The following is a 72,089-nucleotide window of genomic DNA, read 5'->3' as shown; positions in this document are numbered from 1 at the left end:
GTTGAACTCCCATATCCAAACTCTAAGTTTGGTGTTGGAGAGTCTCAACAAAGCTCTGCACATCTATGAGGCTCCATGAGAGCCCACTGTCAAGCTATTGACATTAAAGAAGCGCTTGTTGGGAGGCAACCCAATGTTTATCTAATTCTTATTTTTATTGTTTCTCATGTTTTCTTAGGTTCATGATCATGTGGAGTCACAAAATAAATATAAAAATTGAAAACGGAATCAAAAACAGCAGAAGAAAAATCACACCTTGGAGGAGCATCTGTCTGGCGTTCAGCACCAGAACAGAGCATGGTTCTGGCGCTGAACGCCCAAAATGGGCAGCTTCTGGGCGCTGAACGCCAGAACAGGCATCGTTCTGGCGTTCAATGCCAGAAATGGCACACAAATGGGCGTTGAACGCCCAAAATGGCCACCAACCTGGCGCTGAACGCCCAGAGTTGGGTACAAAGGCATTTTTACATGCCTAATGGGTGCAGGGATGTAAATCCTTGAACACCTCAGGATCTGTGGACCCCACAGGATCCCCACTACCTCCACTCACTCCTTCTCACCACTCTCTTTCACACAACCCCATAAACACTCTTCCCCAAAAACCCTTCACCAATCACCTCAAACTCTCTTCCCCATCACCTCTTCACCACTCACATCCATCCACTCTTCCCCATAAACCTACCTCATAAACTCCACCTACCTTCAAAATTCAAAACCAATTTCCCACCCAAACCCACCCATATGGCCGAAACACTCCCCACTCTCCCTCTCCTCCATTTCTTCTTCTTCTTCATCTATTCTTTCTTTTATTGCTCGAGGGCAAGTAAAATTCTAAGTTAGGTGTGGTAAAAGCATAAGCTTTTTGTTTTTCCATTACCATTGATGGCACCTAAGACCGGAGAATCCTCTAGAAAGGGGAAAGGGAAGATAAAAGCTTCCACATCCGAGTCATGGGAGATGGAAAGGTTCATCTCCAAAGCCCATCAAGACCACTTCTATGATGTTGTGGCCAAGAAGAAGGTGATCCCTGAGGTCCCTTTCAAACTCAAAAGAAATGAGTATCCAGAGATCCGGCATGAAATTCAAAGAAGAGGTTGGGAAGTTCTAACAAATCCCATCCAACAAGTCGGCATCCAAATGGTTCAAGAGTTCTATGCTAATGCATGGATCACCAAGAACCATGATCAAAGTAAGAACCCGGATCCAAAGAACTATGTTACAATGGTTCGGGGGAAATACTTAGATTTTAGTCCGGAGAATGTGAGGTTGGCGTTTAACTTGCCCATGATGCAAGGAAATGAACGCCCCTACACTAGAAGGGTCAACTTTAATCAAAGGTTGGACCAAGTTCTTATGGACATATGTGTAGAAGGAGCTCAATGGAAGGTTGACTCCAAAGGCAAGCTGGTTCAACTAAGAAGATTGGACCTTAAGCCTGTAGCTAGAGGATGGTTGGAGTTTATTCAATGCTCAATCATTCCCACTAGCAACCGGTCTGAAGTTACTATAGACCGGGCCATCATGATCCATAGCATCATGATTGGAGAAGAGGTGGAAGTTCATGAGATTATACCTCAAGAACTCTACAAGGTGGCTGACAAGTCCTCCACCATAGCAAGGTTAGCCTTTCCTCACCTCATTTGCCACCTATGCAATTCGGCTGGGATTGACATAGAGGGAGATATCCTCATTAAAGAGGAAAAGCCCATCACTAAGAAAAAGATGGAACAAGCAAGAGAGCCCATCAATGGAGCTCAAGAGGCGCAAGAAGCTCATCACCATGAGATCCCGGAGATGCCTCAAATGCACTTTCCTCCACAAAACTATTGGGAGCAAATCAACACCTCCCTAGGAGAATTGATTTCCAATATGGGACAACTAAGGGTGGAACATCAAGAGCACTCCATCATGCTTCATGAAATAAGAGAAGATCAAAAATCAATGAGGGAGGAGCAACTAAGACAAGGAAGAGACATAGAAGAGCTCAAGGACATCATTGGTTCCTCAAGAAGGAAACGCCACCATCACTAAGGTGGATTCATTCCTTGTTCTTGCTTTCTCTGTTTTTCGTTTTCTATGTTATGTGCTTATCTGTGTTTGTGTCTTCATTACATGATCATTAGTAGTTAGTAAATTTGTCTTAAAGTTATAAATGTCCTATGAATCCATCACCTCTCTTAAATGAAAAATGTTTTAATTCAAAAGAACAAGAAGTACATGAGTTTCGAATTTATCCTTGAACTTAGCTTAATTATATTGATGTGGTGACAATGCTTCTTGTTTTCTGAATGTATGCTTGAACAGTGCATATGTCTTTTGAAATTGTTGTTTAAGAATGTTAAATATGTTGGCTCTTGAAAGAATGATGATTAGGAGACATGTTATTTGATAATCTGAAAAATCATAAAAATGATTCTTGAAGCAAGAAAAAGCAGCAAAGAACAAAGCTTGCAGAAAAAAAAAGGGGCGAAAAAAATAAAAAAAAATAGAAAGAAAAAGAAAAAGCAAGCAGAAAAAGCCAAAAACCCTTAAAACCAAAAGGCAAGGGCAATAAAAAGGATCCCAAGGCTTTGAGCATCAGTGGATAGGAGGGCCTAAAGGAATAAAATCCTGGTCTAAGCGGCTAAACCAAGCTGTCCTTAACCATGTGCTTGTGGCGTGTAGGTGTCAAGTGAAAACTTGAGACTGAGCGGTTAAAGTCAAGGTCCAAAGCAAAAAAAAAAAGAGTGTGCTTAAGAACCCTGGACACCTCTAATTGGGGACTTTAGCAAAGCTGAGTCACAATCTGAAAAGGTTCACCCAATTATGTGTCTGTGGCATTTATGTATCCGGTGGTAATACTGGAAAACAAAGTGCTTAGGGCCACGGCCAAGACTCATAAAGAAGCTGTGTTCAAGAATCATCATACTGAACTAGGAGAGTCAATAACACTATTCGAAATCTGAAGTTCCTATAGATGCCAATCATTCTGAACCTCAATGGATAAAGTGAGATGCCAAAACTATTCAAGAGGCAAAAAGCTATAAGTCCCGCTCATTTGATTGAAGCTCTGTTTCATTGATAGTTTGGAATTTATAGTATATTCTCTTCTTTTTATCCTATTTGATTTTCAGTTGCTTGGGGACAAGCAACAATTTAAGTTTGGTATTGTGATGAGCGGATAATTTATACGCTTTTTGGCATTGTTTTTAGTATGTTTTTAGTAGGATCTAGTTACTTTTAGGGATGTTTTCATTAGTTTTTATGTTAAATTCACATTTCTTGACTTTACTATGAGTTTGTGTGTTTTTCTATGATTTCAGGTATTTTCTGGCTGAAATTGAGGGACTTGAGCAGAAATCAGATTCAGAGGTTAAAGAAGGACTGCTGATGCTGTTGGATTCTGACCTCCCTGCACTCAAAGTGGATTTTCTGGAGCTACAGAACTCGAAATAGCACGCTTCTAATTGCGTTGGAAAGTAGACATCCAGGGCTTTCCAGCAATATATAATAGTCTATACTTTGGCCAGGAATAGACGACGTAAACTGGCGTTTAACGCCAGCTTTCTACCCAAATATGGCGTCCAGCGCCAGAAAAGGATCCAAAACCAGAGTTGAACGCCAGAAATGGATCAAAACCTGGCGTTCAACTCCACAAATGGCCTCTGCACGTGCAACACTCAAGCTCAGCCCAAACACACACCAAGTGGGCCCAGGAAGTGGATTTATGCATCAATTACTTACTCATGTAAACCCTAGTAGCTAGTTTATTATAAATAGGACCTTTTACTATTGTATTAGGCATCTTTGGTCTCAAATTTAATCCATAGTTCATCTTAGGAGACTATTGATCACGCTTTAGGGGGCTGGCCATCTCGACCATGCCTGGACCCTTTCACTTATGTATTTTCAACGGTAGAGTTTCTACACTCCATAGATTAAGGTGTGGAGCTCTGTTGTTCCTCAAAGATTAATGCAAAGTACTACTGTTTTCTATTCAATTCATCTTATTTCGCTTCTAAGATATCCATTCGCACCCAAGAACGTGATGAAGGTGATGATTATGTGTGACGCTCATTACCATTCTCCCCTATGAACACGTGCCTGACAAACACTTCCGTTCTACATGAAATAAGCTAGAATGAATATCTCTTAGATCTCCTAACCGGAATCTTCGTGGCGTAAGCTAGAATGATGGCGGCATTCAAGAGAATCCGGAAATTCTAAACCTTGTCTGTGGTATTCCGAGTAGGATTCAATGATTGAATGACTGTGACGAGCTCCAAACTCGCGATTGCAGGGCGTTAGTGACAGACGCAAAAGGATAGTAAATCCTATTCCAGCATGATCGAGAACCGACAGATGAATAGCCGTGCCGTGACAGGGTGCGTGAGCATATTATTCACTGAGAGGATAAGATGAAGCCATTGACAAGGGTGATGCCTCCAGACGATTAGTCGTGCCGTGACAGGGCATTGGATCATTTTCCCGAGAGATGACCGAAAGTAGCCATTGACAGTGGTGATGTATCACATAAAGCCAGCCATGGAAAGGAGTAAGACTGATTGGATGAAGATAACAGGAAAGCAGAGGTTCAGAGGAACGAAAAGCATCTCCATTCGCTTATCTGAGATTCTTACCAATGAATTACATAAGTACCTCTATCCCTATTTTATTAATTATTATTCGAAAATACCATTATCACCTTATATCTGCCTGACTGAGATTTACAAGGTGACCATAGCTTGCTTCATACCAACAATCTCCGTGGGATTCGACCCTTACTCACGTAAGGTATTACTTGGACGACCCAGTGCACTTGCTGGTTAGTTGTATCGAAGTTGTGACAAATTATGAATGTGTAATCACGATTACGCGTACCAAGTTGCTCACGTGCCAGGAATAGTTTGAGCCTGGACATCACAATTTCGTGCACCAGCAACTCGGGGGGTGTTCAAGTTTAGATGGCATATCCGTTCCTGGTCCCCAGGAACGAACGCATGATAACGTTCTTCCTCGGGACCTCCTCCACAAAGTAGATCGGATTGACAGAATTCCATGAGCTCCTCTAGGGTCATCCTGGAAGGGGTATCTTTCACGTCTAAGGTAACCCAGGCGTACCGGTCCACGAGAGCTCTTGCGGCGGGATGTTGTACGATACCTATAGGGGCGAGCCACCGGTTAAGTCAGACCAGATGGTCGGAAATCCGGGTGCTTCAGAACTGACACTACAACCCACTGTGAGCTAATCTACGGTTAGAGGTCAACCAAAAGGAAATAGAACCTATCTGGTAGTAGTCATACGCAGTCTAGGCAGCATAAAAACAAACCAACAACGACAAGCGACCATACACATTCCAAGCAGTTAAAAAGCAATGGCAGTAAAAGATCAATCTACCAGAAGAAAGGGAAGGACGATTGATATTCGGATTCTTACCAGTAAAGAATTTTATAAAAATAATCACGTTGTAAATATAGTTCCTAAACCGACAAAAAATCCTTTCGTACAAAAATTTGGTTGTCACAAGTAACAAAACCCAATAAAATTTATAACCGAAGTATTTAAACATCGGGTTGTCTCTCAAGGAATTGCAGGGAGGTGTATTTATTATTGGTTATGGAAGATTATCTTTTTGGTTTTTGAAATAAGGAACAAGTAATTTAAATGGCAAGAAAAATAAATTAATAATTAGAAAAACTCTTGGCAAGATATGAGAAGTGGAAATTTCATCCTAGTTATCCTTATCAGGTGTTATGAGAATTGTTTATTGCTCCCACTTAGTTAACCCTTACTAAATAAAGGAAAGTCAAGTGGACTAATTAACTTGATTCCTCAAGTCCTAGTCAACTCCTATGGAAAGACTAGCTTTAGAGGGATCCAAATCAATTAGCAATTCCCAATTTTCAATCAACCGCTGAGTTTGACAACTCAAGTGTCACCAATTACTTATCCAAAGCCTCCAAAGCCAAAAGGGAATGAAATCTACTCGAATAAAAATGCCTTTTCATCAATTAAAGCTAAGAGTATCATAATTCTGAAATACCTCAAATTGCATTTAAACATAAATTCAAATCTAACAGGGGAAGGTTCATAAGCCAATTTGGCAACATAAGTAATTAACAAGTAAAAGCATTAGAGTAAATAAAAGTAGAAGAGAAACATAAATTAAAGGAACATTGAACCTGAATTGAAGAAATAACCATACTCTAAGAGAAATCCTAATTCTAAAAGCTAAGAGAGAGGAAGAACCTCTCTCTTTCTAAAACTACATCTAAAACTTCAAAATTTTCTTTTTCCAATTCCCAATAATGAATGAATTAATTGATTCCCTTATTCTCCAGCCTCTATTCTGTGTTTTTGAGCTTGGATTTGGGCCGAAAAAGGGCCTAGAAATCGCTGGGAGCATTTTCTGTAATTTTCTACACGTGGTGTCCGTCATGCATGCCCGTGGGTCACGCGTGCGCGTCATTTGGAGTTTTTCCTTGTCACGCGTACACGTCAGTCACGCGTTCGCGTCGTTTGTGCTCTGCGCCTAGGCACGCGTCCGCATCGTCCATGCGTGCGCGTCGCTGCCATTTTTCGCTAGGCACGCGTCCGCGTCGTCCATGCGTGCGCGTCGCTGCCATTTTCTTCAAAACTCCATTTTTGTGCGTTCCTTCCATTTTTGCATGTTTCCTTTCTGTCCTCTAAGCCATTCCTGCCCTATGAAGCCTGAAAATACTTAACACACAGATCACGGTATCGAATGGTAATAAAGGATAATTAAAATAATTATTTTTAAGGCATAGGAAACATGTTTTCACATATATCATAGAATAAGGAAGGAATTGTAAAACCATGCCATTTCTTATGAATAAGTGGGTGAAGAATTGATAAAAACACTCAATTGTGCACAAGATAAATCATAAAATAGTGGTTTATCAACCTCTCCACACTTAAACATTAGCATGTCCTCATGCTAAATCCAAGAGAAAGGAGTGAAGGTAGAATGGTGGAATCTTATGCAATGCAATGCAATCTATTCTAAATGTAAGCTACCTAAATGAATCATGCAATTCTAATTACTATCCACTTATATATATAAAGCTTACATGTGGTTAAATTGAGTTAAATTCTTCAAGGAAACATATATGTACAACCAAGGCCAAAATACATTCACAATTGAGTTGAGTTAATCAAAAGATTTCACAAACTTGCAAGACAATAAACAATTAAATATGGATATATGAAAATGAGCTATTGAACCCTCACTGGATTTGTATATACACTCTAGTCACTCAGTGTTTGGGGTTAATCACTCTATTCTTTTCTAGTCATGCTTTCTAAAATTTTGTTCTTCATCTAACCAATAAAAAAATATTTAATGTACACATGCAAACATCATGAGGTCTTTTTCAAGGTTGTAATGGGGCTAAGGCAAAGGTGAGCATATATATATATAAGGCTAAGTGAGCTATAAATTGAGTCCTTGATTAGTCTAAGATCTCACCTAACATATACATACTCTATACAATTAGAATTATGCTTAGCTTCCCATAATTTTCCCACTTTCTTATTACATACTCATGCATCAAATTATTTTTAACTTTATCCTATGTGCATTGATCTTCTTACTAAACTTTCCCCCTGTGGTAATTTTGTCCCCTTATCTCTTTATTTAAGGAAAAATATATTTTTTTATTTTTTTTTTTGTATTTTTTTGAAGAGAAACACAACGCATATCAATGCACATAGTATTTTACTTATTTTGGTCTTACATGAGCAAGTATCCAAATTTCAAATAATTTATCAATTTAATGCCTTTTTCCTATCAACCCAAGTTTCCATAATTTTTCCACACTTAGTGGATGCACAATCTCTATCTTAAGCTAACCAAGGATCCAATTTGGTGTATTTCATTTGTTTTTCTGCTTAAGGCTAGTGATGTGGTTATAGAACAGAATAAATGGGGATTAAAAGGCTCAAGGGGCTAACAAGGGTGACGTAAAAGGTAGGCTTATTTGGGATAAGTGAGCTAAAACAAGTAACAGCCTCAATCATATGCAAGTATGTAAATACATTCTATATTGGACATATAGACTGACACAAAGTAAAGATTGCAAGCATAGAAAAGAAGGGAAAAACACATAAGAATGAAAACTATGGTTAAATATAACCATGCAATTAAGCTCAAAACTCACGGGTTGTGTGTTCTTTGGCTCAAAAATCATATATTAGTTATGTATATCATGCAAGTAGAAATCAAGAGTTTCCATTCAACTCAATGTGAATCTTTGAATGGCTCTTAAAAAAATAAGTATTTTCCTTGAAAAATGTTGTCGATTTACCAACATTTATTGCAATATATATATATATATATATATATATATATATATATATATATGGTGGGTGGGTTGTTGTGATTCTGAAAAACTAAAATTTCTAGTACACTCTTTTATTTTCAATTAAACTAAATTATCATATACTAAAAGGATAAACTAAACTAAGTAATCTATATTTTCTATATCACAACTAATAAGCTAAAGGTGCAATTTAAGCTAAATATCTAAGATATATATGCGAAGTGCAAAATATAGAAATAGAGTAGAAATAAACAGAAATACAGCAAAAGAAAATGTGCAAGTACTGAAAGACACATAAGATAAAATAAAATAAAAATACAGAAAAGGAAGTAATATAGGATAAAGAGTCTGAAAGTGGTTCACCAAAATAGAGTTCGTCGGAGATGGCGACCTCCCCACACTTAAATAATAGCATCGTCCTCGATGCTCAATCAAGCATGGTGTGAAGAAGTGGCATCTCCGGAAGGGTGCTTTGCTGGTGTCTCAATGGTGGCCTGAGGTGTTGCAGTCTGTATGGGTGGTTGGGGATCTGCTGTTGAAGCGGGGGCTCTGTCTGTAAAGGGACCTGTGGATTGGCTGGCTGTATCTGCTGGGGCTCCTCATGATGTGGCGCAGCCTGCTTGGGTCCTGCCTGCTCAGCCTCGACTTGTGCATCCTCCTCCTGGTCATCCGCCTCCTTCTCAGATGGCTCTGATGGTGTGTCAAGCTCAGAGGGAATGTCATGGTGGCCCGATCAGATCATCAACTTTAAATGCTCATAGCGTTGCTTGCTGCGACGCTCAGACCTCTCATATCGCCACTTGAAGAGGCGGTGCACAAGGTGGTAAATAGACTCTGAAGCAGGTGAGGGTGCTGTGGTGGTAGCCGGTGCAGCAGGTGCAGAAGGAGCAGCAGAAGGTGTGGTTGCATCAACTGAGGCAGTGAGAAAGGGAGGTCTATATCCCAGAACCTGAAACTTTCTGCCATGTGGGATAATCTTCTTGCAGTCAGCGGCAAGTGGCTTCTCATCCGCAAGCTCCCAGGATACCTCAGCTCGGTGGCCCAGCTGAGTAATCAAGTAGGGGAAGGGCAGAGAGCCTCGGACATGGACCCTGGACATGGAATACTGGATAAATCTGGGAAGGTACAGGTCCTTGCCCTCCATCACACCCTAGTTAAGTGTAATCATGGCAGCTGGCACCTCAGTCTTGTGAGTGCTCGGCATCACATAGTTGCTCAGAATTTGCTGCCATAGCCGAGCCTCATCATTCAGATAAATAATTTTTATTCCTTTTGGGGTCACTGTTGACTTACCCATGACCCATGGGATAGTAGGATCAAGAGCTATAGTGCGCGTCACTGCGTCCCAATCAAAATGCATAAATCTCATATCCTCTTCAGCCTTCTGGTAACCATCTGGCTGATCGGATTTGGGCTGGAGTTGGAGGATATATTCAATTGCCTCCTCAATAACCAGAATTTGTTTGCCTCTGAGCTGAACGGCATCCAGGGTCGTTTTAAAGTAGTTACAGTAAAATTCTCTAACCCAAGATGCATTTACCTCAGTCAAGTTCCTCTCCAGAAAGTACCATCCTCTCTGTTTGATTTGGTCTGTGGTGTACTCTAGTAATTCCGCTGGAATTTGGAGGGTCTTTTCTAGATATAACTTCCTTGAAGTTGCAAAGACTGGATACTTGAGTTCACAGTATCGGTTGGCAAACTTGACTGGGTCGGTGGCAGGCACTAACTGATCAGCTTTTTCTTGCGGGGTAAAATTCTTCTCCCGCCAGGAATCATCATGTAGTATATCCAGGATGGCCATAGAGGACTCTCCTCTTTTCCTTTTGCATGTGCCTATTTTGGCTTTTTTTTTCCTTTAGGGTCAGACATCCTAAAAAGCAGAGGTTCCAGGATACAGTTTATCAAACTAAAGCAGAAAAATAGGTAAGCAAATAGTATATGAGCAATATAAGCATAGAGGGGCAAAAGAGGAATACATTAACAATATAAGCATGAAGTGAGTTAGATAGATGTAGAATTTTGGACCGTATGCAAGCTAAAAGTCAAAGAATTGAAATAAAATCACAATCCAAGATCCATGATATGCGGAATTGTTTGTTTATCAGGAACAACAATAATCATGCCTTGAAATGGGTTGAAAATAGTTAGGTAAAAACTAAAAGAGAGTTAGAAAGTTAATGCAGTTAAGAGTTAAAAAGTAAGGTTAAAGAAAGTAGCATGGTATTGTATGTCCTAATTAACAAAAATTACATAAACTTGAAGAACAAGCAACTCAAATTCAAGCAAAGATTGCAGTTTATCGATGATAAATATATAAATAAAAGAATTGTAAAATGAAAATAAAATCATCAATAATGCGAATTAACTAATAAGGAAACTAGAAAGAATAAGAATGCTAGTCCATTCATCCATGAATTGGCTTGGTTGAAACTAATTAGTGCAGAATTTAAAAGTACCAGAACCAATTCATGAATAGGGGTTGAGTGAAATAATTTGCGGAAAAAAAAAATGGACAGCATTCCGGCTAAAAATTGGACGTTTCCGGGTAATAAACAGCAGCAGAAACAGTTCATATGACATTAAAGTAGTGCACAAACGAGTAACAAATAGCAAGTCACATGAATTCAGAATAAACAAACTCAATTTTCAGCAAGAATTGCAATTTAAATCAAAACAACATTAAACAGTAATGAACAGCACAGCAATGTCAGAATTGCAAAATAGATAAAGCAAGCAGCAAGAACAGTGCAATTATCAGACCTAAATCCACTAACCACATCCTAGCTACCTAACCACCTAAAATCCACTACGATCATGCATCTCTAACTATCCTAATTTGAACGGAATTGAAAAATATGCAAACTAACTAACTGGAACGGGAATGGGATCGGAGTGTAGTGGAACCTGGTGTGCGCAGTAGCAGAAATTGAACGCAGAGAGAGGGTGGTGGTGTGGTGGTGCTGGTGGGCGGCACGGCGGCGATGGGAGGCGGCACGGTGACGCTGGGAGTGCGGGCTGTGGTTCGTGTGGGGGCAGGGGATGAAAGAGGGAGAAGAAGAAAAGGGAGGGTGCGAGGAGGGGGGTGGCGTTGGGGTGGTGGTGTTGTCGGCGGTCGGAGTGGTGGCGGCGGTGCTGGTTCGGCCGCTTGGAGGCAGGGGCGGTGGGAAGGTGGAAGTGGAAGAAGAGGAAGGAGAAGAAGAGAAGAAGGAGGGGTGACGGTGGTTCGGCGAGGGCGGTGACGGCGGCGGCGCGGCGGTTTTGGGTGGCGGTGATGGCTGGGTGGTTGGTGGGAGGAGAGGAGGGAGAGGAAGCGCTGAGGGGTTGGGGGGAAAAAGGGGCGATGCTGGAATTAGGGCTTCCGCGTCGGGGGTTAAGTGGATTCAAATCCACGCGTAGGCGTGGACCACGCGAAAGCGTGGCTGAGGCGGAAGTGCAACGACGCGAAAGCGTCATTGATGCGAACGCATGAATGGTGGATAAGGGAAATGACGCGTACGCGTGGAGCACGCGTATGCGTCAACTAGAATTGTGCTAAACGCACAATTCCAGCATCGTTTTGGCGCAACTCGCTGTTTTAATTAGGGGGGCAAAATTTTCACGCGACGTGTACGCGTCGCCCACGCTTACGCGTGGTGTGTGTTAATGAAAACGACGCGTACGCGTCGTTGACGCGTACGCGTGGCCCAATTTATGTCTAACGCATACCAGCCGCACGATTCCAGCCCAACTTTCTGGGCGTTGGATTGTGACGTTGATTTGGAGTCGACGCCCACGCGTGGCCCATGCGCACGCGTGGTGTTATTATTTTTATTATTTATTTTTTTTATTTTTTTTATAGAAAGTGCAGAATGCGAAATGCAAATGCGGATGCTGATGTTATGAATGCTGCTAGGGAAAATAAAATAAAATAATATAGAATGAAACTAAAAACAAACAAAACGAAATAAAATTAAAAATTGAAAAGGAACGATCATACCACGGTGGGTTGTCTCCCAGCTAGCACTTTTAGTTAAAGTCCTTAAATTGGACATTTGAAGAGCTTCCTGTTATGGTGGCTTGTGCTTGAACTCATCCAGAAATCTCCACCAACGTTTGCAGTTCCAATAGCCTCCGGGGTCCCATACTAGGTACGTAAAGCCTTTGAGCAAGTTAAAGCAGGTTTTCAGACTCCAGGAGTATTGATTGTCAGGATAAATTCCAGGATCCCAAACTTTGCTTTTATACCCGTCTTCGCTGTTATCTTCATTATTCCAACCGGGCAGTACACAACCTGAATTTCCATTGAGATACCCAAACTTCTTCCGAAATTCATTCAATCGAGCTCTATACCAATCCTTGCACTTCCATTTGGAGCATGGAAACTGATCCGAGGGTTACCTGAAACTGGAGATCGATCTCGGACGAGATCTTCTGTGCTGGTCGGAGATAACGTATCCGGCTGGCTGATGGCGGCCGGAGCTGTTGTATCTGACTTGTTGGACTTGCTGCACTGCTGATCCTGGTTCACCGGAGGGTGGGGGTACCTGCAAGAGACTCTGATGCTTAAGTTAGCATGGGTATTAAACAGGTTTATTGTAGAATCAGAGTATGAGTTATACCTGGGTGCTCCAGTGTATTTATAGCAGCGTGGGCTGACCTTTCTGATAAGATAAGTTAGTTATCTTATCTTTATCTTATCTTATTTTGAGTGTGGTCAGCTTATCTCCAAGGGAACCGCCTTTATCTCTGTAGGCTTGAGTTGCCTTTGGATTTGGGTCGTGTTCCTCTATTTGGGCCCTTTATTGGGCTTTCCTGTCGATTTGACCGACTTTCTCGTAAAGAAGTCGGTCCGCTTGACCTAAAGAGGTCGGTCGCTTTACTTCTGAACATCCCGGCCCGGTCATCTCGACCTAGGGTATGAACAGTGCCCCTGCTTGAGCTCGGTCTTCTTTTTGAGGTCAAGTTCTTGCCTTCGGTCCTTCTCTAGTGAGGCCGAACTCAAGCATTTTGTCGATTCCTTTGTAGGAGTTTTTGAATGTAGAACGTTTTCTTCTAAAAGCGCGCGCTTTTATATCGGCGCTTTGGAAACGTGCGAGGGTTTAATGCCTTTTAATTTTAGCATTAATTGCCCCGTTTCCTTTTGGCTCTTTTATTTTGATTTTGAAAACCCAGAAACGGTTTCTCTCCTTCACCTTTTTCGTAACTTCTTTCTCTGCTCTCTTCGCTTGTGCTTCTGCTTTCTTGCGTTGCGGCGCTCGTTTGGCGATTTTCTAGGTGGCTTTCGTTTCTGCGCCTCCATTTTTCTCCTCGAAGCTTCTTTCGCCTCCAGGTTAGCCCCGTTTCGTGTTTTCTTTTTGTCTTTGTCTTTGTGATGAGGTTTTGATTTTGATCCTTCTTTAGAGAAAGTTGGAATCTTTCTGTTTTCATTGTGCCCTGTTGTTGTTGAAATGCGCGTTCTGGGAGTTTCTCCACCTTCTGGATGATCCTTTTTGTTTGATGCTTTTAAGGCTTTGCATGTTCCTTGTTGTTTCTATTCTGGTACCACTATCCGCATATGTTCCTTGCTTTGCTTGACGGTTGCCTTTGTCTGATTCTGAAAAAGGTTGTATCTTTAATGGTCTCTGTTTGGCGTGCTTGATGTTTGGGGATGGTTTTTGCTGGTTTAGACTGTAAAGCAATGCTTTTGAGGATTTTTGTGTTTTACTCTGATAAAAAATACTTGCTGTTTGAAGCCTTCTTTTCTTGTTTTGCGAGATGCTGGGGTGCGAGAAGTAGATTTTTACTAGAAACCCTTCTTTATTATTGCCTCCAAAGGATGCCCCAGGACTTTGGTTTGAGTCTTGGGGTTTTCCTTTTCTGTGTGTTCGCCTGTACCGTATTGGGTTGTTTTCTTCCTTGTCCGAGATGTTTTTAGTAATCCCATCTTCTTTTCTTATTTGTAGGATTAGTTGGCCTCATGTCTTCTCGCAATAACATTGTAGAGATGTCTTCCAGAGTTCCCGAGGGGATGTCCGATTGGCTGGACTCCCTTGTCTTGTTGTGTGTTTCTGTTGTGGATGCTGAATTTTGCACAGAGCTGAGGAAGCGCCATAGGATTTGTGGTAACAGTGTCCGTGAGGGGGATTATGTGCTTGTTGCCCCTGATTCTGATGAGAGAGTTTGTTTTCCGACTTCCATCGAGGGGGAGCGTCCCTTCTTCTATGCTTATGAATACTTCTTTAGCCAATTAAACGTTACTTTTCCTTTTACTGCTTTTGAAATTGACCTGTTGTGGTCATGTAACATTGCTCCATCCCAGCTTCACCCGAATTCTTGGGGTTTTATCAAAATTTTTCAACTGCTTTGCCAAGAGTTAGGCATAACACCTTCTGAAACTCTTTTCCTTTATCTTTTTGTCTCGGCCAAGCCCGGAGGTTCCTCCAAAAAGAAAGCTTCCTGGGTTTCTTTCAGATCGGCCTAGGGGCACAAAGTTTTTACCATGTATGATGAGTCGTTTAAAGATTTTAAGAACTATTTCTTTCGAGTCCGTGCTGTTGAGGGGCTCCGCCCCTTTTTTCTTGATGAAAATGACGAGCCTGCTTTTTCTCTAGAGTGGCAAAAGAATGTGAGAGTGCCACGTTATACCTGGGAGATGCTTAGTGAGGTTGAGCGGGCCTTTGTAGTTGTTCTTGAGGATTTGTGGGGGAAACCTCCCCATCTGGATACGAAGAGATTCTTGAGTGATCTATCTTTGGTTCGAACTACTTTGGGTACTGTCTGATTTGTTTTTATACTTGCTTCTGAGCTTTTCTTCTCCTTATGTTGTAACTTGTCTTTTGTGGTTGATTCTATATTTTCAGAGATGTCGAAAAATAATGATTCTATGAAGGCCTATAAGAAGGCAAAGAAGGCAACTGTTGCTCTAAACATCTCGGCCAAGGCGGCCGGAGAGGGATCTTCTCAGGTTCCAGTGATGCTTCCTGTCCCGAGTTCTCCCGGACCGAGGAAAGCAATTCATGTTCCTCGGGTTCGTCTGGTCGATCCTCTACAATCTTCTGCTGCAGCTTCTGGTGCCCCTCCTAGTAAGAAGCAAAAAACAATTGAGCCTTTCAACCTTGATGCTCCTAACTTTGATGCGGTCGAGTTTGTAGATCAACAAATCGGCCCTTATGGTGTTCTCCCTATGGACGACGTGTCGCTTCTTCATCATTTTGATTATATAACTCGGAGTGGTATCAAGATGGCACACATGGGAGCGGCCCTATATCGAACTGCTCAAAGTCTTCCTCTCCATGCCACTAAAGCTTTTATGGAGGAGGCTAAACAGGAGTTTGATCGGATGAAAGGTTTGAAGGAGGAGCTTGAAATGAGGGTGGCCAAGTTGGAAAAAGATTTGGAGAATGAGAAGGCGAGTTCTATCTCTCTGGAGGCTTCTGTTAGGCTGGCCGAGGATACAGCTATGAGATATAAGGACAGTTATGTGACATCTTATCGGGAGGTGTTGCGCCTGAGGGAGGAGTTGGAGAATGCCCGAGCTAATTACTCCGAACTCCAAGGTCATCTTGTTGGTAGTGTAACTGCTGCCTATGAGAACCTGAAGGAACAAGTTCGGGTTATTGCTCCCGAGGCCGACCTGACCCTCTTTAGCCTAGATAATGTTGTTAGGGATGGCAAGGTTGTCCCTGATGACGAGGATGATGATGATGTTGAACCTCCCCCTGTGTCCTCTGCCAAGGTGTCAACTCCTGCTGTTCCTGCCGAGGTTGGCCCTCCCGCTTCTGATCCTGATTGTCAGATTTTAAACCGGGATGATGGTACTGTGGATGCTGTTCCTCTCCAAACTCGCCCTCCGTCTCCTCGGACTGATGCTGCTAAATAGTCTTCTGACCCTTAGCCCATTTATTCTGAATATTTACGTAGTTGGCCCGGCTTGTGGGATTTTTGAACTCTTTATGTTTTGTTAACCGCTGATACTTTCTTGTTTGCTTGCCTGGAAACTTTTTGTTTTGACAAACAAAGTAACTTTCCAGCTTTTTGAGGTAGATTTTGGTGGTCTCTGAAGCTTTATAACTCTGTAGCTTATATCATGCTTTTGCACTTAACTTGATATCTTTTTGTTTTCTGAGGATGTTGGGACCCTACCGTTTGTCCTCTTCGGGTTTGCTTTATTGTTTGTAGCTTGGATCCCTTGAGGTTATGGTTATGTGGGTCCAACTTGTTTTTCGGTTTTCTCGCTCTTGCTTGTATTTCTGACGATCTATAACCGATTTCTTCAAGTTGGTCCTCCAAGTTATTTTTGTAATCCTATCAGGGGTTACTTTTATAACTTTTTAGTAGTAGGAGTCCGACTTCGTTATATCGGTCTCCTTTTGAGTTATTTTTGCAAATAACTTTTTAGTAGTAGGAGTCCGACTTCGTTATATCAGTCTCCTTTTGAGTTATTTCTGCCAATAACTTTTTAGTAGTAGGAGTCCGACTTTGTTATATCGGTCTCCTTTTGAGTTATTTCTGCCAATAACTTTTTTAGTAGTAGGAGTCTGACTTCATTATGTCGGTCTCCTTTAAGTTATTTTTGTAAATAACTTTTTGGTATTAGGAGTCTGACTTCGTTATATCGGTCTCCTTTAAGTTATTTTTGTAGATAACTTTTTAGTAGTAGGAGTCCGACTTCATTATATCAGTCTCCTTTAAGTTATTTTGTAGATAACTTTTTAGTAGTAGGAGTCCGACTTCGTTATATTGGTCTCCTTTAAGTTATTTTTGTAGTCCTCTTTTTTGGACCTTTGTCAGGTCTCTTTCAGGGACTACTTGTATAACTTTTTAGTTTTGGGCTGACTTTGTTATGTCGGGCCCTTCTAAGTTAAAGTAATCCTCTTTAATAGGGTTGGCCAGACCTCTTTCCAGGGTTTACTTATAACTTGGGTTGACTTGGTCCGACTTCTTAATGTCGACCAGTCTTTAAGTTATTATTTTAACAATCCGTAAGACCTCGTCAGGTTCTTTTTTAGATCACTTTCGATAACTTCTTATATTATTCTGTGTTCATCTTTGCCAATTTGTAGAAAATGGTTGTCATCTCTAGATCGTCCTTTGGGTGAATCGCATTTTCACCTTTATCGGACGGTTATCTTTATCGTGATCGTGCAGTGAAATTATTTTTTCACTTTCTACCGATCTGTTGCTTTATAATCGGACGATGAATACTTCAGATTAATGTGTCTTGAAATCTTGTAGAATATCTAAAATATATATTTATTCAAAGGAAAGTGCAAATATATACATGTGGGAATTTTTCATCCCTTTGGTAGCGTTTGGTGAAGAGACAGAGACAGAAAGACTGAGACTGAGAGACAGAGACTAAGAGACAGAGATTGAAATAAATTTCAGTATTCTGTTTGGTGCAAAATGGGAGACAAGAATTAAAACAAGAATAAAATTTTAATTTAATTTGCACAAAGGGTAAAATTGGAATTAATTAATTGAAATGAAAATATTTTAGGTATAAAATGTTATTAAAGTTTTAGTCTCTATCTCTAAAAATTTCAGTCCCCTGTGTCCCTACTTTTTGGAGGTACTGAAATACTGAAATTTTGGAGACAGAGACAGAAATTTTAGTACCAGTCTCTGAACCAACAAACACAATACTGAGTCTCAGTTTCTCAGTCTCTATCTCAGTACCTCAAAACAAACGCTACCTTTATGTCGAATAGTATTTGAGTCTCAACTTGGTGCCTCATTAAAAAACCTTTTCAGGAAAAAGAGTGCATCCAATGGTGAGATCTTTTACTTTTCTAGCTGTAGTACATTCTTAGGTTGCAGGCGTGCCATGATATGGGAAGCTCTCGTCCATCGAGTTCGGACAGTCTGTAATAGCCCTTCCCGAGTACTTTTACAACTCGGTAGGGTCCTTTCCAGTTTGCTGCCAACTTTCCTTCTCCTGGTCGAGTTGTTCCAATATCATTTCGGATTAGGATGAGGTCGTTCTCCGTGAAACTTCTTGGCACTACCTTCTTATTATATCTGGAAGCCATTCGACGTTTTAGTGCTTCTTCCTTGATCCGAGCTCTTTCCTGGATTTCAGGTAGTAGGTCGAGTTCTTCTCTCTGAAGTTGAGAGTTGGCCTTTTCATTTTAGTGGACTACTCTGGGTGACCCTTCCTCGATCTCTACTGGGATCATTGCCTCCACTCCGTATGCTAGTCGAAAGGGTGATTCATTTGTCGTGGAGTGTGGCGTTGTTCGATATGCCCATAGGACTTACGGAAGTTCCTCGGCCCAAGCTCCCTTTGTATCTTGTAGTCTCCATTTTAACCCAGCCAATATGACTTTGTTGGCAGTTTCGGCCTGTCCATTGGCTTGAGGGTGTTCGACGGAGGTGAACTGGTGCTTTATATTCAAGTCGGCTACTAGCCTTCTGAAGCTTGCGTCTGTGAATTGAGTGCCATTGTCTGTGGTGATGGAGTATGGAACCCCGAACCTCGTGACAATATTCCTGTATAGGAATTTCCGGCTTCTTTGAGCAGTGGCGTTGGCTAGGGGCTCTGCCTCAATCCATTTTGTAAAATAGTCTACTCCGACTATGAGGAATTTTACTTGCCCTGATCCCTGGGGAAAGAGTCCGAGAAGATCAAGTCCCCATTTTGCAAATGGCCAGGGCGAGGTTACACTGATGAGCTCTTCTGGCGGGGCGATGTGGAAGTTGGCATGTTTCTGACATGGTGGACATGTCTTTACAAATTCTATAGCTTCCTTCTGTAGGGTTGGCCAATAAAATCCCGCTCGGAGTACTTTTTTGGCAAGAGTTCATGCTCCGAGATGATTGCCGCACATGCCGCCGTGTATTTCTTCTAACACTTCCTTTGTGTTGTTAGTCGGCACACATTTTAGTAATGGTATTGAGATCCCTCTTTTGTACAAGATGTTGTTTATAATAGTGTAGTACTGTGCCTCCCTTTTTAACCTTTTTGCCTCTTTTTCCTCCGTAGGGAGCGTCTCTTCTTTGAGGTAGTTAATTATGGGGGTCATCCATCCTTGGTCCTGACTTGTGATGGCTAGGATTTTTTCCTCTTCCGAGATGGACGGGTTCTGTAGCATTTCCTGGATGAGGCTTCTATTGTTTCCCCTGGTTTGGTGCTGGCTAGTTTAGAGAGTGCGTCAGCTCGGGCGTTTTGTTCGCGGGGTATGTGGTAGATCTTATATTCCCCGAGTTGTCTGAGCTGTTCCTTGGTTTTATCCAAATACTTTTTCATGGTGGGATCTTTGGCTTGATAGCTCCCTGTTATCTGCGAGGTGACTACTTGTGAATCGCTGTAAATGTTAAGTTTTTGAACTCCAACTTCTGTAGCCAGCTTCAAACCGGCTAATAACGCTTCGTATTCCGCCTGGTTGTTTGAGGCCGGGAACCCGAACTTGAGGGAGAGCTCAACTTGGGTTCCTTGGTTGCTTTCTATTATCACGCCCGCACCACTTCCAGTCTTATTTGAAGAACCGTCCACGTAGAGATTCCATTCTGTGGGGGTCTCCAAGGCATCTGTGAATTCTGCGATAAAATTGGCTAAATACTGTGATTTAATGGCCGTCCGAGCTTCATATTGGAGGTCGAATTCTGATAACTCGACTGCCCATTGCAAAATTCTGCCTACTAAATCTGTTTTCTACAATATTCCTTTTATGGGCTGGTTGGTTCGAACCTTAATGGTGTGAGCCTGGAAGTACGGGCGAAGTCGTCGAGATGTTAGAATGAGAGTATAGGCAAATTTTTCTATTTTCTGGTAGTTCAGATCGGATCCCTGTAGTGCTTTACTAATGAAGTAGACGGGTTGCTGCCCACTCTCGTCTTCTCTGACTAGTGCTGAGGCTATTGCCCGGCTTCCTACTGCGAGATATAATACGAGCGGTTCTCCTTCTCGTGGTCGAGATAATATAGGCGGTTGTCCTAAGAACTCCTTGAAGTATTGGAAGGCTTGTTCGCATTCTGTCGTCCATTCGAACTGCTTTCCCTTTCTTAAAGTAGCATAGAAGGGGAGAGATCTTATCGCTGCCCCTGCTAAGAATCTGGATTGGGCGGCCAATCTCCCATTGAGTTGCTGCACTTCCTTGACACAGGTCGGGCTCTTCATGTTGAGTATGGCTTGGCATTTATCCGGGTTTGCTTCAATTCCTCTTTGTGTGAGCATGAAACCTAAGAATTTTCCTGCTTCTACCGCGAAGGTGCATTTTACCGGATTAAGTCGCATGTCGTGCTTCCTTATAGTGTCGAACACTTGAGCCAGGTCGGACAATAATGTATCTTCGCTTTGTGTCTTTATCAACATGTCGTCCACATAGACTTCCATGATCTTTCCAATGTGGTCTGAGAAGACTTTATTCATCAGCCTTTGATAAGTAGCTCCCGCGTTCTTGAGACCGAAGGGCATTACGATGTAGCAGTAATTTGCTTTTGGCGTTAAAAACGAGGTCTTTTCTTGATCAGGTAGATACATTGGGATTTGGTTGTATCCCGAGTATGCGTCCATAAACGAGAGGTATCTATATCCGGAGGAAGCATCTACCAGAGCGTCGATACTTGGGAGTGGGTAAGGATCTTTTGGGCAGGCTTTGTTGAGATCGGTGTAATCGGTACACATTCGCCACTTCCCATTTGATTTTTTCACCAAGACGACGTTGGCTAGCCATAATGGATACTTGACTTCTCTTATGAATCCTGCCTCCAGTAGTGCCTGTACTTGCTCTTCCACCGCTTGGGATCGCTCTGGCCCAAGTTTTCTTCGTTTCTGCTGCACCGGCCGAGATCCCGGATAGACCGCCAACTTGTGGCACATTAGCTTGGAGTCTATACCTGGCATATCTGCGGCTTTCCATGCGAAGAGATCGACATTATCGCATAAGAATTGTATCAATAATTCTTTTGAGTCTCCTCTTAGGATTGTTCCGATATTAGTTGTTTTGTCCGGGGTGTCTCCGATCTGGACCTTCTCTATCTCGCCTTCCGGTTGCGAACGGAGTTCTTCTCGTCGCTGAACTCCGCCAAGCTCAATTGTATGAAACTCTTCTCCTCTGCCTCTGAGTTTTAGACTTTCGTTATAACAGCGGCGTGCCATCTTTTGATTTGCTTTTACCGTGGCTATCCCTTCTTTAGTTGGGAATTTCATGCATAGATGTGGAGTTGAGACTATTGCGCCGAGTTGATTGAGTGTTGTCCGACCTATTAGGGCATTGTAGGCTGAACTTACGTCGACCACGATGTAGTCTATCTTGAGGGTCCTGGATTGGTTCCCTTTTTCGAAGTTTGTGTGTAGCGATACGTATCCCAGTGGTTGTACCGGGGTATCTCCTAGTCCGAACAGACTATTCGGGTATGCTTTAAGCTCCTTGTCGTCTAAGCCGAGTTTATTGAAGGCTGTTTTGAATAAGATGTCGGCAGAACTCCCTTGGTCTACTAATGTGCGGTATAGATTGGCGTTTTCCAGTATGATAGTGATGACCATGGGGTCGTCGTGTCCCGAGATGATGCCGGATGCGTCCTCTTTAGTGAATGTTATTGCAGGGATGTCGGGTGCTTCCTCCTTTCCCTCGACATGATATACTTCTTTGAGATATCTTTTTCGGGATGATTTGGAGATCCTGCCTCCTGCGAATCCCCCGTGTATCATGTGGACGTGTCTTTCTGGTGTCCAAGGTGATCGCTCAGCTCGTCCGTCATCTTTGTCCCTTCGTCTCTTTCTTTGGTCATCATCTCGGGTAGCCAGAAAGCGATCTAATCTTCCTTCTCTCACCAATTTTTCTATGATATTCTTTAAGTCGAAGCACTCGTTGGTGGAGTGCCCTCGAACTCGGTGGTATTCACAATATTCCTTCCGGTTTTCTCCTCCTCTTTTGCCTTTGAGTGGCCGTGCTGGGGGAATTTTCTCCGTATGGCAGACCTCTTTGTATACATCGACTAGGGATACTCTGAGGGGAGTGTAATTATGGTATTTTTTGATTTTCTCCCCTTGTTGATCTTCTTTCCTTTTGGATTCTTTGTCTTTGTCTCGGTAGGAGGCCCCGGATTTTGAGGTTTCTCCCAGCCGAGCATTCTCTTCCATGTTGATGTATTTTTCTGCTCGCTCCTGTACTTCGTCTAAGGAGGTAGGGTACTTCTTTGATATAGATTGGCTAAAAGGTCTCTCTCGTAGGCCATTGATGAGTCCCATGATGGCGGCCTCTGTTGGTAAACTTTGTATGTCCATGCATGTTTTGTTGAATATTTCCATGTAGTTGCGGAGACTTTCCCGATCTCCTTGCTTGATCCCTAGTAAACTGGGTGCGTGCTTGGCCTTATCCTTCTGGATGGAAAATCTAGCCAGGAACTTTTTGGCCAGGTCGTCAAAATTTGAGATGGACTTTGGAGGTAAGTTGTCGAACCATCTGATCGCTGTCTTCGTGAGGGTTGTTGGAAAAGCTTTGCAGCGAACGGCATCTGAGGCGTCGGTAAAGTACATTTTGCTTCTAAAATTGCTGAGATGATGGTTGGGATCTGTGGTGCCGTCGTACAAAATCATATCCGGGAGTTTGAAGTCTTTTGGAATTTTGGTTTTCATGATTTCCCTGGTGAATGGATCTTGTTCTTTGCGTGAATTTTCCTCAGGAGTAGTCCGAGGAGTTTTCGATTTGAGATCGGCTTCTAATTGCTATAGTTTTTCTTCCAATTCTCGATGTCGTCGTACCTCTCTTTGTAGATCCTTTCCGATTTCTCGTTGTTGTTGGGTTTCTTTCTCAAGTTGTTTCAAGCGATCTTGAAGCGCCTCTATTGCTCCCAAATTTGATGAATTTTTGTCTCTGTTGGATTCCGGGGTGTCTTTCAGTGTGGTGTCTGCATTTTTGTGCAGCGTTCTGTTTTCTAGATCTGAATCGTGGTCGTTGTCATGGCCGTCCGCCATGGTGGTGGGATGACTTACAGGTTTCCCGGCAACGGTGCCAATGTTCCGAGGGTTACCTGAAACTGGAGATTGATCTCGGACGAGATCTTCTGTGCTGGTCGGAGATAACGTGTCCGGCTGGCTGATGGCGGCCGGAGCTGTTGTATCCGACTTGTTGGACTTGTTGCGCTGCTGATCCTGGTTCACCGGAGGGTGGGGGTACCTTCAAGAGACTCCGATGCTTAAGTTAGCATGGGTATTAAACAGGTTTATTGTAGAATCAGAGTATGAGTTATACCTGGGTGCTCTAGTGTATTTATAGTAGTGTGGACTGACCTTTCTGATAAGATAAGTTAGTTATCTTATCTTTATCTTATCTTATTTTGAGTGTGGTCAGCTTATCTCCAAGGGAACCGCCTTTATCTCTGTAGGCTTGAGTTGCCTTTGGATTTGGGTCGTGTTCCTCTATTTGGGCCCTTTATTGGGCTTTCCTGTCGATTTGACTGACTTCCTCGTAAAGAAGTCGGTCCGCTTGACCTAAAGAGGTCGGTCGCTTTACTTCTGAACATCCCGGCCCGGTCATCTCGACCCAGGGTATGAACAGAAACCGTATTGAACTTTGGATGCCAGCTCCTATTGCTAACCATCTCCCGCTTACTCTTAAAGCCACAAAGAGCTCTAAGCTGACCATCGGTTTCAAGCAAACCATATTCAAGTGGAAAGGTAAAGATAAAGGCTAAGGATTTTACCCACTTGAAGTTTGTATTAGGTGGTAATGGCCGTGGGAGAGGTGTTTCTAGTGGTTCTGCAAGCTCCACTTCCTTGTACTCCTCTGTGAATTCTTCCATTTCCTGACAGACCTCTTCAATTACAACCTCGTCTTGATCAAAGTCTTCAATTTTTTTCTCATCACTGAAGTCATAAGTTGAAAGTTGAGAAAAGTCTACCTCCAAATCATAACTTCTTTCCATATTTATTATATATAAGTAAAAATACATAATATATAAACAACAATTAATAAGAGATCTTAAACAATGTATAAAAAAGTCATTTTAATATGTTTACGCTATTGTAGTTATAGTGATAATAGTATTTTAAAAAGTATTGGTAAAATTAAAATAATATTTTTTATTATTTAACAATTATTTTTAAAAAAATATTGCTAAAAAATATTATTAAAATATAAAAAAATATAATTTTAATTTTAACTTTAACAACGGTTACGTATCAACGGTAAAGATCAACATACTAGCTAGAATCTACCTATATAAAATTATTATTATTGTTATATGTAGTAAGTGTTACATTGGCTAAGCTTAGTTGCAAGAACGACGGAGGTAAGGCCTTGGACTCTACGGTCCAGGATTTGATTATTTCTAAAGTGTTTTTGGGAAATAGTTTTCAAAGGAGAGCTTCCTAGCATGATGTAGCAGCGCTGCTGGTGCACCATAAATGTGCACAATTCATGAGTCTAATCCAAAGCTAGGAGAACTGGACCGGTTGGTAAACCAGTAAGGCAACTGATTTATTGGTTTGATGATCCGATCAGAGTTTAACTGAAATTCAACCGAAATTCAATCGGAATTTAATCGGTTTAATTAAATAATAAATAAAATTATTAAAAATTTTATATATAATTTTAAATATTTAAATTTAATAATTTTTAACTTAATAAAATTTAAAATTTTATAATTTCATATAATAACTATAACTTTATTAAATTTGAATGAAACAAATTTTGTTATTTCATTCACTGTTAACTATTAACATATGAAAGCATAGGCATTATCAGTGTATAATAATAAACCAACATTAGTATATAAAAACATAGAATTCGTTTGAGAGTGTTGGACATCATTAAAATTAACACAAAATTAAAAAATCAGAAAATCAGCAACAATATTATTATGAGTTTATGATAGAATATAACAAATCAAGAATAATTAAAAATTAACAAAATTTCAGTAATTCAAAATTATTAACCTAACCCAGCAACTCAATTAGTATTAATAACAACAAATTAACAGTACAAAACAAGCATAAAGTCAAAAACAAAATCAAGAAGCATGCTTAATACTTACCAAAGAAAGGGTCAAAGAGACAGATCAGAAAACTAGCAACAATATTGTTATGGGCTTATGACAGAATATAGCAACTCAAAATAATCAAAAATTAACAAAATTTCAGTAACTCGGAATAATAAAAAATTAAGAAAATCTCAACAATCCAGAATCAGTGAACTAACCCATCAACTCAATCAGTTTTATCAACAACAGATCAACAATACAAAACAAGCAAAATCAAATTCAAGAAGCAGTGTTTAATGCTAATCGAAGGAAGGACAGAGAGACAGAGAGCGAGTTTGACGGCGACAAAGAGCGAGCTCGACAGCGACAGTGAGGGGAAAAGAGAACTCGATGGCGACGCGAGGAGAAGAGAGAACTCGACAAAGGAGAAGAGAACGATTGACAACGATGGCAAGGAGAAGAGAGAGCTCGACAACGACAACGACAACGACAGAATCTTCAACCCTGCTTCCGACTACCAGACGATGACGACGCTGACGAACAGAGAGAGAAAGAGCTCGGTGAAGACAACGACGCGGTACTATGGGACTGTGGGGACTGCGGTGGTCAAAACCGTCGTTGCGGTGGCTGCGGGCTGTGGTGGCTGAGGGCTGCGCGATTGGGGGGCTAGGGTTCTTCTCTCAATTTCAAAATTTGGTTTCAGTTTCAGTTTTAGAGAGGAGAGGAGTGTGTGTGCTATGACTGGGTTACGGGTGAGAAAAAGGATTTAGATTTTTATTTTTATTTTTATTTTTTCCTAAATGCAAAACGGTGCCGTTTGGAGGGGTTTTTCAAATCGGAAACCCTTCAAAAAATCGGTCGATTCTGTCGGTTCATCGGTTAACTACCGATTCGATCGATTCTATAACTGGTTTTTTACCAGACGATTTATAGGTTTAACCGAACTGGTTTGGTGATCGATTTCCGGTTAACCTGATTGAATCGGCCAATCCGATTCGGTTTTTAAAATTATGGTCTAATCCTCCCGATTTGCAACCTGTCCAATACAAAATCGCATTATTTTCAACGATTTTAACCACTATTAACCGGGTTTGACCGGTTCGATAGCAAAAATAACTTTAAACTTCAACTGTATTGATTTAGAGTTCGGTTTGTCGATTTTTTTTATCAAACCGACCGATCTAGTTTGAATTTGACAATTATGAAAACAAGCGAGATTAAAGCCTAGTTTGGGTAAAGAGCTTAGTTAAGCTCTTTTTGAAAAAATAGCTTAAACAATAAATAACTATATTAAAAGTAACTTATAAATAAGTTATTTTGTATTTGAGTTTTTAGTTCTAAAAATGCTTATTTTATAGAAATATGATAAAAATATAGTAGTATTATTATGAGAGAAGTCATTTTTTTAACTTCTCTATAAACTCCTAAATAGCTTCTTAAAAAACTGCAATATGGTTTTGAAAATTGCACCAAACATTAATACTACTATTTTTCATAAGTCAAAAGCTAAAAAAAAAAAAATACTTTTAAAGCTTTCCAAACGAACCCTAAATTTTTTTATTTATTTTTTTTTTTTTTTTTGCCAGACAACTCATACACTCTTAAGACACTTTTTTACTTGGGGGTTTTTCATCTAACCTCTCCGTTGAGATTCGAACCCGAATATGGTGTATGAAGCTTATAAATTTTTATCAGCCTTAGAGCCTCACCAGTCACCACAAGTCTTTTACCTTTTTTTTTTTTTTTTTTTTGTCATACACAATATATATACACAGCCCCGCTGACAGTTTTTTCTTTCAACCACTAGAAATCGAACTTGGTGTGACTCTCTAAGAAACACATATTTATCACTAGCTACTACACAAACTTCAGCGGTTCAGCCACACAAGTCCTTTTACTTAAAAAGATGTGGGGTTACATGCATGCTATGGACAGTGGAGACTAGAGGTCCATCGAACCTAATGAGTTTACGTATATTTATATTATGTTAGTATTATTGCTATTATAACAGAAAATATATAATGATATTAGAAATAGAATTGACTTAATTTATTATGTATAATATATATATATAAGATTGATCAAGCTAGTTAGGTTCAAAATTGGGTCAATCTAGTGTACCGATGCATTTTGGTACAGATTTACAGATTTTTGTTTTTATTTGGATTAAAAGCGTATCATTAAAAGTGTTGCTTAAAGAGAAAGTGTTACCCTTAATCGTTAACTTGGCTCTGATACCAATTTTACTCTTCATATTTTACTTCGAATAAGTTTATAATTTGTATAATTTGCAAATTCATAACAAATGTTGACCATTTCTACTAGTATTTATAATTCTGATTTCATTTGTATAGTTTTTCAATCTTGTTTTAGTTTATAATATTCTTTTTTGCAAGGATTATTGTATATAAAATCTTTTATCTGTTTGTCTTTTTCTTTAATATAATTTCTCAAATCTTCAAAAACTTCTTTTATTTCTACACTTTCTGTTGTTTCTAAATATCTTTTTAATTTTTCAACCTCATTCTCCATTTTTTCTTTCAACAGCTTTAATTCTTTTAAATCATAATATGATTTTCCAAGCATTTATAAATTTTTTAAGTTTAACTCCAACTTGTTTATATTTATTCTTATTTCTATCCTTTTTATTATAAGGTCATCAATTTCAATCTGAAGATTATTTAATTCCCTTTTATACTCCTTTATTTTATTTTTTAATTTTTTCGCTCTTTTTCTTTTTATTTTATTTTCTGGTCTTTCAATCTTTGTATGCTTCATTATTTATTTTAGAATTTCTGCAAATTCTATCATCGCTTCATCACTATTTTCTAGAGATTCTATTAATTTTTCTAGCTCTTCAACTTCTCTTTTTAACTTGTCATAGATTATTTTTAGAGCTTCAAATGCTTTTTGATTTATTTCAGAAAACTGCAAATAATTCAAACGATTTTTTCTTTCAAAGAGCTCTTGTTTCTTATCTTGATAAGTTACATATATTTCTTCTTTATTTATTGTCATAATTTAGTATTTAGGGTTTCATTTAATTTTTCGACCTTTTTTGTTAATTCTTTTATTTCATAATTTTCTTCTTTAATCTTTAACTTAGATAAACTTAAAGGGCTATTAATTTTAGATTCTCTTATTTGAAAATTTGATGAACCCAATTTTTCTGATGGTTCTTTTAATAATAGAACTGAGTTTTCAATAGCTTTATATTTTGGTATTTCTGTTTTTACAATTTTTTGAAATAGTTCATCGACATAAATTCTTTCTCTGTTTTTAAATATTATACTATGATGGCTATTTGTTAAAGCATAATTTATTGCATATGTTATTGAAAATGGTTCATCATCTTTTTCCATTAGATTCTTTCTATGAAATTTATAAGCCAAACTTATAGATCTTCCAAGATTTTCAGTTGATAAAGGTATAGCATATCCAAGATGGGCATTAAATTTAACATTTACGTTTGCCAAATTTCCATGAACAATTCCAATTATTTGATCTATCGGGTCATCAGTAATTCTTTTGTCACAGATTGCTAAACTTATTGGTGAATTAATTCCTTTCATATATGTAGATTTGATTAAGACTTGTATAGTACTAATATGAATCCATCCAATTTTAGATCTTTTTTGTTGATCCTTAATTTTCTCAATATGTTTACTTAATTCTTCATTATTTATCAAAGCTATTTCAAGTTCTCCATTGGTAGATTTTATCTTTATAGGAGCTTCAAGTTGAATTTTTCCATAGTATATTATATTTTTTCTATTAAAAACTTCTTTTAAAAGATTTTGTTTATTAAAATTTTCATTTGATTTGAGATTTAATTCTGTTTTTAGAACAGCTTGCTTTTCATTATCTAATAAAGCAGTTAATCTATAATAATCAGATTCTTCTGTTAATTCTAAACTTTCTAAATAATTCATAATTGAAAGACTAGAATGAAGATGTACCTTTCTGGAGAAAAACTTCCTTTATTCAGTATATTTTACATAAGGGGTTTTTATCTCCAGAGGGGAGATTGTAGATACTAACTCCAGAAGGGAGTTTAGAACTATTTTTTCCTAAGGGGATTCTTCCTCAGACTATAGAATCGCCTCGGCAGCTTCCTCCTTGCTCTCCTAGCATATGAGTACTCTTAGCCTCCTGCTTTCTATTGTCTGATGCCTTTACAATTGCCTAAGCAACCTATTTATAATAGTTGGGTTTGATGGACAATTCCCATCCTTACCCTTCTTATGACGTCATTGCTTACGTCATTGTTTGTTCTCTTTCACCAGCTACATTGTTGGTGCTCTATGACCTAAGTGCTTACGTCACTATGTAATAATGTTGAGAGATGCTTCAGATGCGCTGTCCTCTTCTTTTATCATGTGACCGTCAGATGCATTGTCTTCTTTCTTCATCATGTGAGTTGATTCCGTTTCATTATTGCTTTCTTCAGATATCTCTGAGGCACATAGCTGGCACTTGTGGTCTTCTCTGTCTTTTATCAAATAGCAGAGATTCCTCTTTATCCTTTTAGGGAGCTTTTCTAAAAGTCCAGATAAGTTGTAGAATGTTGATTCAAATTCCACCAAGAGTCTCATCTCTCTTTCTTCAATTTCATTTCTTTTACTGGACACAAGCAGAGTATTTCTACTTTTATAATTAATCCTTGTGTGAGATTCCTTCGTTATTTTTTGAGTTCTTTCAAAGACCCTTGCTAATGAGCTAGCTAGCCTTCCTTCATGACTGTAAATTGTTAAATCTTGAATCTGATCAATTAGTTGAAAATTTCCTGGGAAGACGGACATGAATATTACTTGGTGTGCTGGAACCAAGCATTCTTCTTCTTCATTAAAAATAGGTTGACTGTTTGTAAATTTTAGGGATATATCCCTTGGATTTACATTGTCAATCATATTTTTAAATCTCTTTACTGCATCAACGAATCCTGCAGGAAACTCACTAATAATTTTTAGATCATTAAAAATTAAGATTGTATCAATTAATCCATACTGAAAAAACTGATAGGTGTCAAATGGGGAAGCATCTGGAAATATAACCAGCTTTGTTAGCTGTTCTTTGGCAATAGGATAATATCCCAAAATTGCCCTTTTTTCTTCAGTCCAATTCAGGATTATGTTAAGGGTTTCTCTGAGATTTGATCTACAGACCCTTTTCTTTTCCTTGATTTCAGCCCTTGTAGGAATGTTTCTGATTATCCCTATTCTCTGGGTTTGAATTGGAGCTTTATATGCTCTTTTTAGGGTTTGCTCTGGATGGAGAGCTTCATATTCCCTGAAGGATTCCTTTGCTTCTTCCAGTGTTAGAAACCCTCCTTTATGAATTATCCTTGATTGATGAGTGAATGGTGCTGCTTTTTCCCAGGCATCATATACTCCTTTCATGGGGCCATTATAAATTACATAATATTTTTTATCTTGAGTGAATTTTTTAATGATTTCAGCAATTGTTTTATTTTCTGAAATTTTTTCTTCACCTGATTTGTCCACCACGCTTAGCTGGCTGAACTCTGATGGTTTTGCTTGTTGTGTTGATTTCATTGCTTCGATGGCCTTCTTGAGAGATTGGATCTGTGTCCTTATTTGCTGACAATGCTTGCATTTTTCGAGTTCTTGCTCATATTTTTGAATTTCTTGATCTAATGCGTTGTAGATGAACTCCATTCTCTTGTTAATGTATCTGCAATAACATTTTTGTCACCCTTAATATATTCAATTTTTATTGGATATTGTAACAAAAATAATTGCTATCTTACCAATCGTCCATGATTATAATCAACTTTCAAATTATATCGTATGAAACCTGTTAGGTAACTTGAATCTGTCCTTAATGTAAATTCTCTGGGTAGTAAATCAATTTTCCATTTCATAAGAGATTTAATTGCTGCTAGAGTTTCCTTTTCATGAGTGGTATATCTCTGTTCTGTTGGAGTAAAAGTCCCTGAAATATACCTGCAAAGTAATTTCTTTGGAGAATCTTTAGAATCTAGTGATTCTTTTTCTTGTTCCAAAATTTTTATAGCTTTCTTAGCTTTTAGACATCCTGACCAGGTTATGTCTGAAGCATCTGTTTCTACTATTAAGTAGTCATTTTCTTCTGGAATATAAAGTTCTGGAAGTTTTTCACATAATTCTTTAATCTTTTGAATTTGCATACTATCTTTTTCATCCCATTTCCATTCTTTTTTAGTACTTATTTTTGGAAATAAGCTTTTAGTGTATTCTGTTATATTCTTTAAAAACTCTTGATCAGAAATATAATTTATACACCCTAAAAATCTTTGTAATTGTTTTCTATCTTCTATTTTACTAGGAAATAAATTTACCTTTTCTAGGACATTTGGCTGAAGTTTTAGCTTTCCTTGAGTGGATAGAATTAATCCAAGAAACTCTATTTCTTGTTTTGCTATTCTTACTTTCTTTTTGCTAAGAACTAATCCTTTTTCTTTACATCTTTCTAAAACTATTAATAATTTTTGAAGATGATCTTCTCTATCCTGTTTTGTAAAAATTAGTATATCATCAATGTACACTAAAACAAATTCATTTAACTCTTTTAGATTTTCTTCCATAAATCTTTGATAAATACCTGGGGCTTGTTTTAATCCGAATGGCAATACATTCCATTCATAGAGCAACACACTTGTTGATTCTTTTATTGGGCAAGTAAAAGCAGTTAATTTCTTTGTTTCTTCGTCTAAACGAAGTTGCCAATATCCTGATTTTGCATCAAGAGATGAAAACCAAGTTGCTCCTTTGATTTTTTCTAAAATAGAATCTTTTCTTGGAAGTTTATGAGCATCACCAATAGTTGCTTCATTCATCTTCTTATAGTTAATAACCATTCTTCGTTTTCCCCTTTTAATTTCATTATTGTTTTCAACATAAAAAGCTGGAGCCGCATGAGGACTTTTACTTAATCTTATAATTCCTTTTTCCAAAAGATCTCTACATTCTAGTGAAAATTCTTCTCTATCTCTTGCGGAATAAGAAATTTTATTTGGAACATTTATCTCTTTTGTAGGATCTTTTAATTTAATACTTACTAATTCGTTATTTGTATTTTTAATATCTAAAGGATTTTTAGCACAAATTTCATCTAAAAGTTCTTCTATCTTTATTTCAAGATTATTTTTTGGGATATTTATCTGAAAGTATAAATTTAAATAACAAGTTTCTAATATAGAAAATATTTTAAATTTTAAGATCTTATCTATAGTAGTAGTCGGTATTTTTATACGTTTTGATTTTTGATTTATTGAAGAATCGTATGGAGCTTTTAAAACTATATATGTTAATTCTTGAATGAATGGATGATATAGCTTTAAAAAATTATTTCCTATGATAAAATCCATTCCAGAATCTAACATATATATAGATGGAACAATGAACCTATAATTTTGAATAAAAATTTCAACCATCTCTGCTTTTTGGTCAATTTTATGTATTGATTTGTCAGCTATTCTAACTCTTAATGGTTTCTTTAATTTTTTCCAATCAAGTTTTATATTTGAACTAGCAAAGCATTGTGTTGCTCCAGAATCTATGAAAGCATTTATAAACTTTTCTGTTATTTTTATAGTAATAAATGTAGCATTATTACTCAGTCTCTGAGTCTGTTTCCGAAACATATTCAAAAATATAGTCTAAGTTATCATCAGATTCTTCTAAAGGTTCCATGAAACAAGACTTAGCAATTTCTATTTGTTTAGTAAGATCCTTTTTATCCTTCTTTTTCGGACATTCATTTGCACAGTGTCCTTCTTCTTGGCAATACTAACATTTACAATTTTCTTTTTTATTCGGGCAATAATTATTTCTTTGTCTTTTATTTTTATTATTATTTTCCTTTCTAAAATATCTCTTTTTTCTCCAGTTCGGATAGTATTTTCTTTTTCTAAATTGATATTTTCTTTTTTTTTGAAAATTTTTATTAAGACCATATTTTTGAGGTATTTCTTCATTATCTTGACAGCAAATCCTAATTATATTTGCAAATCTTTTTTGAGTTGCTTCTTGCATACAACGTTCTTTTATTTCCTCTCTTATTGCAGAGGTTGCTCCACCAAAGTTATTTTCAATTGTTCCTCTATTTATTTCTCTTATAAATCTTCCCATTATAAATTCATTAACATGATATGGAAGTTTTGTTATATACATGCTAAGATAATGATTTTTATCTTCTTCTTTTAATTTGTAATAATGTATTCTATATTCACATATATAAGACTCCACATTACATAGATCATACATCTGAATATTAGCTAAATGGTTTTTTGCTTCTTGATATTCTTTATTATAAACTTCTTGTCTATGATCTATAATATTTTTTCCAAAAAATTCTTTATATAGAATCATCATTATATATAATATCTTATCATAAGCTGTGGTTTTTGTTGCTAATTCTTCTATTATTTGGTTTTCTATTGATGTCATATAATCTCTTATAGTTCCTTTAGTATGAAACCCTATGTAATTCCAAATGTCTCTTCCAGACAATTCACTAAGTTTTGGATTAGTAAAGGCTTCTAATAAGAAGGAATTCAACCAGTTTTCGAAAATTTCTTTTTCATTCTTTTTACAGTCTAAATCGAGCATTCTTTCTCCTTCCATTTCCTGAATTTTAGGAACGTATTTTGATGGTATTTTTGTATATTTTGAATCTTTATTTATAAATCCTTTTTTAAAAGCATAATTATCAAAACCTGTTTCCCATTTAAATTGAGATTGATTATCCTTAGATGTTCCAGCTTCATTTTTTACTTGTATTGGAATAACTGGTTCTTCGTCACTTGAATAATCTAGGATGTGTTCTTCATTTTCTATATTTTCAGAATTTACTAATTCTTCTTCTATCTGAAAACCCTGTTCCATAATATTATTTTCTTGAGCCATTTTTAATTGTTTAAAAAGCATTGTAACTTCTTCTAATTTTTCTTCAATATTCATAATTTTAGTGGTGGTTTTACTTTTAAATCTGTTATGTTGATTATATTTTGAAATTTTATGGATACTAAAATTTCTTCAAGCATATCTACTATAGAATTTAATTGTGGGTTAAAAGTATGATAAAGATGTGGAGAATCATTTCCATGGTAACATTTTTTAGAAATTCCGTGTGAAAAATAAGTTTTTTCAGGTTTTTGAAGTCCTTCAATAAAACTTATAGTAAAATAAAGATTTTGAGAAAAATCATTTTGTATTGATTTTAAGAATTCGGTGTCATTGCAGTTAACATTAGTTAAAATCATTAATTTTTGATCTATTAATTTTGATAACTTAATTATTTCTTCTCTTAAATCTTCTAATTTACTTTTTTCCATTAGGTGACACTTTTCTTTGTGAAGAGCTACGGTTTTAAGTGAAAAGTGTGGCTTTGAAAAGTGTGATTTAAATAAGCAAATCTTTAAATCTGTACAGATTTAGATCTGTACCATATAATTTTCTTTCAAAATTTTGAGATGACAAAACTAAAGACAGAACCTAGTAGGCTAGTACTGTCCAAAGAGAACATGTACAATGGCCTTTTTTTTTTTTTTTTTGGTTACCTGGATTAGACAACTCTAAATTTTAAGTATCACAACACATCTAAATTACATACTTACTCACACAATACTTAAAGATTCATATTTAACACTTGAGAATCTGGGTGGAGTATTTTAAAAGACATATGGTTTAACCAGTTGAACTAAACCTTCTCAAATTGATAATTTTACATGTAAAGTTTTTACAAAAATAATGTTCGTAAATTAAAATTAGTCACTAAAATCAGTTATCAATAATGTATTTGTGTATGTATTGATATATATGGTTTAATTTATTTTCAATGTGCATTTATATTCCAACATATATTTTATACTGATAACTGACTTTGGTAACTGATTTTAGTGTACACATAGCATAATTAAAGATTTTATATTTTTATGTTTAAGCTCTCTTAATTTTATTTTTGGCTTCTTATTTAGTTATTTTTTTATGTTGGTCCTCTCCAAACAAAAATTCTTAGCATAGTTATTATCAAAATCAATCGGTCCCATTGAAAATCCGATCACTCGGTCAACAATTCGAGTTAGGTCATTATTTGAACGAATGGTCAAACAATTAACCCGGTCAAATTTAGTTAAACCTAATAAAATTCGGTCAAATTCGTTCAACAAAATTTGTTTAAACCGACTCAGTTAAACTCGGTTAAGCTAGAAAAAATATTATTTTTAATACATAATTTTTTTTTTATTAAAGATAGGAAACTTGAACCCGCGACCTCTTAGATGAGTATGAAGAAATTATGCCATTTGAGATATAACTTATTGGCTTCAATACATAATTTTTTAATTAAATATATTACATAAATAAAATTAAACTATATTTATAAATTTAAAGAAAAAATAATGTTTTATTAACTAAGATATATTTTCTATTTTTATAATTGTTATTTTTGTTTTTTCCTATAAGTACTTAAAGAGTATAATAAATATAAACTAATTAATAAATTTTTTAAATTTAAAAATAATAATCAATTAAATATAAAATAAAACTAAAAAAAGATATTTATTATAAAAATAAAAAATAAAATAAAATTTTGTATAATTATTTAATTATAATCAGATTAATCGATTCAATATGTAATTTATTAGTTAAATCAATGACTCATTAACTCGATAATCTAACAAATAAAATTATTGGTTTGATTCTTATAACTATAATTCTTAGTTTCGCCTTTTGGACAAAAATTTACTGCAATGGGGAACTTGAAAACGCTGATAGGATTTCTAATGCATGGTGGAGTTAGATTGAAAGTGTAGTAAAGATTTTAATAATAAGAATGGTGAATTAGCTAGTGGCCTTTGAAAAAAAAAAAAGAGCCTATTCATGACTAACTGTTTTACTTCATTTTAAAAGTCCTATCAAAATAGGCATTTAAATAAGTTTGAGATATGTAAGTCAAGCTTTATAAAGCATTTCAAGAAAATGATCATGACTTGAAGAGGACAAATGAGGTCAAAACCTTTGAAAAAGGCAAGGTAAAACCCTAAAAACAATAATGTCAGATAACAAGCTTAAGCCACATGTATGTTAAGAATATGGATAAAATCTCTTTAAAAGCTTTGCGTAGATGATTGATATCTAGAAGCAAAAAAATAAAAAATAACAAAAAGTAAAGAATGGTCTTTGTTTTCAAGTTATAATTTTGTGTAATTTTGTCAACACTGCTGATCTCATAAAAGCGTAGATCCTTAATTCTAACCAAGCTAAAGTGATTTTGAATTTTGAATAAAGTGTTGCCTTAATTAATTAATTAAAGTGGACCACATCATCATATTAATTAACCCATACCTGCCTATATGTATGGTATTGACCCCCTAAATGTATTATGTATAAAATGGTACCCACGTAGCAGGAGCTTTTTATTTCATCTTTTAATTATGGGAAAGTATGAGAAGCCAATGAAATATTTGTACAATGTGTACAATAGAAATTTGGGAAGTATTAGAGATATAATCATTAGTGTTATTTTTTTCCATCAGTTGGAACTTTTGGGATGAGTGGTATCATGACATAGTATTAGAGTGCTAGATCCGAAAGGTCAAAAGTTCGATCTTTGGTGAACCCTAAAATCAGTTTAACCTTTTGTGAAGATGTTTATTTTGTAACTTAATGACCCATTGTACACATTGTACAAATAGTCCATTATCTCCCTAGCAGAATCCTTTAATTATTATTAGTATCACCACCAAGTACCCAGCAAAGAGTGGGAGTGGGGTTCCATGCATGCATATTTCTTTGATTAATTATTATTTATTAATAGCATAGCTATTTAAGGTTATAATAATCGAGATCGATCAAATATAATTATCACACTAATAACACCCAATGGGATAATCTTTACTTCATTCCTTCTCCTTAACTATTTGCTTGGACGACTCGGATCACCATTCACCAAGATTGTTTATTTTATTAAAAATATAAAAAATTTAAAATTTTAATATATTTTATTTTATATTTATTAAATAAAATATTTAAAAAAATTTAATAATAAATTTAGTATGTACTTTAAAAACATATATTAATTAAATTCTTTTATTTTATTTTCTTTTAATTTATTTTTACCGTGTTCTCATATATACCATAATACGTGCTTTTGGAGTAAATATAATTTTTTTTTAAAATAATTTTATAAGACTAATAAAATTGATGATTTTTAATTACTGTGTAATTAATAATATTTAAAAATATTAACTAAAATATTATTAGATTATTAAATTAAAAATATTAAATTATTGACTAAAAATACTAATTAATATAAATGAAAATTATTAATCCTTTAATTTTTTTTCATTTTTTGTTAGAATAAAATCACTCAAACTTTTGAAAAATTATTATTTCTATAATAATTAAAGATTTTAGCATTTACAAAATTAAACATAAAAAAATGAGCCTAGCTATTAGAAAAAAATATTTTCTTTTGACAAAAATAAACAAAATATCAACTAAGCTTTAATTAAAGAATAAACTATCATTTCTACCCACAAAAATTGAAAACGCTGACATATTTATTCATAGAAAAAGAAAATTACTATTTGTACCCATGAAATATAGGTTCCGCACAACAAAATTATTCAAACACTAAAAAATTACCTAAAAACTCTAAATTACTCTTATCACCACTACTTTTCTAATCTCAAATCTCACCACCACCCAAACTCTTCTTTACCACCACTCTCATCCCCAACTACTACCATCACTATCGCCATCCAAAATCTCCAAACTTCCTGGGCCGGTTAGCGCAAAACGACGCTGCGGCGGAGAGGTACGACTTTGCTATCGCCGCCACCTAACCTCAACTGCCGCTGCCGGAGGCAAGCCTTTGTGATTTTGAACTCCAGATATTCTACAAGTGTACCATAGTACGAATTTATGCTGCATCACAGAAATTAGGAATTCAATTAAGAATGCAAACTAAAGCAAATAGATCATTAGATCAATGAAAATGTAAAATTGGATCAGTAGAGCGAAATAGAAGAAGCTTGAGTGGGTGAAGAACAGCTTAGCGTTGTTAATGGTGTCTAATTCCTTCTTCTCCATTTCCAAATCCAAAACCCTAGCTTTTACCATTGTCGTTAATAATCATATTTTCGACAAAAAAACGTAAGGAGATACAGAGCGAAGGAAGACTAGAGACGGCAGATTAGCGTTGTTTCTGGAACATTCATCAGACACACGGGAGACGTTTTGAGTGATTGTGGTAGTTGAGAATGAGAGTGGTGGTGAGGAAGAGTTTAGGTGGTAGTAAGGTTTGGAATTAGAAAAGTGGTGGTGTGAAGTAAAAGGAGAAGTCATAGAAAATAGGTTATATTAGAAGATATAATTTGAGAATTTTAAATAAATTTTTTGAATTTGGATAATTTTATTAACAAAAGTTCATATTTCATACATACAAATAATAATTTTCTTTTTCTATGAATAGATATGTCAATATTTTTAACTTTTGTAGATAAAAATAATAATTTATTCTTAATTAAATTTGTTAACAGTCTAAAACTAGATAACTTTATAAAGCATTAAAATCCCACAAGTACCTCTTTCTTCTCTTTACTCCTCCTACATAACCCTCTAGTAGTTACTCATCACCGTCATCAACATACACCACCCTTTACTTTGAGCGCCACCGTTCCCCTTACAAAGCACCACCGACGACCACAGCTACAGTCTCCCCAAAACCACAACCACCAATAACACCACATACTATCTCATCATCAGCTGCCACTACTACCACACCCACATCATAACCATAGCTGCACCAAAGCCACCTTCAGAACCATCAAAATTCCCCACATTGCAGGAATTTAAAAATCTAAACTTTACCCACAAAATATAACCCTACTTTTAAGAAAACCCTGTTAGAGAAAAGCTTCAAGACTAAAAAATTTGTCTTGCTTTAATTTGAGGAACTAAAATTTCAAACTCAACAAAAATTAAAAACAAATTAAATTCAAAAATTCCAAAACAGTGAAAGGAAGAAAGGATTGTCTTCAAATATTTTTGGGAAAAAACTTAAAAAAAAAAACACATCAAAATAGATTGAACAACAAGAAGAAGCAGCCAATTAATAGTATGAAGGCACAAAACCATTGACCAACACGAGAGAGGTTGCATGTGAGAGCAAGCTAGCACACTCAAATATTAATGAATGGAATTGGATTCTCACTTCTGTCGTATAAATAAAAGCGATGTAACATTTTAATTAGGGTTAGGATTTGAGTTGTGAGGGTTTGTTTCGAATCTCTACTCGAATTGATTCCTTTCATCCTTTCATTTTTTGAAAGCGAAAATTGCAGTGTAGTGTGGGATTATGATGTAGGATTATTAGGATTGGTTTAGTGTTGTGTACTGTTGTTGCTACAATTGCAAAATACTTTGTATAACAATGAAAATTAACGATTAAGCAGTAAAATTATAATATCTTAAAATATATTGAGAAATTTATAATATTTTTTATATGTAGGAAAATTATACTCATACAAACTAGGATTGACAATGGGTAGGGTAGGGTAGAGTTTGGATTCTACCCTAACCATATTCTCAGATTGAAAATTTTATTAAAATTCTACTCTATCGTATCTGCAAATTGAGAACCTCTCAACCCTAATTTTATCCGTACCCTAAAGTTCTAAACCCTATCTTACTCTACCCGCAAAAATATCAATTTTTTTCAAAGCAAATATAAAATTCAATCATTCCAAATTGTATATATATTAATAAAATAAAAAATAAAAAAACTAAATTCAAATTAAAATTAAAAATAATACAATCTTAAAGAAATTCAACACAACATTACCAATAACATGATCATTAAGTTCTTAATAAAATTAAATTATGGTCGAATTTGGGTTCGATTTGAGAAGAAACGGTACTTTTACTTAGGTCTTAGAGTTTTTGAATGATCAATAATATATGATTTTTATTTTTATTTTATTTTTATTTTATGTTAACTTTATAAATATACAAATGCTCTATATTACTAAATTAACTAATTAATTTAGTGGTTGCTCAATCATTGTAAGTCATTACATGAGAGAAGTTGTGGGTTCAACTCTCATCTCTTTCGCTATATACTTAATCTTTATAAAATATGTGTTATATATGAGGTGCGGGTAAGGTAGGGTACGATTTTTTAAAATCCTGTTTATAAATAGTGGCAGTTTACAACCGCAACAAATAGATTTATCAACTTTATAGCAGTTATATTAGCAATCATTAAAAATCAATGCAAAAATATGTTTTCACACCTTAAAGAATAACGGTGTCTAAAACACTGATAATTCGTTTTAGAAGGCTTAAAACTACCGCAAAACACTAAAATAACCTCGTTATTTTCCGCCTCCTTTTTAGATGCTATCTGTGAAGTACAGACACTTTGTTGAGTTGTCGTATTCGTGTATTGGACACATTTCAGATACGACACTTATCGACATTTGTCCGACACACGTGTCTGTCATGTCCAATCATGTCTTAATAAAAAATAAAAAATTCTTCATCGGACATAATTGGACACTCCTAAATACCATCACATATCAGTGTGTTCAGCCTTATTCTTAACATGTATTCTTAAAATGAGTTTAGAAATAATATATATTATTATTTATTAAAATAAAAAATATTTTAAATACTTTTATATAGTTAAAAGAAGACATTAGAAACAGTTAAAAAATTATTTTATATTTTAATATCAATAAAATATAAAAAAATTATTATAATTTATCTAAAAAATGCTTTATATTTTATATATATAATGTGTCCTCGTATCTTATAAAATTTTAAAATTTGTGTGTCTACATATTTCGTATTGTATCGTATCCCATATCCGTGTCAAACATCATATAATGCTATCTAATTTTACTCGCTAATTCTTAATTATGCCCAGGATGAATTATATATACATGCTAATTATAATGAACTACCAATTTATAATGATACGATGAAATCATGAAAATATCTAGTTATATGCTCACATAGTTTACAAATTGTCATCTTTATCAATGTGTACTTATCAAATTACATAGACTAAGATAAGGAGGAAAAATTTTGAAATAAAATATCATTACTCAAAAATAGGAAAAAATATATTTTTTATTTTTGAAGTTTAATTTGGCAAAAATTTTTAAAATATTCTTTAAGTTTTATCTTATTTTAATTTTATTCTAAAAGTTTTTAATTTGTATCAAATATACCTTCGACGGCCAAATTTTCAAAAATTTTAAGAACAATAATCCAACAACAATCACTACAACAAAATAGCATTTTGATGACGGTTTTTTTTAATGCTTGGTGACGGTTTTAACTGTCACTAAATGGTTTTGCGACGGTTAAAAAAAGTGTCACAGATTTGAGCGTCGCCAGCTAACATAGTGACGATTTTGGACCACCGTTGGTAAGGAGTGTCACTAAATTTTTTGCGACGGTTTTTAAAATGTAAAACCGTCACTAATTTGTAACACTTGTAAAGCTACTATATTTTGCAACGTTTTGAAACTGTCGTTAAATTACTAAATCTTGTGACAGTTTTTTCTTATATTTCATGACTATTTTAAACCGGTACAATTTAGCGACAATTTGAAACCGTTACTAAGTTACTAGTTTTTATGACAGTTTTTAGACATATTTAATGACTATTTAAACTGTCATAATATTTTTAGTGACAATTTTTTCCTGTATTTAGTGACTGTTTTCAACTGTCATAATCTCTCCAACATCAAAATTTTCTTTTATTAAGTATTGCAAAAAATATTCCTATTCTAAATAATAATTTGTGTCTACCAACAAAATAATAAATGCCATTATATTTCAACAAATTTAAACTCAATCCCACAAATTTTACAAAAATAGCAACAATGTATTTCAAAAGTTGAATTTGTCAAGTTTCTACATAGTCATAATCCATAAAATATAAATTCAAAAAATCCGAAATTAATCCAAACATGTAAAGTTAACAATTGTACTTATAACTTAATCTTCAACTTTTCTCCGCAACTTCGCTTCACTTGCAACCTCAATAGTATTCAACTTCAGCAATTACTTCACAAGCAACTCTTCAACACAAGAAACTCTCTCTTGTCCTCTTCAATAATTTCTTGTAATCCCCTGTTACTGAAGACCCAAATAAGACAAATCATGCATCACAATATTCTAAATAAACAAACTAATATTATAATAACTGAAACACAAAAATATACAAGCTTGAAACTTGGTTGTTTAACTTAAGATAAAACTAAACAATAACCGAAATAAGTGAAACTCACTTGAAGGTTATAGAATGGCAAAACTCTTTATCCAACTATTTTTCTCTTGCCTCCCTTACCGATCTCTCCAATTTCTCAATCTGCTTGTAAATCACACATTTAAACCCAATACTCTAATCTACAGAATAGAAAACCTTGTTTTTACAATCAATGCTATTTTTGATGCCTAATAATATCTCCACTTATCAGCAAATTTCCTTAAACTCCTATCTATTCCATCTCAAACGAGCTCAAAAGATAAAAACAAACTCAAAAATTGAATGCAAAGGATGATAATACCTCAGAAATCATTAGTCAAAATTCTTTACCCTGTGGATACTAGTGCTTAGACCAAAAGATGATTCTTTCAATGTTGCAACAACTATAAAGCCAGCAATTTTTTACCTGTACAGAGGAAATTTTCTGCCACCTCGAGATATGAAATCCTAAAAACAAATTCAAGCTGACAAACTCAAGGATCAACTCTTCTTAATGCTTATGCTATTAGATGAAGACTCACAAATGATTTTATATCAACAGTAGGCCAGTAAAGATTACCTGTGTGAATGTACCCTTTGCCTTAGATATGTGCAGGCAAGTTGCAATTTCTTTTGGTGCAAAGCTATCAGCTATTGAGATTACACCACATTCTGCGAGAACAATGGCCAAATATATAATGATAGCACTAGCTGTCATTTGCATGTCAATTGCAATTGCATCTCCCTTTGAGAACGTGGCTTCGATTGCATTTGCTACCAGCTTGAAATAAAATGGAAAAAACACGTTAGAAAAGAGAAAATAGATTGAAAACTACTTCTAAGTGGGGAAAAGAAAAATCAGAAAAAAAATGTGAGATACAATTAGGAAAAGAATAATAGCAGCATAATAAGTGAAGTAATCATAAGAGCATACGTTACTAGCTGTCGGAGTTGTTTGAGTGTGATATGATTCAGGTCAGTATCATCAAACCCTTCATCCCTCCAGACAATCGCTAAACTGTCATCTGGTTTGCTACCAGGCTTTGAGGGATCAGAAGTATCCAAAATGCACCTTGGCAATTCTAAATGGACCAATACTCCTGCACCAATAACAGGACACGTAATCAAATTAGCTAAATCAAGAGGGGGAGTGTTTCAATTTGCGAATAAGGTTAACCATGTGATGCTTCAATTTTTGCCACACCTTCATACCTTAGCAAGTTCACTTTTTATATGCTGCATGAATGAGTTGAAAAATTGTATAGAAAATTGTAAAAACACATAGAAATATATAGGAAAGAGTGAGAGAGAAACTGACCCCATGATTACGGAAAAGAGAAATGTAAAGACTGGAACTGTTGGCTCTAAGGCAGTAGCATATGATGGATTAGTAAAGCTTAGACCAATAACAAACAAAAGATGGTTTCCAACTACCCTGATCAAGATTCAAGAAGCAACCAAGGATTATTCTATATTATATACACTTCTTAGTTATATACTTGGCAATGCGTAGTGCAAGACCCTCCTCACTACAATCACATAGAACCTCTACATAACTATCAATGACTTGTGGCATTTCTGTACTTCCATTTTCACTCTCTGGTTGAGTCTCTTTAATATATAAGGGAGCCTGCATCATCTACAGCATAAAACGTGAAGCTTGAACTGCACGCTTACGCATCTGGGACACCATAAAAGGAGATCATTCTGAAATCCCAAAAATTCCTGGCCACATTGAATGCATTACTGGAATGAAAGCCTTGGATATGCAACTCTGCATTATTGAAACAATAACCAGGGCATTAGTCACAACATTTAAAAGTTAAGCAAAAAATAAAGAATGATATTTAATTTACAGCACCAAAGATATGATTTGTCACTATGCTTGCCTTATGATTAGCACAGAGACATAGGTAGTGCTCAAAGAACACAGATAAACATTGCTTCAACCTGTCCAAAGAGTGAAAAAGAATCTCGATTAGCTACCAGCACAGGACATGAATAGTACAAAATAGGAAAGGGAGACTAGAAGAATAGTTACAATCTCTATAGGTGATCCGACACATCCCTCAAAAAAAAAAGGAAAGATTCCAAATTCTGTTTTCTATGCAACAGAGACAAACAACAGTACACTAATAGAAAATGACCTCATATCTTCCATTTAAGCAATAGAAAGAAGTGTGCAGTATTCCAAAAATCAAGAGGCAAATGACAATTCGTTGACAGAACTAAAGAACAAGAACAAAATTACCAAGGGCATACGACACTCTTACCTCACTAGTTTCAAGCCAGACATCAGGCTTCATTGTATTTCCATATCGATAGTATGACTGAAAATCACTAGTAATATTAGGCAGGATTCAAACCAGGTTCAAAGAGGAACAAGAAATGGAGGTACCTTTGGCTCAGGAATCACTTGAGAACCAAGACTTTTAAAACGCGCTTCGAGCACGTCTTCAGTAAATCCCGTTCCTACTCAGAGTAAAAATTTCAAAATATAAGACAATTAATTTTAAGAAACAAAGGAACTCAACAGTTACTTAACAACATCCGATCACTCACCAATCTTACAAATACTTTGAAGTTCTTCGTTATTGTAGTCATAGCAAGCAAGAAGAAAAGCACAATAGACTCCTACAAGACATCATTCAGCTTTCATTTCAAACCACTTTGAGCTCAGTCTGTAATATAGCATTATGTAGAAAAACATAATTATATCAAGTTAGAGCAAATTCGTAAATCATTAATAATAGACATAATTCAATTAAAGATCAAGTTGGTATTCCAAGATACGTTGAAGAATTAAACTGATATCCATTTTAGACATCAAGCAATCTACTCAATGATAAAGAATCAAACTCTGTATAAGACTAACTTGATAGTTGATATAGCCATATACATTTGGCCGACAAATTTGAGTTTTAACTACCATTCAAATGCTTTTAATATGTTGTGAATAGAAAAAGAATTCAACACCTTTAATTTTCTAAATTCAGCGCCTAGTATGACTTATAACTTCTTAGAGCTTAAGATAGTTTACTTATATTTTATTCCAATTAGCATTTTTAGCTAATTAGCTTTTCCATTTCTAGTGTAGCAATTTGCATAATTCAAGAAGAGTACTAACCAATTCATGATGTCATCAAGGCACAAAAATATCAAAGAAATCAAGAGAAGAAATAATAAAGAGAAAATTCAAAGAAATCTAGTTGAAGCATTTCATCGAACATGTTGAGTGCGAAAAAAAGAAATAAGAGAATTCAAAGAAAATAGCAAATATGAACATGAGGATATAATCATTACGATAAATTGCAACAAAATAGAGCACCAAGATCAAACAATTGCAACAACTTCAGCACAACAAACATTAAGCAACAACAAAGGAATTGCAGGGGTAAAAAGTATAGTAGAAGAACAATTAAATACTCACCATCAGTGTTTAGTATTGAGGTTGGAAGAGAAAAAATGTCGATGGATGAGGAATTAAGGTTTGCACTAGAGGGGAAGAGAAAGGACGACGCGGGGGACAGCGAACGGTGAACGGTGAACAACGAACGGTGAACGTCCAACGCGATTCACAACGACGAACGACGAACGGCGAACTGTAGCATGGTGAAGGTTGTTGCGTGACTTTCTCTATTTCTCATCTCATATCATCTCATCTGAAACAGTAGTGAGACAGTGAATACAATTTTAGAAAAAATTAAAAATTAAAAAAAAAAAGAAAAAGAGTGAGAGAGATATAGAGTCGGTGACAGTTTAAAAATTAAGAGTATAAATGTCACAATGTTGATTAATAAAGACCCTTAAAATAAGGGTCACAAATTAAGTGTAGTTATTTGGCCAATTTGGTGTAGTGAATGCATGACAATTATGTTCGATTTGCTTTGTGTTAAAGGTTGTTTTTATAAAATTGTTGTTGAATTGGTCCTAAGTTTTTTGAAAAATTAGCCGCCATGAGTATATTTGATGCAAATCGAAAACTTGTGGGACAAAACGGAAACAAAATAAAACGTAGGGGTATTTCTATAAGAGAAAGTCTATATATGGAGTCAGCACTTTTATTAAAATTTGCTCAACATTTAACCAGTAAAAGAAAAGTGAGTAATCTCATACCATTAGACAACACTCATGACGGCTAATTGATGGCTATAAATCACAAAACTTCTTTTTAAAATTCTTGCCAAATTTCTGGAATAAAAAATGTATTTTACTCTATAATATAATTTAAAATTTGAATTTAAGTGGGATTATTATTATTATTATTATTATTATTATTATTATTATTATTATTATTATTATTATTATGTGATAATTGTTATTATTATTGAACAAAGGATTAGTTAGATTGACCGTAAAACTATTGTTTGTTAAGTAACGTTCGGGAGTATATTTAATTTGAACTATGTGAATTGAGTTTTTTTTTTTTTTAATATAAATTAGTACTGAGTGTGCAATAATGAAACTGGATTTTCTGCAAGGTGACGAACACTTTCTATATATCAACTAGACAAAGAACTCATTTCAAGTAGGCATTAGCAAAAGGTACAGTTATTTATGTTTTCAAGCGTGCTTGCGAAGCCACTTCTTTAAAGAGCTGGGCTCGAGCATGTGGCATTTATGCACGCATTTGTCCTGATTAAGAGGTGGTGTCCAAAAACACACGTTTCACATGCCATGTGGTGTAGATTAGCATTACCATATAGAATGTGTTATATCAACTTGGGCTTGGAGCTAGTAGGGATCCTTTGAGCAGTTTCCTAGGTGATGAACGGGTGCGTGGTTTATTACCGGAGTCGAAGCATTCTTGATATCTATCAGGAGCTGCTAGAAGTCGTTCCAACACCTACACCAATTAGGGTTAGAGTGTAAATTTATCATGGTTCAAGGATACAATAATATGCGGGGATTTAATTTGGGAGATAACCCAATTTCCGAGTAGCTATTATAGCACATACGAGAATAACTATGCTGGTATAAAATATAAATTAAAATATACATTAAAATTAAATTAAATAACGAATATTTATATTTATATATAATAATATTATGACTGATTTAATTTTAGTATACATAATATTTTTGATCCAAAAATTCAACATACAACTTATCAAATATATGCTATTTGCAAATTGGTCAAACATTTAAATTAGAATGAGGTTGTTGCCTTATTTTAAATTTCGAATAGAATTTAGCTAACATATATCCTAAGTAGTTCTTAATATACATGATAAGCTTATCAGTAATAAAAGTCTAAAAAATTTTAAATTTTTTTATTTAATAAATATAAAATAAATACATTAAAAAATTAAATCTTTTTGTATGTTTAATAAAAACTTTTTTAATATGTAACTTGAACATGTGTTTTAAAAACACATGATAGATAAACACTTTTGAATATAATGACTATTTGTGACTGAATTAATGATAGTTGAATAGAAATTACCTTTAATTAATTGTACACGACTACGTAAACAAGGAGTAACAAATTACTAATAATGTAATATTAATGTACCGAAAATTATGTAAAATAAATGCATGAAATAATCTTGTCTATTTTTAAAAGCAACAATAATAGTACGTAATTATGAATAATTCAAATATTCAATGCTTGATCATTATTCAAGTATAAATACAACAAGTATGAGATAATTTGAACACCTAATAGAATGTGAATCAGTGCACGCATCGCACTGAAGAATAAGTGGCAAATATTTTTGTGCTTATTAATTAAGTGCTGCTTTTTCCCAACCACATGGTGCTAATGATTCTTTACTTGGCAGGGGTTAATTCGCTGGGTTATTATTAGCGTAAAGAAGGCATAATTACCCAAGAGTGAACGAATTCAGAATAAGGAGGGAAAATCCAACGAATTTTATTTTCTTCTAGATTCCTCTTGATGGTTTATGAGATTCATATTACTTTTTTTTTCTCCACAAATAAATGTCTCTACTTAGCAAATCAGTAAAATATCACTTTAATTTGTCCAAAAAACCTTGTTAGTTTAACTTGATCTAATAAAGAAATCGGGGTGACTTTGATCATTATGAAATTTCTAATCATATATAAAGTACAACATGTGAATAACTTTTTATGATGGATTTCAAAAAAATAGAAAATAAAAAGATATCATAACCCGATGTGAGTGAATGGCATCACTTAAAAACAACATTTATTAATCATACCATTACTTTATGTATTGATATAATAAATAACTCAGTTTTTTTCCCAGTTATAACAGAAACCATCTTAGAACTCTAGAGGTTGTATCTCTTTAATTTCCATACTTAACTCAAATTCTCTCAGTTATAATTCACTTCCTTTTAATTCTGTCACCTTGGTAAAGAAGCGTTGGCACAAAATCTGACGGTGCCATGCTCCATGCAAGTATGCAACTCTTTTTTCTGTTTCTTTGTTATTTACAAAATTATTTAGAGTAAAATATATGGACCCATGAAGCTTGCCAGATTTGTGCCGCTAAGATAATAAAGAACGAAAGAGAAACAAGACAAAGATATTATGAAATGAGGAAATTGTGGGAAATGATCGATGAGGATGGCGTCACGTGCGTTGTTGCATTTGGATTTCTAACAGCTAAAGAACAGAAAAGGAGCGAACGTAAGATAAGGAAACGAGAAAGGAGTCGTGGTTGGAACTTATAAGGCAAATGGCGTAGAGATTAGTCACCAAAAAAAAAATAAATAAATAAATAAATAAATGGCGTAGAGATTAGAGGGGAAAAAAAACCGAAGAGACATCAAAATGAAATAAATTTAAAATGAATTTTATGGTGTTTACTATTTTGGTACTTAATTTTTATTTAATTTTTTTTTTGTGATAAATTTTAAATATTTAAAAATTATTTATTTTTATATTTTTTAAATTAAATATTAATTTTTAAACATTTTTAATAAGTTAAACACCATTTTTTTTTACATGATAACAATTACCTAAATTTAATTTGGTGCTATTCTCGAGGGCAAGAAAGTAAAAGGATGCTGGGGGGCATAGCCAAAACATGAAAACACGTTCATGCAATACAATGATGCACCCACCCAAATTGGACCTACTACTTTGGCTGCCGTTTGGATTCTTGTCATACTACAAATTCACAAGGTTGGTTTTAAGAACCGAACCAAACCAAACCAAACCAGTTAGCTTAATCAGAAATCGATCACAGATCTATTTGGTTCGATGTAAAAGTTGGTTGGCATTGAAAATTTTGATAAAATGGGTATGTTAATTGAACAAGTATGGGTTTCCATCGAAATATTAATTTTAAAAAAATCTAAAAATATATTTAACGTAAAAATATATTATTTTATTATATTTAAATTAATTATAGTTGAATTTTTAAATTCAACGATTCGATAATTACTTTGATATTTAAAATCCTGCCTGTAATGTAAAATAATATGTTTTTATATTTAAATTTTGTATATTTAGATATAGCGAATTGGTTAATTTTTTTATAATTTATTTATCAATATAGGTAATTTGAAAAGTATTTATCAATTTATATAATATTATTTATCTCGTTTATTGTGTAAACGGAATAATTTATATACGAGATAATTATGAACGTATCTCATTTGCAAAAAAAAAAATATAGAGTTCGAAAAAATATATATTTTATTTATACTGTAAATGAGATATGTGTATTATTATCAAAACAATTTACGATTAGAATAATTTTAATTTAATTTTTACTTTTAAATTAATCCAATTGTTTAGCGTGTTACTAATATCTTAAAATGGTATACAATTTAATTATATGCGTTTCAATTTGAATATTTTTTAATTGAATTAGTACTAAAAAAAGCAAAAAGGTTTGTAGGAGAGATTAAAGAATGGATATGTTTGAGCAATTAGTACTAAAAACACAAATAATTTCTAGTTACCTCCACTCTTTTAAAACAAGCGATTATCTTTCTTTACTCTGTTTCTATTGAGAAAGTATAGGGCCAATACACCCCTAACCAACATAAACGCCATCTTAAAAAATTAATTTTAAAAGTCAGAATTTAAATTAATCAAGAATAATCAGGTTTTGAATTTGAATAATTAAGATCATGCAACGTAATCTCCTCTAAATACACCCTCACACCATGTCCTTATTCCTTCTCATCGCATCAACCCTCCGCCGCTTAGACCGCAGCTTAGACTGCCGCAACTCCGCCTCTGCAGTGCGCCATGCCGCCATCGCTGCTGGTGGGAGCTCTCGCGTGAGGTGTGCATCCTTTCCTCTCCATCGTCCATGTCGGCACTGCAAGAAGAAGCCATGCAAGAGATGCTATCACGCACGATCCCTGTGGCACCGCTACTACTATGTCACGCCCCTCCCATGGCGTCGTTGCTGCTGTGTCGCATCCTCTCCCATGGAGTTGCTGCTATTGTACCGAGGTGTTTATGATTGCCGCTGAAGACCGTTGGAGAAAGAAGCAGAGATGGAGTCATCAATTGGTGAAAAAGGTTCGAATGACCCATTTGCTGTTGTGAGTGTTTATTATAATCCTACGAAAGGCAACATTGTGAGTGTGAGCAGTCATGATGGTCAACGTGATGACAAGGTACGTTGTGGAAGTTTTGTATGGATGTGGATGTTTTATTTTCATGCAAGGGGGATAGATGTTTTCTTTTATGTTTTTTGGTGTTCTAATGTGAATGTTTTTGTTTACGCAATTTGGGATATTTTCTTTTATTATTATCCACTAAATTAGAAAAGAAACATCCAATTGATGTTAAAAAACATCCAAAATAATAAGAAAAGAAACATCCAATTATTCATATAAAAGGACCAAAATTATAACCAAAAGAAACATACAATCTCTACCGGAAGAAATATCTATTAATCGAATTAGAGAATCGTTGGCAAGTTGCCAAAACACCCACTTATAAAAACATGGCATCATCCACTAATTTAAAAGATAAAGAGCGAAAATTATTCACATAGAAATATCTACTTACTTTAGGTGTCACTGAAGGTTTTTTTGTATGCAGTGAGTGTTCTTCTTTTGAAGGTGATTTTGTTGTGGCCTTACATGCTTGGCCTTTCATGATATTCCTTTTTTTCTCACTAGCAGCAATGCATCCCTGGTTCAAAATATCAAATGAATCAAAAAAGAAACATCCAATTGATTTAAAAAGAAACATCTAATATAATCAGATTGGAAACATCCAATATAATCTGAAAAGAAACATCAAATTGTTCATAGAAAAGGACCAAGATTATAACCAAAAGAAACATCCAATCTATACTGAAACAAACGTCTATTAGACCATCTTGAGAATCATTGGCAAGTTACCAAATGCATATGAGTCATTTAGCAAGAAAGTTCCATGTACAATAAAAAAAACACCCATTTAAGTAAGTACCTCGGAAAGAACATTTGTTGCGTTCTTCTCAAGCTTCTCAGCAGTCCATGCAGAGATCCATGACTTCGGTTCTTAACAATGCTCTATTTGACCATGTTTTAATCGTTGGAAGTTTAATATCTAGAGAGAATACAAACACAAATTATTGTTTGCAACGTAAATGTTGAGTTCAATTAAATATTTATTTTATAATGTAACCTATCAACAGGGCAAACATGCAGCCCTCACAGGTCTTGTTCTTTTTAGGTTGATACTTTTGATTGTCTGTTTCAACCAGTTGAAAATCTTCATCGGCCAAATTAATCATCTTGGATCAGAAACATCCAAGATTGAAGGAATGTGTCATGGCGAGATTACTTGTTGGGTTGTGGGACACAAGAACATTTTCAAGACAACTAAGATGAAATGTTGTCTGAACTCCAACCTGCCCGCTACACTTTCCATTAAGCGTTCGTATATGAACTTACGAAGTTCGATTGGTGTTATTCTATTGAATTGGTTTTTGATTACCACATGAACCGCATTCCTATCGTTAAAAGAAGGAAAGTTATTGCCAACATGTAGGTTTGTCAGCTCAGAAACACGGGTGCATTGGTAGGTGAAATACGTACAGTTACTGATAGGATAAAAACATAGATATCAAATGAATTAGCCCAAAAAAGGATACTTAATATGGAAAGTGGTAGTCACCACCAGAAGGAAGCCCAAAAACATGTCAATTAACTTGGCGTTAATGGGAATGTTGTCAACATCTAGTTGTAAGGTATTTCTATCAAGGTTGTAGGACCTTGCCAATGCAACCATGATGTCCTGCTTCATAGGCCACCATGGGAGGAGCCTCAGGAATCCAAAGCCTATTGCTTCTATTTTCGCTAGCCTCACATCGGCCTGAGTCTTTTCCATATGGTGCATCATATCAATAATGTAACAGGGTGAGTACCTTGTCTCTAATAACTTTTGTCAATAGTAGAAGTGATCATAAGAAGCAACTACAATCATGGTGAAATACAAGCACATAATAGTGAATGATGTAGTACGTTTATGCCCATATTGTCAGGCGTTACAACAACACAACACAAGTGGGGTTAATCTGTCAAAAAATTCGAATAATCGGTAAGAAAACTCCAAATTAAAATAAACATCCAAACTAAAAATTAATTCAACATCCAGGACCCAAAATATAACTGAAAGAAATATTTAGTAGTCCATTTTGAGTATCATCTGAGAGTTACCAAAAAATACACACATAGCATCCTAGAAACATCCACTCATAAAAAAACATCCACTATTCATATATATAAATTTTTACGTACTTCGATAGAAACATCCAATAAATCAGAAAAAGAAACATTCCATAATCAGAAAAAAAAACATTCACTTTACTTAAAAAGAAACGTCTGCACCCTTGATATCTAAATTAAAAGTTTCTATACAAAACCCATATCCCTACATGTGGAGAGGAATAGCACCATATTTGGAGGCGCATAGGTATAAGAGGCAGATTCAGCTTCTTTGCAGTGGTCTCCTTCATGAAATTGTGGGTGTTGCCACCAGCACTATAACTGGCTGTCCTTCACATGTCCCTGCTATACAGATAGTTTTTTGGATGGTAAGCGCCCACCATAGCATTGAAACTAATCTCTACCAGTCACTGCCTGCCAATAGAGTAGTGGTGTCGAAGGGCACATCGTCAAAATCAGAGAACTCATCAGGTCTTCCTTGGGATAGCTCCTCGAGCTTTTCACCCTCAACTAGCAACAAATAAGTGGACTTGTACCCGTGACCCATGGAGTATTTCTCATCACAATAATAGCATAATCCTTTGTTTCTCCTCAATTTAATTTTTGCATCAGATAAACGCATATTATTCAAGCTCGTTCCCGTAGTGGAAGTTCTCTTCTCAATTGTGAGAATATCTTTGATTATTGGTGATGTTACTGTAGGAGATCACAACAGTAGTGTCTGTGCCACCGTAACCTACGGTAGGGTTGCACCTCCCACTGCTTGACTCCATGAGGTTGCAAGTTTTATAATCCCGTTTAGTTCTTCTATTCATGGAGCTTAGCTAAGGAAACCGCCTCTACATACAATCACAGTTTTTCCAGCATCAACTCACATTTCAGAGTATCATTCAACCCAGCAACGAACAAAGAAACCATACATTCGTTGCTCAACCCGGTAACTTGATTGGAGAGCTCCTCAAATTGGCATTGATAAATGGCTACCGTGGTGACTTGTTTGAGTTCCTTTAATGCGGCTTTTGGATCGTGAAAGATACTACTACGACCAAAGCATATGTAGAGGGCCTCTAAAAAACTCTCCCAAGTGTGATTGATGGCGTTATTCACACACCATATGTACCATGCATAAGTTGGCCCTGTCAAATGGAAGGAGAGCATGCACACCCTCCAGGCCTCCGAAATGGCATAAAGCTCAAAGTATTCACGCGCTCTGAACGTGCACTCCTCTACTACTTCTCCATCAAACATGGGTAGTTTTATTTACATACCCTTAGACCAGCGAAGTTGTTGCGACTGACCGACAATTTTGGAAAAAATGTTGGGGTTCCATGTCCAGGGATCACTTGCTTCATCTTCAAGGTTTCGTCAAACATCCTTTCGATATTCTTCATAGAGAATTCTACAAAACAGATTCTCTCTTGTGTACCCGTGATCTGTGATGCCGTCTCAATTTGACTCTGTTACAGTGCTGCAATTCCGAGTAGTTTTGGTTGCACATGTGTTCTAAATGGGATATTAGAGTTCTTGAATTCATGGCAAAATTTTTCTCAATGAAAACACCAAAATATTACGCTAAAATAGCACAATTGAAGAAGAAATTGGAAAACAATAATTGAATCAAGGTAAATAAAAAAAAGTTGATGAAGAATGGATTATTGAATAAAAAATAACAAAAAGCCTATAACAACTTCCCTGTCTTCAAGTTCAGGAGTGAACTCGACTCATAACAACCAAAATAATTCTTGCTTCTCTCTCTTTCCTCCTTTCTCCTATATTTCTTACAGATCTTAACTAACTCTTTTTTTTCATTTATTATTGTGCACCCACACTTATTTACTCACATAGTCTTTAGCCTAATATGAGATTCTTCTTTCCCTCTTTTTTCTAGTCATCATTGGGCCTATCTTCCTTTTTGCTTAGTTCAGTTGTGCTTTGCTGAGTTGGCCTAGGTCATAGTGTCTGTATCATTAACCCTCTCAAAAATTGCATTACATACGTATCTTTCTTGTTTATCCTAACAACTCTGAGATCACACACACTCACCAACACAAATGCAGGGTGGCACTACTCTCGGTCTCAAATTCTCCAGTTGATATGATTCAATGAATGATAAACTAATGCTTCACTATTTATACATTATATTGCTACCGTTCTAATCTATCAGATAAATATCTTTTCACACTTACTAACTAGTTTAACGAACTTGTTGACTAAGCAAAATCCCTAATCAAATAATTAATCTTATCAACTAAGATATAACCAACTCAACAAACACCACAATTTGGTTAATTTATAGCTAATTATCCAACTACTTCATTACTTCAACAAAATTTTACAAAAAAAAAAAAAAAATAGCTGTTTGACTTCCATATAAGGATTTGAATATAAGTTTTGTCAAACATATAAAGCTTGATTGAGAAAGAGAAAATTATTCTAAAAAATCGTTAGGGATGTTTAATTATTAAAAAAGACCTTTAGTACTAAAATTATTAAGAAGGAACTTATAAAATATTTAGAGAGAATGACCAATTTTTTTGAAAAAAATACAAATATACCCTTAAATTATTTTTTTATTTTTTTTATCTCTTATAGACATAATTATGTATACAAATTATTCTAAAATACATAATATAAGAATTAGAGAACAAAGAATATTTTATTTTATCAAAAAATTATTTTTTTATAAAGAAATACCTAATTAAGCATCAATTAACTCAAAAAAGTTCAATTCAAATAATATCAAAAAAGAATAAATCAAATACACTCAAACAAACCACACATTCTTTGCAGAAACAAAAAAAAAACCCATACATGGTGAAAAAAAAGAATTGAGACCATAATAACCTTAATTACAAAAATAAAAAGAGGACATGGGGAAAAAAAAGAATTGAGACCATAATAACCTTAATTACAAAAATAAAAAGAGGTGAAAAACATAGAGAAATTGAATGATTATTACTAGGGGTCTACATGAATCGGGTAAAATCGAATTTGTCCTAATCTAGCTAGATTCAATCCTAAATATATACTGGATCTATTTTTTAGACCATAATCCGATTTTAAATCCAATGAAACCTAAACATTTTCGGTCTACAATTATACCGGATCCAAACCGGATAAAAATCGGAGCTTTAAAGTTTTAACAATAATTTATAAAAAAACTTATTTATAAAGAAACTTATTTATCATGCACTTATTTATAAAAAAGAAACTTGTTACCGAGAAGTTGATATCTATATTTGAATTTGAATTTTCTTATAAATTCTAATTTCATACTTCTTTGATCTATTTTTTAATTCAATAAGTGTGATTAAAAATAAAATAATAAGCTTATAATTAATATAACATAATATTAGAATTAATTTAAAATATATATACCTTTTTTAGTTTCTTTAGAGTGCACATAGGCCGGGTGAAGCTGGATTCGTCTTGACCCAGACCCAACCCTAAATAATAATCGAGTCTATTTTTAAAATTCGTACCCAATCTTAAACCCAATAAAATCACATCAATCTAGCCCTTAAAATGATATTGTAATAAAAATTCTTATATGATATTAAATACTTTATGAATTCTTAAACAATAAAAGCATAGTTGAAAATTATGTGACACTATAGACATCGTTAAAACAATTTGAAGTTAAAATAATTTCACGTCATGAATAATTTTTTAGTTTAATTTTAATACATTGATAATATAAAATATTTTATATAGTTGTGCAATTACATGCTTTTTTTTTATGATTATTCACGTGGTTAATATAAAAAAAATAGTTATTTTTAGTGATGTGATATTACGTAATTAAATACACGTATAAAATTATTTTATACGGATAATACATCAAAATTAAATTTATAATTTTATACATTGATAATATAAATTTGTGAGCCAACCATTGGATATTACTGTTTATAAAAAACAATCATATTTTAATGATAAATATAAAAGAATAAATTATGTAGAATTGTAGATAGTAAAAATGAGTTATTAAATTCAGTATTATATGTTTATAAATATATAATATTTTTATATATTTTTTAATGTATATTCATATTTTAAAATATATAAATATTGATTAATAAGAACTGATTTCTAGCAAATATATAAGTAAATTTCATAATTTTTTTTTGTCTTTGGTTATCATGTGTCTATTATTATTTTAGTTCGCTGTATTTTTTTTTAGCTTTCTCTGCCAATTTAGTCTCCTGGACCAAAATCTAAATAAATACAACAACAAAAAAATATAAATAAATAAATAAAAATTATTTTTCATTTTTAAAATTGATAATAACATTGTTTATATAATTCTTTTTAAAAAAAAATTCTGGGCTATTTTATTTTTTATAAAATAAGAAAGTATGACGAGCCAATGTAATTAGTGTACAATAAAAGTATTTTTGAAATTAACATTAAATAATAATTAAATTAATTAATTACAAAATTATTTTTAATTTTAAATACAAAGCAAATAAAGATTTCAAATAGTTACGAACACCTCTAATTGGTCTCTCTCTCCCTCTCCCTCTCTTCCTCTCCATTCTCTCTCATCGGTGCCGCTGAAACTGACAGAATCGTTAGCACGAGAAGCGCTTCGCTGAAGACCAAACTGTACCCTAACCCAAGTGAGGAGCTTCCGAAGAGTGAGACGAACTCGTACGCGATGCGGTTCCCGAAGCCGGGCTTGATGAACCCTTGGCGAAGAAGAAGGCGAGGCAGACGAGCCATAGGATCGGGTCGCCAAAGCCTGAAAATACCGCAGCAAATGGAAGGATTTTAGTGAGGATGGAGACGCCGAGTCTGAGGATGGCGACGGGACCGAGATGCTAACTCTCTCTATTGCCGGCGATGGAGGACCAGCTTCGACGTGGCTGAACAACGTCCGGCAGCAGAATTTTCTGCACCTTCAGCCAGACGCATCATCGGTATGAAACGACGACAGGCATGATGGCGGCGACGAGATGCATGTGGTAATGTTGCTGCTGCACCTTCTGCCATTATCATTGGCCTGCTGCTGGCAGAAGCCAAATGCAAAGAGGCCAGAAGGGGAAAGCCATGCAGTGGGCTGAGTAGTTGGATAAAGAGCTGAGTCAAGTGGTATCTGATTATGACGTGGGTCTTGCGATGATGAGGATATGGTGGTGATGAGAAGAAGGAGCGCCATTGTTGCCGCTGCAACATTGTTGGCAACGAGATATGTAGATGTTTATTTTTCATGTAATAAATGAGATGTTTATTCTTAATGTAAATGAGATATTTTAATGTATTTAATGGTCAATTTAGGATGGTCATTTTAATAGGTATGCGGATGGCTATTTTAATTTTTATGTAGATGATTATTTTGACTGGATTGGGTTTAGTTATATACAATTAAAATATGTTGTATGTTCAATTCATTAGCTATGTGAATAATTATTTTTATTCTTAAGTGGATGATTATTTTTACTAAGGGTAAGTGGCTTGACAAGTCAAGTAGCAAATGTGAAGTGGAATGATTATTGAGGAAGGTAGGAGTGGGCGCCGGTTGAAAAAGAAGAGGGTATTAGAGTGAAATATTTTGGAAAATTAGGATTTTGGGATGGTTATTTTTTTTAAAATAATTAATTAGATTTTTTAAAATTTAAAATTTAAAATTAAAAAATTAAAATTTGATGTAAAATAACTAAATAAAAATTTTTGAATTTAGAATAATTTATAAAAAAATTTATTATTTATCTCTGTTAAACTAAATAACTAACTCATTGTACACATTATCAAAATTTTTTATTATCTTTCTAGTAAAATTCTTATCAAATTTTCTATTATAGCTGTTATTTTTGTTTGCACCCGTCTGGTCAAAGGAGTCAAACGAACACAAACATCCCATTTGGGATTTCGCAACCGTTAGTCTTAATTGTCAGCGTCATCACCATCCCCCCATCAATCGTCATTTATCCACACTTCTTTTCAGCACAGGAAACTTTTATCAAGAGCTTCTTTTTATAGTGAAAAAAAAATATATTTAAATATTCTTTTATGTTTGAATAATAATTATATTTTATTATACAAATTACAATAAAAATAAATAATATTATTTCAAATACTTTTTAAATGAAATAATTAACTACCAACATAATTAAATATTTTATAATAAAATAATTAAATTTTTATGATAGAATAATCAAAATTTTGATAATAATACAATTAAATTCTTCCTTAAACAATGAATATGTATTTTTATATGAAAAATATTACTTGTCCTTTAAATTTTTAGGTTTTAGTCAGTTTTTTATTTAAATAATATTATTTAATTAATTTAAATATCATTTTTATAGAAAGTTACTTTTTTTATAAAAAATTACTTATTTTTTAGTTTCTTTTTTCTAAAAGATGAATAATGAATCATTTTTAAAAAATACCTAATTACACTGCTTTTTATATATTGGTTAATTTTTTGTATTTACTTCATGTGGTTGTTTATTTTAATTCGTTCATATACTAACATCTATTTCCAATAAATAGAACATCAATAACATCAACATCTTTACAAGAATTTTTATATTATTATTTGAAAAATTCTAACTCATTACAAGAAATTCACTTATTATCCTTGGATTTACTATTGAATTTTGCATGAAAGTTAGTGAATATTTTGTCTAGCCAAAATGTTATCGTTGAATTTTGTAACCTGCTCCAAAATCTGCTGATAAGTTTTGGTGCGAATGACTAATTTATTGGTGCCAACATCACCATCGGAATTACAGGCAGAAAAATCCGACGATAACTCCAAAAAATGAAACGCATCATTTTGATTGCTGGTAGGTCATTACCCTCGAATTTTTTCGCTGGTAATCCGACAGTAAATTTGGATTAAATTTGAAATGCGAGCCCCTTTCCCCCATTCTGCAAATCCGGTCTCTCTCTTCTCTCTCCCTCTCCTCTGAAACCCACCTCCGTCGATGTCAGATGCAAGTTGTACACTCCATTGTCGCAGCACTGCATTTGGTGGTCGCCGCTACTGGGGGAGTCACACAGAACTGTGTCTCCCGCATCTCTACCCACTGCCATCACTGTGTCATCGTCGTTGGGAGTCCATATTGTGCCGCTATTGTCACCGCCAAGGTCCACCGCACCAGAGGTAATAAGTATTGTCTTCATTTTAATTTGTTTGATTTTCGCAAAAAAAAAAAATATTATATAATTTTTTTACTAAAATAGATTTTGCCACCACTCCACGCCATTACTGTGCTGCCATCACCATAGATAAATTTTCATTTAATCTTAATTTTTGCAGATTTTTTTTCTAACTTAAGGTATTATTATAATTTTATTTAATTTTTTTCATGCCAAGTGTGGTTAGGATTTAAAAGTAAAGTTAGACTAGGTAAATTTTAAATTAAGTTAATAAATCAGTTTTCTTTAAAGAAATTTTTTATTAATTTAGAGTTTTATTACAATTTTTATTAAATTTTTTATTAGATGCGTGATTAAGGTTACATTGTGTTGCTTGTTATATTATTTAAATTTAATTAGAAATTAAATAGGATTAGACACTCTAAATTTGTCAATTAAGATAATTATGTAGCTAAATTAATTTTTTTATTTTTTATTAATTTAGAGTTTTATTAAAATTTTTATTAAATTTTTATTCAATTTTTTGTTAAATGTGTGATTAGAGTTACATTGAATTTGTTATATTATTTTAGTCTAATTAAAAATTAAATAGGATTAGGCACTCTAAATTTGTCAACTAAGGAAATTATGTAGATAAATTAGTTTTTTATTTTTTATTAAATTTTTATTAAATAAGGTTGAAGTTAGTCTACGGTTGAAGTTAAGTTAATTAGGATTTTTGGTTAACTTTAAGTAGTTAATTATGTGGATTTATTGATTTACAGTTTATTTTCAGAAATTTTATTAATTTTGAATATTAAATTTTAATTTTGTCTCTGTTTTAGGATTTTTTTTTTTTTTTTTTTATCTTTGTGTGAAGTTATCGTGGGTTGTTCGTGCTGGTTATATACGTGAGTTATTCGTGCATAATCGAGGTTAATTTTCCGTCTCTAGATATCTTAAATTGTTTAAATTTTATACTGTACTTACTTTTTCTAGGATAAAATTTTAGGATAGAAGTGGGAGATGATTGCTTAATGGCACCTTTTCGAAATCCTTGTTTGTTAAAAAATTGCGGGGTGATAAGGAGATGTGCACTAGAAGGGTTAGGATTTTATGTTGGCTTGAATGCTTCTTTATTTTAATATATAGGTGTGGACTGAATACGGAGAAGTTGATGGGAAAGAAATCAATTAGTCTGCACTTATTGCCAATCACTACAACAATTTCAGCAGATAACGGTGAAAATTTTGCGGGTTTTATAAAATCGCCGCAAAACGGCAATCTGCGGCACATATAGTGGCGGTTATTGGTTGGAGCTGCAATCAGGACTACATTTAGCGGCAGTTTTTCTCGAACTGCCGCTATATGTACCGTAAGGTAAATTATTGTTTTACATTTTGCGGCAGTTTTGTTTAAACCGCCGCAAAATGCGTATTACCACATATTGCAATGTTTTCTTTAGTAATAACCATCTGGGTATAATCTAATTAAGTAAACACTGCTATCTTAAGCTACATATGTTTAAATCATTGTTACTTAAACTCGTAACACTTTTTCTACATTCGTTTTACGTAAAAAAAATTCACAAGTTAAATAAGCTATATATGTTAACTCATGTGAACAAATTTACCAATAAGATTTTCTTGTTTACTTTATTGGCACTTAAATTTATATTCAAACATGGATGTAAAAAAAGAAAATAAAATCATACTCTGAACTAATTAAAAATCAAATATTTTCTAAAAATAATAATTATAAATATTTTCTATAAAATATTAAAAATAATAATTAAAAATATTTTTTACAAGTCATTAAAAATTCAAAACTTTATAATTTTACCAAAATTATAATTTTAAATTATAATTTTTTTATTTTAATGATTTGTTGAGCATTTATTAAAATAAAAAATTTAAAATTTTTTTAAATAACAATCTTAACTTATATTCTTAGATATAAGAATTCATAATAACTAAATTCAAAATTAATTAATATTTTAGCAGAATCAAATATTAAATAGAATAAAAATATTTTTATATGAAAACCAATCAATGATCTTCATATTATCGTGGTTAATAGATTCAATAGTGCTAACTGGCCAACAAAATATAATATTTTTTGCAAATATTTCACTAATTTTAAATATTAAAGACTAAATTCTAAATCTTAATAAATATTTTTAGAAAATATTTGATTTTAATAATTTATAATTATTTTTTTATTTATGATTGAATGTACTCTTTATTGAATTCATTATGAATATTATTAAATGTACTCTTTATTGTACTCTTTATATACACTTGGATCATATATAAATATATGTAAATTAATTCGATTTACTATGGTAAAAAATTTCTACTATGGTAAAAAATTAATTCGAAGCTGATCCATTCGAATTACTAGGGACGTCCTAGCATGCATAATTCGAATCATCCTGATTCGAACTACCCTAAGACTACATGCAAGTATAATTTAAATTGGACAAATTCGAATTACAAGCATTACTACTAATTCGAATAGGACTAATTTGAATTAGTGTTGGTTTGTCTAATTTGAGACTGATTCGAATTACATAAGAATGTGCTTTTGGGAGATCTTGGTAATGTTTTTCAATTTGGTAGAATTGTGTAATTTGGTCCTCCATTTGATTTAATTGTGCATTTTACCCAATATATAAGGTGCCTATAACAACTATGATTAGATATAAAGTATACAACAAAAAATTGTGTGGCAATCAAATGTGTTCATATGATATATATAATTATTAGCGCTATATACATCGAAGAGACATTTCGCTTGGTGGTAACATGACATTATTGTTAAACCTTTTCCTTCTTCCAGGTTTCAAGTTCGAGCCCTACCTTCTTCGTTTGTGGAAGGCTTTACATAGTTGATATTCTACAGTGATCCACACGTTGTGGGTCTATTGGTGAAAGCGCGGGTTTAACGATTGAGTCGGTTGGACCACCGGACGGTCCGGTCCGATTCTAATAACTATGAATGAAAATACTAAAATTTGGTGGCGGTTTAGAATCGCCGCAAAATAAATGCTATTTTCGTTTATTTGCTATTTAGCGGGGTTTAGCTAAAACCGTCGCTAACCGTTTACCCGCGGCCTATCTTCCAGCGTTTGGTTTAACCGTCGCAATATGCCCCCATAACCGCTGATATCTTCCGGAATTGTTGTAGTGAATTGGGCTGAAGGTCGATCAAGGAAGGGTAACTTGGTTAGAAAAGCAACTATGAAAGATGTGAATTGGGAGGGTAACTATGAGAGATACAATGAGATTATCTTCGATGAAGTTGGGGTTCAAGTTACGGAAAGTGTCGAATAAAAGCCTAATCCGGATGCAGTTAGATTTTATCATCTATTAGAGTTTGTTGCACAACCACTGTTCGAAGGTTGTGTCCACACTAAGTTATCTGTCTGGACATCTATTACGAACAGATGCGTGCATGGGGTAGTGGTGCTGGAGGCGACACATCCTCATCTACACTCACACCAGCCCATATACCAGCACCCACAGTAGCATCATATCATCGCATCGAGATCAGCAGCGAAACCTTCCGGAGGAGGAGGACAATGACGACGACTATGAGGACTCGTCGGGTCTAGAGTTTTGATTAATGTATAGTTTTCTTAGGTAACAATCACTCCAGAAGTTACATCAAGAGGCGTTAACCGTGCTGTTATGGAGGAGTTGGTGAGGCTTTACCGAGAATCCCATTTGGGGAAGAGACTTCCTGCTTATGATGGGCGAAAGAGCCTCTATACAGCTGGTCCACTGCCTTTCGTGTCAAAGGAGTTTAGGATCATGTTAATTGATGAAGATGATGGAACTGGAGCTCAAAGGTTAGTTTCATGTTTGTTTCCAACTTAATATTCAAATAAAAACTTTCATACTTTATCTGATTGTTTTGTTTGCTTATCATTGCAGGAGGGAGAGGGAATTCAAAGTTGTGATAAAATTGGCTGCTCGGGCAGACCTTCACCATTTAGGGCTCTTTTTGCAAGGGAGACAAACTGATGCACCTCAGGAAGCATTGCAGGTCCTCGATATTGTGTTGCGTGAACTCCCTACTACCAGGTCTTTGATATAGCTCTCTTCCTTTATTTGGTTTCGTTGTTCTACCCAAAACTATTGGGGTATAAATGGAGTTTTGTTATTGTAGGTATTGTCCTGTAGGAAGATCATTTTATTCACCCGATCTTGGAAGAAGACAGCCTTTGGGTGAGGGGTTAGAAAGCTGGCGTGGTTTCTATCAGAGTATTCGTCCCACACAGATGGGACTTTCTCTGAACATTGGTACATTACGCTGTCTATACATACCCACTTCATTTTCTATCTTAGATTCCATAAATGCTAACTTTTGGATGTGCAGATATGTCTTCCACTGCATTTATTGAGCCATTGCCGGTGATTGAGTTTGTAACTCAGCTACTGAATAGGGATGTATCCAGCCGACCACTGTCAGATGCTGATCGTGTGAAGGTAGATTTTGGTTGACACAAGCTATACGTGCTTTCATTTGCATTTGCATTTGCATTTGGTTGTTATTCATTTATGTGGCTTGGATTTTGGGAGACTGCTTTTCCCCCTTGATTTAAAAGAATGAGAAATTGACTTTTTTCTTTCTATTTTTGAATGACAGATCAAAAAAGCTCTCCGTGGTATCAAGGTTGAAGTAACTCATCGTGGAAACATGAGAAGAAAATATCGCATCTCTGGTCTGACTTCCCAGGCTACTAGAGAGTTGACGTGAGTAGTAGTTACCTAACAGTTATTCTTAATGGAATGGGTCAAGTCTATTGCTCACTTTTTGGTTTGTCAATAATTTTAGATTCCCTGTAGACGAGAGGGGAACAATGAAGTCTGTCGTTGAGTACTTCTCTGAGACCTACGGGTTTCACATTCAACATACTCAGTGGCCTTGTTTGCAAGTGGGAAATACACAGAGGCCAAATTATCTGCCAATGGAGGTAAACGAGTTAATGAGTAGTAAGCTTTTTATTTTCATGTGAATGTACCTACTGAAGGTTTGTTTTGGTTGCAGGTTTGCAAGATTGTAGAAGGGCAGAGGTACTCAAAGAGGTTGAATGAAAGGCAGATTACTGCTTTGCTCAAAGTCACATGCCAACGACCTGTTGAAAGGGAGCGTGATATAATGCAGGTCTGCAGAATGTCTTCTTAGCATAATAGTATCATATTCTAATTCTATCTACATGTGTAGTGTGTAGTAATGCATTTCATTCAATAGCATGATTTTTTTTTATAAGAGGTGTGGGCTTTTGTTGTCATTCTGAATACTCTCCCCAATCTATTGATTGAATATATTCTATGTACTTAATCTGTATGTTCATGTTGCTTCCCTCCTAATTCATTGTTTTTTTTTTGTTCAGACAGTACATCACAATGCCTATGATCAAGACCCTTATGCTAAAGAGTTTGGAATCAAGATCAGTGAAAAGCTTGCTCAAGTTGAAGCTCGCATCCTTCCTCCACCCTGGGTATTTTTCTGTACATTATGCTTTGTATATATATTTTCTATCCATATCAAATGTGTGTGAGTGAGAGTGAGTGAGCAAATGTGTGTGTGTGTGTGTGTGTGTGTGTGTGTAACTGGTCTTTTTAAATGTTTATTGACATTTTGTTCTGCAGCTCAAATATCATGATACAGGTAGAGAAAAGGACTGCCTACCTCAGGTTGGCCAGTGGAATATGATGAATAAGGTTAGAGATATTGCATAAAATGATTCCCTCACTGTTGACTTCATGCTTTTGATTTGTTATTGTTATCAATATTCTTTTTTCATACTTTATTGCCTTTTGATTTGTCAATTGTTTTCAATATTTTATCTGCATATTTTATTTTACTTCTCTGCTTTGGTTGTGGTGATGGTGCAAGTATTTTTATTCCAGGGTTGTCTCTTGGGCCTTGCATCAGAGATAAAGATAAAATCCATCTAAAATCCATCTTGAGTGTGTGCCAAGCTATTTTTGTGTGAAAATTTAAAAAATTAGACCGAGCTAATCACCTTATTTTTAAAGTAGTGATGTTATTAGTCTTAAAATATGTTGAGCTGGAATAGGTGGCATGCTTGTGAACTTGAGAATTGAGATGCCCTTCCCTCTTTTATGCGTATATTGGCATTTTAATATACTATTAAATCAGATCAGAGTGATGTGATCAAAATTTTACACTGTTTTTGATACTGTCCTTGTTGATTGAAACATCAAATAACCTTTTGCTATGGCTTTTATTTCAGAAAATGGTTAATGGAGGAACAGTCAACCATTGGTTCTGCATTAACTTTTCCAGAAATGTTCAAGATAGTGTTGCCCGCACCTTTTGTTATGAGCTCGCTCAGATGTGTCAAGTATCTGGCATGGTATAGATTCCCTTTGTAAATCCTTCTGAAAATATGATTTTGTTTGTAGTTTTTTTGCCATAAGTAATCCTTTTGTTGAATATGATCAGGCATTCAATCTGGATCCAGTAGTTCCCCCAGTTAGTGCTCGTCCTGACCAAGTTGAGAAGGTTCTGAAAACTCGGTATTATGATGCCAAGAACAAGCTGCCTGGAAAGGATCTTGATTTGCTTATTGTTATCCTGCCTGACAATAATGGTTCTCTTTATGGTAATGATTGGATGACTAAACCATGTGTCCTTCCTTTTTATACTTGTAATACTACCGTTCATATCAAACTGTTTTTTTCGGTGATGCAGGTGACCTGAAACGAATATGTGAGACTGATCTTGGGCTTGTTTCCCAATGTTGTTTAACAAAGCATGTATACAAAATGAGCAAGCAGTATCTTGCAAATGTTGCTTTGAAAATTAATGTTAAGGTTGGTGGAAGGAACACTGTGCTTGTTGACGCCCTTTCACGGCGTATTCCCCTTGTCAGCGACAGGCCTACAATAATTTTTGGAGCTGATGTTACTCACCCACACCCTGGAGAGGATTCAAGCCCATCTATTGCAGCTGTATGTTCTTGAATTTGTCTAAAATTCCAACCTGTTCTATTTAAATATATTTTTTAAGGTATTATTTTTGCCTTGATCACTTGAGTATTATCTTGTATGCTGTGTAGGTTGTGGCTTCCCAAGATTGGCCTGAGATTACAAAGTATGCTGGTTTGGTTTGTGCACAAGCACATCGACAGGAACTCATTCAGGATCTCTTCAAGCAATGGCAAGATCCTAATAGAGGACAGGTCACGGGTGGAATGATTAAGTATCCTCTCTTTCCCTCCATTTTGTGATGTTAGCTTGTTAAAGCACATATGTATAGATTCCATGCTCTTGTAGGTTTGAAAGATTAACTAGTTGTGATTTCTTATTCTTTTTGGCAGGGAACTACTTATATCTTTCCGGAGAGCAACTGGGCAGAAGCCACAGCGCATCATATTTTACAGGTAGTTTGATGTTTTCAACCCTGTGATCAGATTTTTATATTTATGGAACCTGGCACTTCTAAAGTTTATTATTTGCAGGGATGGTGTGAGTGAGGGTCAATTTTATCAAGTCCTATTGTTTGAGCTTGATGCTATTAGAAAGGTATAAAGTTTTGCCAAATTGTTTGACGTATCTGAAATTTTAGATGCTGTTTGTAACTTTCTTCAGTCTAAATGTTCCTGCCAGGCCTGTGCATCTCTCGAGCCCAATTATCAGCCTCCTGTGACCTTTGTGGTAGTTCAAAAGCGCCATCACACTAGGCTTTTTGCCAGCAACCATCATGATCGAAACTCTATTGATCGGAGTGGGAATATACTGCCCGGTATTTACTAAAATTTTGATAAATTGTCCTTAATAAATAATAAGTTTGATGCCAAAATGAAAAAAACATAACCTGGAAACTGAAATTTTTTGCAGGTACTGTTGTGGACTCCAAAATCTGCCACCCAACTGAATTTGACTTTTATCTCTGTAGTCATGCTGGAATTCAGGTGGATTTATAGCTTATCACTGTTTTAGTGTATACACAATTTGACGTTTAAAGTGTGATCCTTGTGTTAAAAAATGTTTAATTGGGTTTTTATGTTGGAAAATGTTATCAGGGCACTAGTCGTCCAGCTCATTATCACGTTCTGTGGGATGAAAACAATTTCACAGCTGATGCTCTTCAGATGCTTACAAACAACCTGTGCTACACGTAAGTAGTAAAAAACACAGTGGAATTTCCATCTGTTTTTTTTTAAGTTGTGTTTGCCACACCTTTTGACTTCTAGTACCATCTTTACCTGACACTTGATGTGTGATGTTCTTTAATGTAATTTCTGCAGCTATGCCAGATGCACCCGTTCTGTTTCAATTGGTGAGTCTTCTCTTAATGCAAATGTTGAGTTTGGGGGATTTGTGTATGTTCATGTTGTATCAATGTATTGCATGTGTCTAACAAGTTGGTGTTTGTTTTTTGTGTGGTGCAATTTCAGTGCCTCCTGCATATTATGCGCACTTGGCTGCATTCCGAGCCCGTTTTTACATGGAGCCCGAGACATCCGACAGTGGCTCCATGACAAGTGGTGCTGCTGCAGGTCGCGGTATGGGTGCAGGACGCAGTACGCGTGCACCTGGTGCCAGCGCTGCTGTGAGGCCCCTGCCATCCCTCAAGGACAATGTCAAGAGGGTCATGTTCTATTGCTGAGTAACATTTTAAGGCAAGGACTATTATTATTTCAAGTCATGTGGAGGACCCCTTCTCTATGTTTTATTTGTTTGTTGGTTTTGTTCCGAAGTTGTTGAGACATTGTGAGTGCTGTGTGGTACTTTTGATTATATTGTTGTTGTTTTCTGAAACATATGTTGTTGGCAACCCTACATATGCTAGACCTTTCTACTTTGGAATTTGAGCTTGAAATGGCAGTAATTTGTTGACTCTTATCATGTCGTGGATTGGCAAGATCTCTAGCCCTGTTTGGATATCTGCGTAACTTTATTATCATTTTAACATCTTCCTCCTAGTGTTTTATTATCAATTTGAAATTTTGTTTTTTGTTTTTTTCGGGATGTTTTAAGGAGTTAAACTCATTTGGTTAACTAGTAATTTCCTTGGGAGGATGATTAGAACTTAGAAGGGTATGCCATTTCACTTTTGTATTCAGGGAAATATATAAAGTATGCATAATTATTTGGGGTGATAGATTTATTTATATCTTCGTAAAATGGATTTTGCATGTAGTGAAGTATACATATTATGGATGCATGTGGTGGTAGGGTTATAAACTTGTAATAGATGAGTTGAGATATATAGGATTCTTGACACTGTATAGTTAAGGAAGAATTTGAGGCATTCTTCTTCCAGTGATTTTTAGCCTATGATCAATTTAATATATAGATATATATATTTAAAAATTTTCCTATAGTTAGTGTTGACAATGTTCCAATTCGGCCCTTTTATCGCTATTTGTAGGCAATTTATTTCTTACAACTGCTCCCTAACCCCAAATGGACTGACTGGTGAAGTTCTTTAAACTTTAGTCAATTACAAGAAATGAGTTAGTAATTAGTCATAATGGCTTCTAAGTTATAATAACCCTAAACAATGAGTTTATATTACTGTTGGGGCAGTGTGTAGTTATATAAGTTTATTTGATAATTTATTACTGTCCTAGGTTTATTCTTCATTACTTACTACCTCGTTTCTATTTCAAATTATCTCGTTATTTATTTATTTTTTACTTATGCACAATATTTATGACGATAGTTAGTTTTTATTCAAAATATAAATAATTAAAAAAAAGATAAAAATGTTTGAGTATTATTTTTTTCTATTGATTATTTTATTCTTTTATTAAATTTTGTAAGAACTATTTGAATCATATAATTCTTGTGTGTTTTGGTTAGCACGAGAAGCGCTTCGCTGAAGACCAAACTGTACCCTAACCCAAGTGAGGAGCTTCCGAAGAGTGAGACGAACTCGTACGCGATGCGGTTCCCGAAGCCGGGCTTGATGAACCCTTGGCGAAGAAGAAGGCGAGGCAGACGAGCCATAGGATCGGGTCGCCAAAGCCTGAAAATACCGCAGCAAATGGAAGGATTTTAGTGAGGATGGAGACGCCGAGTCTGAGGATGGCGACGGGACCGAGATGCTAACTCTCTCTATTGCCGGCGATGGAGGACCAGCTTCGACGTGGCTGAACAACGTCCGGCAGCAGAATTTTCTGCACCTTCAGCCAGACGCATCATCGGTATGAAACGACGACAGGCATGATGGCGGCGACGAGATGCATGTGGTAATGTTGCTGCTGCACCTTCTGCCATTATCATTGGCCTGCTGCTGGCAGAAGCCAAATGCAAAGAGGCCAGAAGGGGAAAGCCATGCAGTGGGCTGAGTAGTTGGATAAAGAGCTGAGTCAAGTGGTATCTGATTATGACGTGGGTCTTGCGATGATGAGGATATGGTGGTGATGAGAAGAAGGAGCGCCATTGTTGCCGCTGCAACATTGTTGGCAACGAGATATGTAGATGTTTATTTTTCATGTAATAAATGAGATGTTTATTCTTAATGTAAATGAGATATTTTAATGTATTTAATGGTCAATTTAGGATGGTCATTTTAATAGGTATGCGGATGGCTATTTTAATTTTTATGTAGATGATTATTTTGACTGGATTGGGTTTAGTTATATACAATTAAAATATGTTGTATGTTCAATTCATTAGCTATGTGAATAATTATTTTTATTCTTAAGTGGATGATTATTTTTACTAAGGGTAAGTGGCTTGACAAGTCAAGTAGCAAATGTGAAGTGGAATGATTATTGAGGAAGGTAGGAGTGGGCGCCGGTTGAAAAAGAAGAGGGTATTAGAGTGAAATATTTTGGAAAATTAGGATTTTGGGATGGTTATTTTTTTTAAAATAATTAATTAGATTTTTTAAAATTTAAAATTTAAAATTAAAAAATTAAAATTTGATGTAAAATAACTAAATAAAAATTTTTGAATTTAGAATAATTTATAAAAAAATTTATTATTTATCTCTGTTAAACTAAATAACTAACTCATTGTACACATTATCAAAATTTTTTATTATCTTTCTAGTAAAATTCTTATCAAATTTTCTATTATAGCTGTTATTTTTGTTTGCACCCGTCTGGTCAAAGGAGTCAAACGAACACAAACATCCCATTTGGGATTTCGCAACCGTTAGTCTTAATTGTCAGCGTCATCACCATCCCCCCATCAATCGTCATTTATCCACACTTCTTTTCAGCACAGGAAACTTTTATCAAGAGCTTCTTTTTATAGTGAAAAAAAAATATATTTAAATATTCTTTTATGTTTGAATAATAATTATATTTTATTATACAAATTACAATAAAAATAAATAATATTATTTCAAATACTTTTTAAATGAAATAATTAACTACCAACATAATTAAATATTTTATAATAAAATAATTAAATTTTTATGATAGAATAATCAAAATTTTGATAATAATACAATTAAATTCTTCCTTAAACAATGAATATGTATTTTTATATGAAAAATATTACTTGTCCTTTAAATTTTTAGGTTTTAGTCAGTTTTTTATTTAAATAATATTATTTAATTAATTTAAATATCATTTTTATAGAAAGTTACTTTTTTATAAAAAATTACTTATTTTTTAGTTTCTTTTTTCTAAAAGATGAATAATGAATCATTTTTAAAAAATACCTAATTACACTGCTTTTTATATATTGGTTAATTTTTTGTATTTACTTCATGTGGTTGTTTATTTTAATTCGTTCATATACTAACATCTATTTCCAATAAATAGAACATCAATAACATCAACATCTTTACAAGAATTTTTATATTATTATTTGAAAAATTCTAACTCATTACAAGAAATTCACTTATTATCCTTGGATTTACTATTGAATTTTGCATGAAAGTTAGTGAATATTTTGTCTAGCCAAAATG

The 72,089-nt window shown here is 34.8% G+C and overlaps 1 protein-coding gene and 1 long non-coding RNA gene across 8 annotated transcripts; one reads left to right on the top strand and one right to left on the bottom strand.

The window, feature by feature from the left end:
* Positions 1–42,053: 42,053 nt before the first annotated feature.
* Positions 42,054–46,246, bottom strand: LOC112747179 (uncharacterized). 7 transcript variants are annotated; one of them, XR_011873062.1, is made up of 10 exons: positions 45,902–46,243; positions 45,034–45,152; positions 44,870–44,943; positions 44,745–44,801; positions 44,361–44,421; positions 43,790–44,245; positions 43,406–43,571; positions 43,052–43,252; positions 42,899–42,939; positions 42,055–42,362 (listed from the first exon to the last, which is right to left on the bottom strand). It is a non-coding gene; the product is annotated as an uncharacterized lncRNA (long non-coding RNA). The 7 variants fall into 7 exon arrangements; XR_011873057.1 differs by having other exon boundaries at positions 42,054–42,362; positions 42,515–43,252; positions 45,902–46,246; XR_011873058.1 differs by having other exon boundaries at positions 42,054–42,939; positions 45,902–46,242.
* A 17,115-nt stretch (positions 46,247–63,361) lies between these two features.
* On the top strand, positions 63,362–69,061 carry LOC112750828 (protein argonaute 1). Its single transcript, XM_025799692.3, has 20 exons — positions 63,362–64,029; positions 64,115–64,264; positions 64,350–64,483; positions 64,560–64,669; positions 64,830–64,936; positions 65,019–65,157; positions 65,232–65,348; positions 65,578–65,685; positions 65,837–65,908; positions 66,445–66,567; positions 66,657–66,816; positions 66,906–67,165; positions 67,273–67,415; positions 67,534–67,596; positions 67,675–67,738; positions 67,823–67,958; positions 68,054–68,127; positions 68,239–68,333; positions 68,464–68,495; positions 68,614–69,061. Exons 1-20 carry the CDS (start codon positions 63,869–63,871, stop codon positions 68,823–68,825), a joined length of 2,460 nt encoding a protein of 819 aa, XP_025655477.1. The 5' UTR covers positions 63,362–63,868; the 3' UTR covers positions 68,826–69,061.
* Positions 69,062–72,089: the final 3,028 nt, after the last annotated feature.

Source organism: Arachis hypogaea, chromosome 15 (assembly GCF_003086295.3).
Source record: "Arachis hypogaea cultivar Tifrunner chromosome 15, arahy.Tifrunner.gnm2.J5K5, whole genome shotgun sequence".
Classification (NCBI taxonomy): domain Eukaryota; kingdom Viridiplantae; phylum Streptophyta; class Magnoliopsida; order Fabales; family Fabaceae; genus Arachis; species Arachis hypogaea.
The sequence above is the reverse complement of the archived record's forward strand: the minus strand, read 5'-3'. Positions and strand labels throughout refer to the sequence as shown.

Bases quoted from the DNA above. Each gene is read 5' to 3' on its own strand.
- LOC112750828 (XM_025799692.3), top strand. From the start codon at position 63,869: ATGGAGGAGTTGGTGAGGCTTTACCGAGAATCCCATTTGGGGAAGAGA. The intron at 67,166-67,272 runs GTATGTTCTTGA...TATGCTGTGTAG, and splicing joins CAAGCCCATCTATTGCAGCT to GTTGTGGCTTCCCAAGATTG. The intron at 67,416-67,533 runs GTATCCTCTCTT...TCTTTTTGGCAG, and splicing joins GTCACGGGTGGAATGATTAA to GGAACTACTTATATCTTTCC.